The following is a 70,224-nucleotide window of genomic DNA, read 5'->3' on the forward strand; positions in this document are numbered from 1 at the left end:
AACCATAATGCTGCCTAACCGTCTGCCATAACTCGTGGCTGGTCAGAGACTGAAAGAGATGGGAAAAGGCAAGTCAACCATGACGTTTTGCTTGAAATGAATGACACGTGAGGTCTTTACCTAGGAGATAAGCACACAGACACACAAAGGAAGAAAAAACTCCCAAACTGATCAAGCAAACCTGCTGTATTGTCACCATGGGCGACAAACTGGCTGACCTTATCTCTCTGACCTGCATAGATACTCATCTTACACTTTGGCATTAACCCTTGGCAGACAAAGGTTCAAAAGCTTCCATACAGTGTTAATAAGCGGGACCTTCAGTTTTTAGACACAAAACAGTGTTACACAAACAAGATCTTCACTTCAAAATAGATGAACGAGATTATTGTAGACCCGTTTATTCCACTGGAAATTTACGCGTTTTTGTCGAATGAGAACGAATTATTGTTTCACGTGAAACCCACAAAAACGTTTGAGATCCGTACACGCAGGTTTTACTTACGCGTTAAAGGACAACAATCCCACAGCTGCGAGCGTTTACTGGCTCCCAGGCAGTGATCAGTGACCTGGACGCACAGCGCACCCACATTCAGGAAGTAGACAACTCAAGCGAGTCCAAGACGCGCCGCCCAGATTTGCTCCAGTGAAAAAAGGTAAATAGAAAGCTTTTTGTACCTCCCGTTCTCTTATTCGTGAAACAGCCACAGGAAGCTTCTTTATTTTTGTTAGAGTAAACCCTCTGACAGTTTCAACTTCAACACCAGCGAAGCGTCAAGTGCGACTGGAGGCCAGTCGTCAATGCAAATCAGCCGTCCTGGCCACACCTGCAGAGGTCAATGAACTTTTATATTCAGGTGTTTGAGCTGCAGATCCCAGGAGACCCACACCCACGAGAAGAGGCTGCCATAGTGCCAAGGCAGAGGCTAAAGACCGATGACGGGAGAGTCCAAAGTTCAGCGATTAACAAATTAATCAGTGCCGATACCAAAGAGCCTTGAATGGTTCTCATCTTAAACCCTATGATAACCATGCTGGTTATTTTAGTCTCAATACCCAAAACAAAGCTACTGCCTTAACCTGAGTGGAATTTTCCGCATTCATCTCACATTTGAATTAATTTGATCACTTTCAGGAAAAGGAAAAAAAAATAGTTTCAATTAAAACAAACAAACAAAAAAACGTTATGACTTTGCATGTCCAGGTTTAACACAAGTGAGATATCGTTCATTTTACTATGAAAAAAAAAAAAATCCGGACAATACAAATAAAACTGTTCTTGTTTATTCTTATTTGTTTACCTTTACTACACAGGAACACAGGAAGTGGGTAAAAGGTGAAAGCTGACTTCCAGTGGGTTTATTTTAAAAGTACATCCCTCATTTACATGCAGGTTAACACATGTAAATAAAATAAAACCCTTGTGTCTGCTAGACTCGTGAACAAACACCGGTGCTGTGTGCAGATGGTTAACCCTACACGCAATAACTAAACAAGACTGATTACCTCAAAGGAAGACCGTTTGTGGCTGGGGTAGTGGAGCATGATATGTACTCTGAACTGATTAGATAAATGCTCCATAAAGTCACAGGACCACTGGTGTTTTTGGAGGAGTTGCGCACAGCAGTGCTTTTGGAAATGACTATAAATCATGAACTAGTGTTGGACATAGACATGAGTACTGTACCGATTGGGACAATGCGCTGTTGCAGGTAACAACAGGTGGGTGAAGCAGGGCCTTACCTTACCCAGCAGCGTGTTTTCCCACATGCGAGAAAATTCCCGGTAGCTTTTCTCTCTTGCTGAGAAGGAAGTGAAGAAGAACTGCGAGCGAAAATACAAAGAGAGAAACCGAATATAAGCAAATGTGTGTTTTTCATATGTTAAACCAGCTCTGAATGATTGCAGTTTGGTACCTTGTCTGTACTCGTGCAGATCTGGATGGCGTTGGGAATGAATCGAGCAGTTTTCTCTCTCGTCATATTTGTGATGTTTTTAAGTGTCAGAGTGATCTATTTGAAAATAATAATAATAATAATAGTGAAAGGTTAATGTGAATGCTTGAAGAACAAACATCAGTGTCATCTGTTCACCAATGCAAATATCTAATCAGCAAATCACATAGCAGCAACAGTAGATTTAAGCATATCTACTGAAATTCCAGTCAGGTGAGTGGGGGAGAAAGGTGATACAAATGACTTTGGTTGTTTATTCCAGATGGACTGGTCACAGTGTCAGAAACTGCTTATCTGCTGGGATTTTCTCCACATATCTATCATCAGTGAGTTTAACCTCTTGGGTACAGTGATACTGAGAGGTCAAACACACTGCAACTTAAGAAAACGCCAGCAAATAGTTTACACCCTCGTCCTGCTGCTCTCCATCCTTCTCTTCAGTGTTATTACCTTTGTTCCACGAAACACATTGCTGTAGAAACAGACCCAGTTCACTGAGAGGTAAATGCGTCCCTGTAGAAGTATATCCCGCTGGAGGGCACACGGATAATCTGAGGAAAAACACAGAAGAGCGCTGAAGCAGACACGCCATGCATATAAATAAATGTCTCTGACCTGTGTTTGCCGTTTTTAGGTTTCAACTGCATTTGGAATAAAGATGAGCATTTTCACAGAGAAACCTTTTTGTGAGCAGATCCTTTTTATCATTTAAAATATTGAACTTATACAAACAAACTGGTGCTGAAATGCAGTGCTCATTAAATTGTTACAACTGTGGGTTTCTGGCTGTTGCTAAAAGCTCGAGAAATGATCATTGTTTATGTGACTGGAGGTTCCTGAGCAGCTCTAACATAATAAATGATGTGCACTGTTTACAGAAATTTAATGATGCAAAGACGCCCATAGAGAATTGAATGTCATGACACAAATAAAATAAATATTATGATGCATTTGGATATAAAGAATGGAACTGATGTACACAATGAAAGACCCAACAATGGTAGCCTTTTCAACTCACCCACTAGGAGTCTCTCTGTTTCAGGCAGCTCTTTGAACAGCTTCTTAAACTCCTCGAGCCTCTGTTTGTAGGTTGGCACAGGAGGCTGAAGTGCCGTGAGGCACTGTGTCTGAACGTCAGAGCTCTGACAGAGGAACAGTTCACATTAATGACACGAGGACTTTAATGCAGAGCAAGAATTTGCGAAAGAAACAACAAAACGATGAGATCTGTAAAACCGAGATTAACATGTGTAGACAGGCATGATAAAATAAAGAACATCTCCAGATGATGAGCAGATTTATGAGCCTCAGGGAGGAAACAGCAATCACACCTTTGTGCTGGGAGGAAACATGGCCTCCCACAAGGGGGCAGTGAAGGATTTTCCATTTCACAGTTTATGGCACTGATGAGAGCAGCAGCAGCTTTATGTTAGTTGTATTTTTTCCTTACATCTTCATCTGAGCTCCACCTCAGGTCCGGCAGTGAGGTATCATCTGTGATGTCATCACTGCCCACTCCTGACCGGTTGGATACCTGGTCCATCTGCTCTGCTGCGCTGCTTAGAAGCAAAAGTGCATTGATATATGTGGGTTTATACATTTGGCTATGCTGTAATATGCTATGTTTAAACCATTCGTGCTTTAGCGTTATCGCTTTAAACTTTGATTAGCGGGTGTCAGGACGAGGCGGAAAGCTCTTTTTGGAGGGTTGAACTCTAATAACCTGCAAAATGTCAACAAACATCAGGTCCGCTGGGGAGGTCATTATCGCTTCAACGGAACTGGTTTGACTAGAGAGCTTAGTGAGGATGTGCAGGCATGCCACTGAACAGAAACCTGCACGATCTCGTGGTAAACTGGAAAGCTTACCACGAGCTTACCTTCGGTAAAAGGGCAGGTTTTGTGGCCACAAGTTAAAAGTTGACAGCAGAAAAAAAGTCAGGACTTTAAAGCAGCCTCCCCCTTTTCCCGTTCGCCGAGATAGAGATGAGAGATGGGAGCTATCAGCTGATGTGCAGCCAAGTCAAACAGCTCAAGTTGATAAAAGACTATCAAAGATCAGATACTCTGTTATCAAGCTTATGTTTACATCTCCACGTGCTCTCTAATGAGCGCACTTACCTGTCACGTAGTGGACCCAGGATTTCTGCTATGCGTGACCGAGGTTAAAATAAATAAATAAATAAAAACGCAGCCGTTTGTCCCACACAACTCCGAGGCTCTCCCGAGTTTAAAGTGCTCTTGGCACGCCTTCCTGCAGGTGCATCTTATCCGGCCCAGGGAGCATTCCTTAAGGGAGTTGTCATCTCATTGGTGGTGACGCTCATTGGGCTTCACTCAATTACTTAAATCTTCAAAAAAGGCCCCTCCCTCCTTTTATTTTAGTAATCCTCCAGATGAAAGGTTGATTTCAATTATAGCCATTTGACTGAGTAGCGCATTGTGATTTTTTTTTAAGTATTTCATATATACCTGTTTACTGTTCCTCAGCCAATCACAAGGCAGCAGCGTAATATATTTACACATGTAGATATGCCCAGGATGATCTGAGTATCAGAATAGAGAAGCAAGGCTATTTACGTGACTGTAAACGTGGCAGTCCTTTTGGTCTGACTATTTCAGAAACTGCTGATTTTCCAGCCCAACTCTCTCTAGTTTACAGAAAATATTCTAAAAAGAGAAAATATCCAAGTAAAAATGTTTTGTTAATGCCAAAGGCAAGAAGAAAATGGCCAGACTGCTTTGAGGTGACAGACAGGTGACCGTAACTTTACAAAACCACTGTTACACTCAAGGTTTGCAGAAGAACATCTCTAAGCACACACGTGTGAAACCTTGAAGCAGATGGGTTACAGCAGCAGAAGACCACACATGGTGCAGGTCTTGTCAGCTGAGAGCAGGAAACTGAAGCTACAATTTACATTTTCACCAAAATTGGATGATAGAAGACTGAAAAAAAAATAAAGTTTCCTTGTCTGATGAGTCTTGATTTGCGCTATGACATTTGGATGGTAAGATCAGACTTGAGCATAAACAGCATGAAAGGATGTATCCCATCATGCCTTGGCTCAATCATTCAGGGTGCTGCTGCTGGTGTAATAGTGTGGGGGCTATTTTCTTGGCACACTTTTGACCCCTTAGTGTCAATTGAGCATGATTTAAGACAACAGCCTACCTGAGTATCATTGCTGACCGTGTCCATCCCATTATGACCAGTGTACCCATCTTCTTACTGCTGCTTCCAGCAGGATAACACACCATGTCTCAAAGCTGAAATCATTACAAACTGCTACCTTGAACTTGACAATGAACTCACTTTTACGCTTTATACTTTTTTGACTTTGAGGTACAACTTATGCTACTTATTTAAATTATTTTTATGTTGTGTTTAACTTGATATTTAACTGCTAAATTCACATGAGATTAAGACTATTTTATATTAGATTACAAGCACTAAGATTCAGCTGTTGCTTTTAACCAGTAGTAATTAAGGTAGTTAAAATGTTAGGCAAATCGATCCTGAGGTCAGGAGACTACACAGTATGTGTGATATGTGGGGAAACCAGTTTGACAGCTCCAGCAGTATCATCAGAAACAATGAAGTCAAACAGGCGACGACACCACAATGTCTGTTTTTTTTCTCATGTTTTAATTCTTTGGGAGTAACATGATGAAAGCACTGGACAGCAGAGCGTTGGACTCTTACACATTCACACAGCAAAGTACACAGCACTGCACAGCGTGAAACACAACCATAAAAACAAAAAGAAACAAAGCCTTTACGTCAAAATGCTGGCAATAAATAGACTGATCTCATTAAATTTATATTCAATACTCTTCTGTACAGATGGTCTGTGAATTACAATACATCAACTGAACAATCCTCTTCAGGAAGAGCAACACAACACATAGGATTCATGTAAACAGAGAAAGGAATTACCAAGGTGAAGGGATCCCTGTTTCATACACACATCTAATTCACATACACGCACACATGATCGATGACCATGCAGAGGATCCAGAGTGTGCCGATACGAGGCAACGAGTAATAATGAATACAGTACATCTTTCTCTTTTCCCTCCACATGAAATTTCACATGCACACACTCTCACACGGTGACTCACAGAGGAGCACAATTGAGTACAGATAGTTTGAGGGATACATGGAGGTGGAATGTGATTCTGCAGTGGAGGGGTCTGAGATGAAAACTCGAAAGATTGTGACTGGTGGGCGCCTATTCCTCCAAGGTACGGAAGGCGTTCTGCATGTCCTCCACCAGCTGTGCATACTCGGCCTTGATCTTGGCTTCACCATCCTTAACCGGGTCCTACACGGAAATAAACAGGAATAAAGTGTCAAAGCTCGAAAAGAAAACGATCTGTGTTGGCTTATTTAATCCAACAGGTAGAAACAGGTTCTAAGTTAACTTTTGACTTCTTGAAATCTTGCTGCTTAAAAACTAACACAGAAGAAAAAAAAAACAAAAAACTTCTAAACCAAAAAAAACAAAACCAAAAAAACAGATGATGGAAGAACAGAAGAAACATACGGTGGCTTTTGCATGTACACCTGAACACACCTTGAATTTCATCGAGCTGATCTTGTAGAGGATTTCTCCCATGTGCTCCCTGATTATGGCCCAGGTGATTTTGTTGTCGCTCTGAGCTGTGGTTTCCACCGCGTGCCGTGCCATGTCATAGAAAGCTATCATGTTGGAGAGAATGCCCACTGTCTTGTAGAAAGGACAGAACCTGAGGAGATTGACAGCAAAGAGTCAGGAAAAAAAGGAGCTAACTGTAGATTAGGTCAAGAAACGGGGGAACGTATGATTTATAAAGAGTAGCTCTAGGGCCAGACTTACTGCTTTGCAGCAGCACAACCTGGGTTTCGCCGTTTGTTTGTGCAAACTGATTTACTAATGTTTATGAAATGCAATTTACAGCTAATACTGTGATACCGCGATTGCAATGATATTTAACGCAGAAAAAAAGCATCGTATTTTTTGGACCTGGACACTATTTTGGCCCCGTTTAGTAAATATGCTGTTATTAATCTAATGATCTCCACACAGAAATTACCCAGCAGTGAATCATCATTTTTTTCAAAATCTGAGCCAGTAACATCAGTTAAGGTTCAAGTCATGTAGGCTATAAATGTTACCTGTCATAAGGAGTGTAACCGTTCTGCTGCAGGAAGTCATCTTTGATCAGTTTGGCCACTTCCAGTGTGATTTTATCTGTTTCTGCCAGTGAAGCCTGTCAGAGATAATGACACCTTAATTTATTCATGTGAAAAGACTTCAATGAATTTCTGAAACACGCCAAAATGGAACCAGTGAACAAATTTTTTTTAGGATCTGTTTCTGGCTTTGTCTCTGTGGTAAATTACCTTTCCGACAAGCTGCACAATCTCTGCCAGGTCCTCTTCCTCCTGCAGAATCTCCTTCGCCTTGGTACGCAAAGGTACAAATTCAGGGAAGTGCTTGTCGTAATATTCATCCAGGGCGCGGGTGTATTTGCTGTAGCTGATGAGCCAGTTGACGGATGGGAAGTGCTTCCTCTGAGCCAGCTTCTTATCCAAACCCCAGAACACCTAAGAGGGGAAAAAATGGGGGAAATAATAAAGCACATCTGATTTTATAAAGCTCATCCAGTCAGCGTGGGATCAGAAGGTGATCCTTTACCTGAACAATACCAAGTGTGGCTGAGGTAACAGGATCAGAGAAGTCACCACCAGGGGGCGATACACTGGAAAAAAGCACAAACATTTTCATTAAATTGCTGTATTCAACTTTCTGTTGCCTCTCAAAAAAAGATGTGCAGAGTAATGTCTCCCTCTACTGATGCAAAGCTGTACTCACGCGCCTACAATACTGACGCTGCCTTCCCTCTCTGGGTTGCCCAGGCACTTCACTCTTCCGGCACGCTCATAAAAGGAGGCGAGTCGGGCACCCAGATACGCAGGATAACCACTGTCTGTGGGCAGATGCAGGAAATAGCTTTTTATGCTGTGCCAAGTACCACTCTGCTTTTATTTTACCAAAGACCGAAGCACCAAAGCACACCAGCTCCACTCTAATGAAATTCGAAGCTGTCAGCTGTTTTCATACAGTCGCTTTTGCAGTTTTACCTCAAACAACACAAAATGGTTTAATTCATACTTATGGGTCAATATTTGTTCTATCTATATAAAGTCAAATGAAGATAAGAGAATGGCATATATGCTATATGGAGTGCTATTTATATAGTGCACTCATACATACATTCATGAGGTACTTTATTCTATAAACGTTAAGTATTCCATCTACCTCACATCGACGGGCAATTTATAACTACTAATTAATTTAGCATGCATGTCTTTATACTCCTGGAGGACGCACAGAGAACCCATGTAGGTAATGGGAGAACATGTTAACTCTATACAGTAGGGCCCTAGCCAGACTCAAACCAGAATCTTCTTGTTGTGAAGCAACAGTGCTAACCACTGCACCACCGTGCTGCAAAAGTAAACTTACATTTTCAATTGTTGCTGTTTTTCTATCAACCAGAAATACACTGCAGAAGCTTGAGAAGGCCTTTTGTTCAACGGGCAGCTTGTTTCAGTTGCTCTGTTGTTTTTATTTAAATGGCTGTGCTTTTAAAAGTGAAAATAGGGTCCATGTACGAAAATAAAGCAAGCGTACTGTTCCTGTTACTCCCATGTATATCTTTAGAAAACCTGATATGATTGTGATGAATCTTTTGAACATTTCTCACAAGCCCCTCCTGCTGTTGCGTAGCTTAGGTGAAAATTGGACTAAATCCACCCTCAAAAGACTGACTGTAACCAGCTAAATCTGTGTTACAATAATTAGGAAATCCTTGAATATTTTCTTCCCCATATTAGACCCTAACATTGCGCCCTAAAATTTTAAAAAGCTCTGCTCACATGAGACTTCAAACTTACCAGCAGGCATCTCAGCTAGACGTCCAGAAATCTCCCTGAGAGCCTCAGCCCAACGAGAGGTGGAGTCGGCCATCATGCTCACGTTGTACCCCATGTCTCTGAAGTACTCAGACAGAGTGATTCCTGCCAAAATAAACTGAGTTAGAAGGCACAGCACATGTGAGCCAATTAAAAAGAATCACACGAGGACAGTGAGTGAGCAATCCCTTAAGAGTGAGTGTTCTTCATTATAAGAGGATCGCACAGTTAGGGTGAGAGATAAAAAGTACTTTAGGGTACTGTTAACAGTCACCTGTGTAGATGGAGGCTTCTCTGGCAGCTACGGGCATGTTGGAGGTGTTGGCCACCAGCGCTGTTCTCTTCATGATGCTCTCCGTCTTTCCATCCACCTCCATCGTCAGCTGTCGCCCAAACAACACTGTCAGTTACCTCTGAACAATAGTTTCCTTAGAAAGGGGTGCCAGTACACTGCCACTTACTTCAGGGAAGTCTCTCAATACTTCTGACATCTCATTTCCACGCTCCCCACAGCCTACGTAGATGATGACATCACTGTTGGAGTATTTGGACAGGGACTGGGAGATGACAGTCTTTCCACAGCCAAAGGCTCCTGGGATAGCTGTGGTTCCTCCTTGCACACATCTTCAAACCATGAAGAGAAGAGATTAGGAAAACCTTTCTGAAACAAAAAAATCATCAAGGGTAAAAGGTCTGAGGGAGAATTTGAGACTCACGGGAAAAGGGCGTCCAGCACTCTCTGTCCGGTCAGCAGCGGGTGATTGGCGGGCAGCTTCTCTGTGACAGGCCGCACTTGTCTGACAGGCCACACCTGCACCATGGTGAACTTCTCCTTCACGCCTTCAAACTCCAGCTCCATCACCACATCCTGACACAGAAACACACGCGACATCAGCACAAATCAACGCCTCACAAGCTGCTCGTAAATTACAACCGCAGCTGAAGGCATGTCAGACTCACAGTGATATCATAGTTTCCAGGCGGAGCCACGTAGGTCACGGTGCCTCTGTTTTTAGGAGGCAACATGATCTTGTGCTTAATGAGGGAGTTCTCGTACACCATACCGTAGATGTCGCCGCCTGTGATGTGACTGCCAACCTAATAGAGTGAAAAGAGATGTACAGTAAATCTAATTCACCCGACATCTCAGACTTTTCAAGAAGAAGTCTCTACAAACTCCTACCCGCAGACTCTTGCTGGGAGAAAAATCCCACTTGAGGTCTCGGTTGAGGGCTCCAATATTTACACCTCTGGGAATGTAGATGCTTTGTGTGAGGTCATTAATGTCCTTCAGAGGTCGTTGGATACCATCAAAGATCGAGCCCATGATTCCTGGACCCAGCTCGACTGAAAGAGGTTTCCCCGTGCGGAGCACAGGATCGCCCACAGACACACCAGCTGAATTCAAGCTCAGAAAAATCATCAGGGTTTGGGTGAATTAGTTACCACCTGAGGACTAAGATAACCCCAGTTTGATTATTTTATAAGCAGCAAGGTGTTCAATAGTCTTGAACTCCCCCCCTCATTTCTTTATATTTTAGCTGGTAAGTGGGAAATGGACGCAGAGATTTGAAACATTTTCAAACATGCAGGGAAAACAGTATTTGGCAAAACTACAACCTCGAAAGTCAATATTTGGCATGACCACCTTTCTTCTTCAACACAGCCTGAACTCTCTTAGCCAAAAATCTGTTTTAGCTACAGACACGACTTTAAGATACTGTTCATCTGCTGTAAACAGATTTTAGGTGTTTTTGTCCTCCGTTTGTCCAGTTTCCTCCAATTTCTTAAGGACACACTTCAGGCCATGCCGTGTTTTTGTGACAGGCTTCTAGTAACAATGTTTCTAAGCTGTCTGTCATGTATAAACAAAAAAAACCTGGTTTGTCCCTCCAGTTACGTGCCTTTTTTTAAGCTTGAATGAGTCAACAAACAAAAATACATTCCTTTGAAAATAGTCAGTTACAAGGACTAGATTGAAGAGTCCTTGTCCTTTGAAAGACCTTCGGAAAACACGGAGAACTCAAGGCTTGCTCAAGACTGCTTTAAAAAATACAAAATCGTTTTGGTTTCTACACAGAAATGGAATGTCTGTTATATCCAGATTCACACGCTCTCATTAGGAATTTACGGCTGTGACTTAATCCATCCAGTTACATAAAAGATTATTTTTTATAGTAAAGGGTACAGTAGCTTTTTCCAAATTAATTGACTACGTCCTTAAATACGGTCAGTGATGACCCCAAAACAATCTGGGTAAAAGACACAGGATGCCTTTGAAATGCTTGAGCATCATTATCCTTACCACCAGTTAGGGATGGAAGTATACTGACAATTAGATAGTAAATACAGCAGTAGCTTAGTTACACTGATGTTATTAATACTGTCCTAAACAATGTCACCTGCAGCTCTATCAAACTTGCTGCAAGAAGCATAACAAATGATGCACCCACTTTAGTGAATCTACCACAAATCCAGGGTGGAAGAAAGAGACCGAGTAGCATGAAATGAAGAAATCCTGCAACCAAACCCTATCTGACTGTTTATATGGACATCTTCTTCTTGTTTCAGGTTCAACTTTTATAATATCCCATAACAGCAGCGTAATAAAATAAGGATACATGTCTCTTCATAGACCTGGATGGTGGCCATGTCTCCCTCCAGCCTGATAATCTCTCCCACCAGCTCACTGTGGCCGACACGGACCAGCTCATACATGGCTGCTCCTGCCATGGCCGTCGCTGTCACCACTAGAAGCACAGATGAGATGTAATCATAAGAGTGGTTGCTTTTTGTTTGACTGAAATGAATTTCGCTGTTTGTTGTAAAAGCAAAGTTGTTGTGCCTTTGTAGGATAAAATAGTGCTCACAAAACCTTATTGTTGTGACCAAGACTGAGAAATACAGATGTGGTTAAATGTGTTTGTGTCATTACACCTCCTCAGTTTTTTCTGGAAAGTGGTAATAATGTGTTAAATATGAAAGAGGAGTTTCATAAGGAGTATGTGGTGACCGACCTGGTCCAGAGACTCCGTGAACGTATCCAAACTGGCTCTCCCTCTCCTCATCCCTGATCTTGGGCAGCTTGGACATGTCCATCTTCACGTTTATTAGTCAGACTGGAAGAAAAGAAACATAAGCAGCTGTTACTGACAACAACTTCCCTTTTTGTGACAAATTTAAAATGACAAATTAGTTCATTTTCAGCATAAAGCCCCTACGAGAGTTCAATTCAATTTTACTTATATAGCACCAAATCACAACAACAGTTGCCTCAAGGCAATTTATACTGTAACCTAAAGACTCTGCAATAATAAAGAGAAACCCCCAACAATCCTATGACCCCCTATGAGCAAGCACTTTGGCAACAGTGGGAAGGAAAAACTCCTTTTTAACAGGAAGAAACCTCCAGCAGAACCAGCCTCAGGGAGAGCACCCCGGTTACCATCTGAGGACAAAGATAATCCGCGTTTGATTATTTTTATAAGTATCAATTTGAAACTTCTCATTTTCAAGTTATTGCATTCACAAACTTAGGTGCCCATGGTGCCCGCCCAGCAGCAAGTAAATGGGAATTCAGCTGGGAAGTATTTTTGCAGGCCAGTCGAACTCTTATTTAACCACGTAAAAAGAAACGTTCATGTTTAGAGTGGCTGGATGGGTAAAACCAAAGCCTTATGAGGAAATAGGAGAGGTAAAAAGAAATACTGAAAGTTAAAAGAACACCAGCACACATCTGAAAACATTTCAACATAATTACTAGTGAAACGGTGACCACCGGTGCTGAAAGTTCAAAGGCGGTAATTACAAAAGCCACCTTTAATGTGCTGATTCAAAAACTCACAGCAGCTCTCAAAAAAATGTTTCGTTTTTCTTATAACACATAGACATTCTGTGTATTCAAATGAATTTGAATACCTCTGTGATGAACTGGCAACTTGTACAGGCTGAGTGGGTAAGCAAATGGATATATGAATGTGGACTTTTGACCAGAATTGGACAAATTTATATTTTCATTATGAGTTCATTTAAATTTTTTCCTGGCATTATGCTGACTACTCTATATTGTCTCCCCCTGTAATAACCATAGAAACCTTGAAGAATGCACAGCATCACTGCTCAGGGCTCCTTGTGTTGCTGCAGTCTCAGCATCAGAGGCAGAAGTAGGCCACCTCACCAGCCAGTCCACTGGCCTACTACAGTCAGTCAGTGTGGCACATCCGGCTAACATTAGTGGGGGATCCCACTGCATCCTCTTTTTTTTTTTTTTTTTTTTCATATGAAGAATAGGGTGCATCTTTCCCACATCAGGCTGTTCCTTTTTCTGCTATATTTATACCTCACAACTCAGCCACATGCAGCTGTAACACAAGCTGCCATGAGTCGTGACACAGACCCATCCTCACAAAGCGCTGCCTGCAGATGCTCTGCACACATTCAAGATCAGCTTTATCTGCTAAATATATTCATTACTTGCAGTTACATCAAGAAAATATGCCTATATTGTGGATTTCTTTTTCTGCTCCCCCCCTTTCTTTCCATCTTTCTACATCTATGTCCTTTATTGCCCTTCCTACTGATGCACGGATCTTCCTGCTCACGCTAGGCTGCTTGGCCATCTGTGCTGGAATAAAGCAGCTCCACCTATTGATTAAAGCAAGAACTGCAAGAGAGATATACATAGGAAGGCTTCACTGCTCAAAAACACCAGACTAAATTTACTGGTTTTAACTGGATAATACTGGTATTATCCAGGGAGCTCACCTGGAAAACCTGTTAGTGTACCAGAGGCAAGCCTCTGCCCATTTGATTAATAACATCACAATAAATAACAAAAGAATTACACATAAAACATCAAATATGTCTTCTTTTAAAGCAGCACAATAATATTTATTGGAATAATTAACTTCTGTATGTAATAAACCCACAGAGTAGCACTTTTTCATAACTTCCAGATACAACAGCTATGGAAAAAGTATTCTACATGACACTAAGTCATATGATCCTGGCACATGAGTCTCTTTAAGGAAGTGGAACACCAGCATGGTGAAAAACTGGGAAGTCAAAATCATAACTGTCTATGTGGAAACTCTGGAGATTTTCTCCCACCTGACTGCAATACTTCATATATTAACCTCCTAAGACCCGAACTCTTACACGGCATGCATATTTAATTTCTCTTTGATATTTGGGCATATTGGGGCGCGATGAATGTAAAAACAAAGAATTACCAGATTTTTTTTAACCTTATTTTTGTTTTTAAGAAAAATAAGAGCCACATATGAGGATATTCGTTTAGAATTTTGATAAAACAGTAGCTGTATAATGTCCTTGTAAGTGGATATCAGGCCCTCGTAGAGCAAAATTTCGTATTTTGGTCTAAATAGCCCAAAATGTGATGTCCACATATGTGGACGCCAGGTCCTAGGAGGTTAAAGACAATTTACCACAGCATTAATATACTAATGTGGGCAACAATTGACGGCAAGCCTCCTGTTGGGACCAAATGTTACACCGATAAAACAGCTTATCAGACAGCAATTGAGGAGTCTGTAGTGAGTTTAACCCGAGTGTCCCTTCTGACCTGTATGAGATGTTGTCTGGGTGAAAACAGTCTCAGTAATATTACATGTAAGTGAGGTGATTCTGCAAAGCATCCTGACATGCAGATGTTAAATGAAAGTCCAATGGACGCAGGTAACGCTGCTGATCGAGTGCACAATATTCGAAACTATAAACTAGCCAGTTGTTTAGCCACAACAGGAAGAGTCTGAAATCCGAATAATAAAGCCGGAAAAAATAATGTTTGTAATTTCCACTCGGCCATATTTTGTCCTTACGTTAACAACAAGGTTAGCTAGCTGTGTGTGTGATTAGGTGTTGTGAAAACGATAGCAAGACTGGTTTGTCGGCCTGGGTGGAAAAAAATGCTGTCTCTACTATTCTGCTGCATAGGGATTGCTAAACGGTTTCACTGTACACACGCATCCAAATATACTTCGTAATATTAAAACGACGTTAAAATGAAAAACGGGATATTTACCGTGTGGCTGTGAAGTGTCCGTTTACTGTCTTGGTTCGAGAGAGGAACGCTGGCTGCTGCAGAGCGTGACAGCGAGATCAGCTGACTTCATTCACTCACCGCTTGCTTTTACTGCGGGCTAGCGGCAACTGGCGCCATTTTGGATCCTCCCCTGGACTACCGGAAAGATCTCTAACTGGTGGATATTTGTGGTCATTTAACCTACTTAGCATAAAGCACGACTCCGAGCTCATAGCTTCTCATATTGTTGTTGTAAACCCTTGTCTTAAATTATGTTTTCACCTTTGTGGTAAATTGGTTTTATGGGAGACTACGTAAACTTTTAAGTACACCTTATGTGAGCGAGCGTAAACCCACAGTGATGTAAGTTCTGTTGGTATGCAACGATAAACAACCTATCTACATTACATAGATCATAATGAGCCACGGCACCTTATCTCTCATGTTGTTTGATATCTTTTCAGCAACGGTTGAGCCAAAATGGAGGTGCTTTCACAACTCCCGGTTTATCTTTCAGGTGGTTTAGGAGTAAACGATAAAAATGTAATTTTGATAAAATACATTTATTTAAATATGTATACATACCCCCAGTTTGTTTGTTTTTTTTGTTTTTTTATTTTTTTTATTGGGGGGTGTATTTATTGGGGTAGTTTCTCCAAACTACAAATTTACAGAACTACAGGGCTCATGGGTTTTTCTTTCGCTTTCGTTGTGTAACAGAAAATCTCAGCATCCATATGACCAACACTGTATTACATATATAAACTAATTTCGGATTTCCTTTTTTATGAGTAGATAAATATAAAAAATAATTTCAGTAATATATTTAGAAAACTAAAACGATAGATTTCATTGAGTAGTAGTAATCCAGTTCTGGGGCGAAGACGTAGGCGCTTTTCCCCCAAAAAATATAATGCTTGCTTTCGGAGGTCAGACAAATGCATTTCACACGCCTCAATGTCACACCAGAAGTAAGGTCCCCTTAAATAATGCGAGACGAATACGAGCCCTATATAATTATGACTGAGAACCAGGATGTTTTCAACACATAAACCGTTATTTAAATGTCTTAATTTGGCTGGAAAAGAGCCTGAGAGTCCAAATCCAGGTCAAAAAGTCTCATATCTAACATTAGAGGCGCGTGTGCGCATGCGGAGGTCAGGGTTGACAGTCCGTCTCCACACAGTCGTGGAAGGAGTGTGGCGGCTAAGCTAACTGCAACCATCGTAACTAGCTACATGTGGAGGGTAAAACGGGAGGCATCCCTGACCCCAACTCTTTCCAGTTTCTCACCTTTTACCCGAAACAACTTCAGAGTTCATACTCTTCGAAAATAAGGGATATCATCTCTTTAAAATGAAAGGGTGAGTGTGAACTTTTGGGTCACGAATACGTAGCTTAGCACAAGTAAAGTTTTTCATGTCTGTTTTTTTCCTACAGGAGGAGGCGGGGAGGTGACGGCGAGGCTAGCTAGCTTGCGAAACGACTTTTATTTAGGTTCATGGCCACTATATAAAGGACAGCACCGTCACTGAAGTGGTGCTGTCTTAGTTGTTGTCGTTAACTTTAGCCGCTTGTCGGTTTGTGTAGGTCGCGAACAAGCTAAGCTAACTAGCTCGCTGCTAGTGGAGAGCTGAGTCAGTAAAGCCAGTTTAGCTAAGCTAATCATAGCTCTGATTATTTTTGGTATTTGCCGCGAACCTCAGCTACCTGCACAGAGTCATACCAGTTTTGTCGAAAGTCTTAGACGCAGCTATCTCACGTTGGGCAAAAAAGTTACCATTTTAATGTCACACATGACAGCAACTTTAGCGTTTGTGCCAGCTGACTCAGTGTAACTTGATCTGCCAAAGTAACACACTATCAATGATGCTTCTGGACATTTCTGAATAAATTCTCTTATTCCACGAGGGCAATAAAGGCTGAAGTGTATTAATTGTATACTTAGGGTTTCACCGATCTCATTGTACATGCTTAAGGACAACACACGTGACCTCCACCAGTTCTTGGATGTGTAGTCGTCCTATAAATACCACAGTGAACCTCTCACTGAGGCGAGTGGACTGCTACGTGTGGGTCATTTACTAGTTACACAAATCCAGCCATGTCCCCTGGTCATCCTATAGATATTTAAAGGAGAATATTAATCAATTTTGATGGTAGAAAAGTTTCATTTTTAAGTAAAGAGTTATAAAAAGCACAAGCTGCAGGTGTTGTTAAAATTTATTTCTAAGCGGCATTCGTCCAAAGAATTACTGTTAGTAGTAGATTATGTAAATGTATGTGTGTGATTAGAGGGGACATGTTGATTTAAGCTATACAAGAGTTGATAACAGGTTCAGTTCAGCAGTGTTATAGCTTTTGGGACGAAATCACGCAGTTCATGAGAGATGATTTAATCAGTACTCAAAGTAGACAACTATCTGTGTAATTCATCTTTGAGCTTTGATAGTAAAAGTGAAATTCATCTTTGAGCTTTGATAGTAAAAGTGTTTACTCAAATATTGAGTGTATAGACTGAAAGAACTGTGCTTATAAACAAATATAAAGGATAGAAGGCTTGTAAGATGTCAGTTTATTAGTCTTTATTGTATTTTGGTTCATATAATGTTAAATGAAATGGTTTACCTGTTGTCAGCCATTTGACCGTTTTGCTCTTGTTCCAGTAGCCGGATCGAGCTGGGGGACGTTACGCCCCACAACATTAAGCAGCTGAAACGCCTCAACCAGGTCATCTTCCCCGTCAGCTACAACGACAAGTTTTACAAAGATGTGCTGGAAGTTGGAGAGCTTGCAAAGCTAGGTAAGACATCACAATACTTACACCTAGACAACTTCAGTTAGGGTGACACCTGATTATGACTGTATGTGATGACATTGATGCGTTAAAGAGGAAAGCGACTGGTGGAATTCAGTTTGCATGCACTTTAACAGCTTGATTTTCAGTCATGGGAAATGAAATGTAGAAATGTGGCTTTTAGAGGTATTTGATCTTTCAGCATCATGTTTTGTTTTGGTTTTTTGCAGCGTACTTCAATGACATTGCAGTGGGTGCTGTGTGCTGCAGAGTGGACCACTCTCAGAACCAGAAGAGACTGTACATCATGACACTTGGCTGTCTAGCACCCTACCGTAGACTTGGAATTGGTAAGTAGTAGTAGATTGTTTCTGTTATTGATTCCTGAAGAAGAAACTTTTTTTTTTCTTCCCCACTATCATTAATGATCCTTATGTGTGATTCAGGTGAATAGAAGCTCTACTGTCATTAGTTTGATAACGGAAGTTACAATAATAATACATTTTATTTGAGGGCACCTTTCAAAAAGCCAAGTTCACCTTACAAAAGAACAAAATTAATAAAAGGAGCAATTGTCATCCTCTATGAGATGTATGATAGACTAGACTGTTTGATACTGTTTCTTAAAAGTTATGAGGACCTCAAGAAGAGGCTGTTGTGCAATTGGTGATTTTGTTTTTACCTTTACGCCAGGTACAAAGATGCTTAATCATGTGCTAAACATCTGCGAGAAGGATGGAACTTTTGATAATATTTACCTGTGAGTGTTTGCAGAATTTGCATGAAAACTTAACTGCATACAATAATTATTTTTGACTGATTTTCCAGATGAGCTGCCTGTTAATGCATTTGTATTTTCCCACTCTACAGTCATGTGCAGATCAGCAATGAGTCGGCCATTGACTTTTACCAGAAGTTTGGCTTTGAGATTATTGAGACAAAGAAGAATTACTACAAGAGGATAGAGCCTGCAGATGCCCATGTGTTGCAAAAGAGCCTGCGCAGTCCTTGTGCACTGCCCAGTGGAGAGCTTCAGAAGTCAGAGTAGGGGCACAGCGTTCGGAAAAGGCACTAATGTGGCCACCTCCACAGAAACAGAACTGTGACAAATGCCCCAGGATTCAACACTTTCTTCAAAGGACGCTAAAAAGAGAAAACAAATTTCAAGCATAAAAGTTGCTGCATTTATTTCACAAGAGGGTCCCCTGTTGTTGTTTTTTTTTTCTTTTTTTTTCAAATTCTCTTCATACTGTTAATTGACAATGACAAAAAGCTAAGCATCCTATAGTGCTCCTGTTGACAAAGTTACCAACTTCTGACAGTTGACATGGTGGAGGGGGAAAGAGTTGGTGTTTTCAAATCACATTGTTGTTTTTTTTTTGTTTTGTTTTTTAAATGCGGTTATTAAAGCTGGAGGGGACATATCTATGCTGTTGATCAAAGGAAATCAGTTGGTTTGGAAAAGTAAAGGGAAAAAGTGCTTGAAAGACCATCCCCCGACACAAATGCAGTCCCAGGTGGTCAGCTTGGAGTGATACTTGAGATATGTGGAACAGACAAAGCTCTATTCCTGCACCACCTGAATCTTTGGACTCATGAGAAATGAGTCTGACCGGTTTGTTGTGTCCGGGGGGGCAGAAATGCGTCCCCTCAGTACAGGAGAAAGGGGAAAAGCTTGACGGTTTTGTGGCAGTGGGAATATGCGTTCAGTACTTTTAATTTTTAAATATTTCCAGGCTGTTATTTAAATCCCCCTTCAACTAGTCTGTTATTTTTATTTTCCACACTGAAATGGCAAATGGTTCAGAGGTTCTCCTGGGTTTATCACAAAGAGTGAAAATATAAAGGAACGAGAGAACCAAACAAATGTATTGAATGTGTTATGAATAACATCAGATCGATTTGGATTTGGGCATTATTTTCAGTAGTATGGTGGAGGTGTTTGTGGATGCTTGTTTCTAAATATATACAAGTGTTTTGAGACATACCTTAAACACCTTTGGCACCTTATGTAGCCATCTTATGACATTGGTCTTCTCAAACTTCCTGCCACAGTGAGCTTCAGTGATTACACACACTTTCAGCTGAAAGTTTTGGAGTTTTGCTATGATCTCTTAACAGTGTATTACCCAGAGGAAGCTCTGACACCTCTGCATGCAAGGAGAGTTGTGTCCTCTCCACTGTAGTATACGCATGTTTTCATTTCTTTGGAGAATTTTATCTTTTCTGGAGCTCTATATTGTAAGACTTTTTAACGTCTAAATGAATAAATTACTATTTGCAGTAAAAGTTGTGTTATGTTTTGACATTATGAATATTTAGTATAGAAATTGGGTTTTGTGTGTGTGTGTATGATTTATGTCTCCCTCTGCCTTAAACTCTTCCTTGGATGCTTATAGGTGTTGTGATTGGATATAACCTCCTACCTCTGGAATGCTATTGGCTTTCAGGACTGCGTGCGGCCCGCCCCTTTCAGCACTAAGTTAGGTTATTCAGATTGTTTTGGGAGATGAGTTGAAAGCTTTGCTAGCTAATAGTTAGCCTCCAATTTTTAAAGTTCTTACAGGAACAGCGGTCTCCAAAATGTCGAGGCTAAAGGTTCGTGAAAACTACTCTCTGTAAGCAGCATTTGTGTGAGCACGGCCGAGAAGCGACTGGCGTTGTTCTGCTTAATAATCATGTCGGTGTCGATAAGCTAAGATAGCTGTTAGCCTGCTAGCTATCAGAAAGCTAGCTGAACAGGTAATTTCTTAGGTTTCTTTGCAGGTTTAAATATATGAACATCGCTCGCTGCCGATATTGATACACAAGCCCAGGAGAAAGATCTGTTTAATCACTTCGTGTAACACTCTAATTATTTTGTAACGTGTCGGTAAGTGTTTTTATCTAAATGAGTAAAGATAGGGTAATTACACTAGCTTGTTAGCATCTGGTAGTAGTAGAGGCTGAGTGTAGCTTGACAGATTTAATACTTTTATATCTGCTATTGTATGAAACAGTATGAGCTCATCACTAGTGTATCTGTACTATTTTTCTCAGCTGATACACAGCGGTGTGTTGACAGTGCTCTTATTTATAATCAATACTCTGTTCGGATGCTTTATGTTTTGCTTGCAGCAGGACGAGCACGGAATGGATTTTAGGTCCAGCTGTTGATGTGTTGACTGGTACCTTATCATACAGGCAACTGTGAGGACAGGATGCCAGAGATGACTGAAACTCAGACACCTGGCCGTAAACCCAAGTAAACATCTTTGAGATATAGTCTGTTTGTTCCGGTTCAGTCAAATAATTTCCCTAAGTGGTCGTTTAAAATGTGAACTGTTCAATTTTTTTTAACGTTATTTTATTGTTTGCAGAAAGAAGAAAAACAAAGAATCTCACAATGCAGGTAAAAAACCATAGATGACCATAGATTTATTGTGTAGGGTTTACTTTAAATGTACATGAATTCTGATGACTTTGTGTCTTTTTGTTGTTTTAGTTGAAAGACACAGAAAAGAAAAGATTAATGCCGGGATTAACCGCATTGGTAATCTTTTGCCATGTTCCCAAGCACTTAAACAGGTAAGAGACAATCTGGTGTTTCTGTTTGCCTAAATATAGTGAAATTAGAGCAAAATATTTTAATAGAAAAAAATGTGATTTTATTTTTAGAGTAAGAACATGATACTGGACCAGGCCTTTCGTTACATCACTGAACTGAAGAAACAAAATGATACAATGCTTCTGGAAGGAGGAGATAAAGTCCAAGGTAAATTGTAATATTGTACACACCAGCTTCCTAATTTAGTTGGAGTATCCTACAAGTTAAGTGTGAATATGGATTATGTGTGGTTAAAGTCATGAACTCTACACCTCATTGCAGCAGAGGAAATCCGTCGGCTGCGGCGTCAGCTGGAGGAATTGAGGCGAGAGAGTGCTCACTATATTGAGCTCCTCAAAGCCAATGACATTAACCCTCTGGAAGATCCCACTATCCACTGGAAGGGCAAACAACGCTGTGCTAAAGTGGCAAAAGTTCCCCCTACTCACCAGCTCCCAAAGGGGATAATTGTTTGTTCTAATGGCAATGGGAAATTCCCTGCAGGAAAGGAGACTAGCCCAGGAAAACAGTCATCTGAAACATTAATTATTCAGCCATCATCTGAGGCCAGTGCCAGATTAAGGGTTAATGGAGCCCTGCTGCATGTTAACAACTCTTCTTCTACCCCTGCACTTCTCCCTGGGTCAGCAGCAGCACCCACTCAGTCTACACCCAGCCTGAGAATGATAGAGCAGTGTGTGGTTGAAGCACCAACTGTGGCACCCACTCTGCCACCTTCTGTGTCTTACATCACCCTCCAGATTCCTGCAGCATCCACGTCAATGCCTCAGCAAGCTCAGCCCCTCACCTTAGCAGCTACTTCAGCCTCACAGCTCCCCACTGAAGGCTCTGCTCTGCCTGCATCCACCCACCCTACAAAAGCTTCAGAGGGTTGCTCATGGGTAACGCAGGACGCTACCATAAGGACTGCAAGTTACACTGCTATCCCAACCAGCCAAGCCCTTCTCAGGGCTGGGGCAGCAGGCAGCACACAGACTACCTGGACAACACTGCAGATGGCAGGGAACACAGTGCAGCCAGTCTGCCAAAGTCTTTCCACTCCAGAAGTCAGCAACACCACCCAGCCTATCCAGCAGGTGACTGTATGTCCAATGGGCAGCAAACCATCTGTTCACCCAATTCAAATACAGATGCAACCACAGGTGCCTGTACAGCAGGCACCTCTTACAGGTCACATTCAAGCGCAGCCGTTTCAAAGAGCACCCCAGATACGGCCAGCAGTCCTAAACCAGACACAGCCTCAGCCTATCCTAGCATGCCAACCTCAGTGTGCTGTTCTTCCTCAATCAGCCATAGTGCAGCAGCCACCTGTGGTGGCCCACCCTGCAGTCGTGTCTCAGCCCCAGCCTACTCTTCTTCAACCAGCCATAATCCCACAACCTCAACCCCTCCCTCAGCCAGCCCTGGTACCCCAGCCACAGGCCACCGTGCTTCCTCTCCTTCAGACCATGCAGGTGTTGCAAGTCAACCCAGGTGGAGCAACTGCTTCAGGTGTTACAGTACCACAGAACACAAACAATCCAAGTGTTGTAATCCTGCAGCAGGCCAGTGCTTGCCCTACCCAGCCAGTTGTGAGGGAGGAAATAACAAGTCAAACACCATGTCAGCATTTTGTAATCATCCAGGCACCCAATCAGGCTGCAACTTCTGCTCAGAATCCCCAAGTTGGCATGGTGCCTGCTGCTATCCCTACTGTTTCCACTCAGATACCCATGACCAGCACCTCGGTGTCTGCACCATCCTTGCAAAGTGTAGGGGGAAAGCAGCTGGTGCACATTCTTCCTCGCCCTGTTCAGCCTCAAGCGAGCCATCCTCCGCAGGCCACCCAGACATCATCTTCTCCACCAGTTCCTACAACCCCGCAGACTATCACTGTGAATGGACAGGTGTTTGCCTTGCAGCCTGTGAAGACTTCTGATAAGGCCAGTTCCCAGGGTGGCCAGAGTACATTGCACCTAGTCCAGCCCACTACCAGTGAGGAACCGACTACTAATGTGGCTCTCAACAGCTTAGGGGCCCTCAGCAGTCTCAATCAGAGCATCTCTCAGGGTCTTCCTCTTAACATTTCTAGTCAGAACAATGGTCAGCCTCCACCTGCTCCATTATCAGTGTTGCAGCAGCAGCCTCCTGCTCCAGCATCCATCTCTGGAGCCACACTTGCACTACCTGCCCGACAGCTACAGGTCCCAGTCACATCAGGGCTGGTGGTTAGTACCTCTAAGCCTTCAGCAAAGAGGCTTCGCACAGCCTTGAATATGAAGAGAGCAGCAGCAAAAAGGACTAAAGCTGCAAAGAAAAAGGAAACCAGTCCCCCACAACCTGCTGTAGCTCTTTGTGCCAAGCCAATAGCTGCTACAGGAGAGAGCCAGACAGTTCAGGTTACAGGATCTCAAATTTTACAGTCTGCATCTGTTAAAGTCACAGACATTAACTCCACATGTACCACAGCTGTCACAGCTATAGATAAAGCTATAGGTAGTGTCACTACACAACAGAACACACAGAAAATGATTGTAAGCAGTTCATCCAGCGGGCCAGCTGTGTTTAGTCAATCCCATCCACGGGATAAAACCTCTGTCAGTGCGTCTCAGAGTGATTCGACATTCAGTCATTCTAACACTAGCAGCATCACAACTGCAGTTACAACAGTCACTGCCACATCGATCGAGCCATCGGTTAGTTCAGACTTGGTTGACAAGAGTAAAGTATCTCCACTTTCTGGCAGCGACTCAGCTGTAACCAAGCTCTCAACTGCTGAGGCTAAACATCCTATCACCAGTACAGAAACTAGCATAACACAAACTAAGTGCACTGCCAGCACTGCTGCTTCTGGACAAAACCGACCTGTGGTGACCTCAGCAGCTGCCTCTGAAACTCTGTACACTTCTTCCTCTGTTTCTACTGTATGTTTGACTCCAGTCTGCACCAGCAGTACCACAGCAACTGCACCGTTACCTTTTAATAAGACTACCCAACAAACATCACCTTGTGGTTCCCAGGGATCTGCTTCACAAGATTCTCTGCCTTGTAATAAACAGGAGTCTCAAGCCACTCCTTCATCTTCTGTGTCCACAACTCTGTCATCATCTGCACCTGCATTTTCTGCTATGCACAGCTCTGCAACAACCCCTACAACAAGTTCAGATATTAGTAAAAGGAACACTGCTCCCAGAGTTACAACACAGCAGACTGATGTGAGCACACCCAATCTGTCCTCCTGCCATCCTACTGAGGGCAAACCGCCTCAGGCCCCTAGACCAAACAGTGAGGCTCAGGAGGAGATGCAGTCCACACCAGCAGCCAAAGAGAGCTTAGTAGTGGCTCCTGACATTCCTCCTAGAAAGGACTTTTCGTTGTCTCAACAGGTGTACACTAACTTAGATGATCAAACTCTGGAGCACTCTTTGACCTCTAGCAGGCAGACTGATTCTCCCATGTCTTCTGGAGCTGGGGGTGGTAGAGGGTTTTCTGTGGCGTCCATGCTTCCCCAAGGCCACACTATCGGTGCATCATCTGGGTCCTTTGGAACATTTACATTCACAAATGAGCAGGCAGAGATGCTGGCGTTAGCCATGCTGGAGCAGGACAGCCCTGGAAGGAGGAGTGGAGGGTGCTCTGGGGAAAACACTGCATCTACTAACCCCACCACAGCCACGTGGGAGCCCACAAAAACCACACCAGTGTCAGCCAGTAAAGAACGAGGCTCAGCTGGGCAGCAGGCTAAAGTGAATAAGCCTATTGACCCAGGAACAGTTAAACCTGCTGTTGAGGTGTCTGTCAGAGGACAGGTTGGGGAAGGGCCTGTGAGTGCAGCCGGTGGAAGCAGACATCCACAAAACATCTCTTACTCCCAGTCTCAGCCTCTTCCCCAGGTCCAGTCTCAGAACTCATCCCAGAGTGGGACAGTGGCAAGCCTCAGTGTCAACAACCTGATTAGGCCCAGCTCTAGTCACCAGCCCTACCCTGGCTCCCCAAATCTGCCTGGCCAACAGGCCTCAACTCCCTCTCCTGCGGGGACCTCATCTCTTATATCCCAAGCCTCAAATAATGCTCACTCACCCTGTTCAGGTGCTACACAGCCAAATGAGTACATCCCCTTAAAGACTACACTAATGAGGGCTCAGGGAGGAGTTGGTATTGGCGAGCGACAAGTAAAGCTAATTTCCAAGCGGCAGGCTCAGGATGAGGTGATGTTAAACACTGGTAAACGACCTAAGCCCTGCCCTCCATCTGGTAACCCTGTCAACCACATGGATGTGAAAGCCGCTGACCACAACCAGATGATGGTAGGTCAGCTACCGTCGTCTTCCTCAACCGTCATGACAAGGATTAATTCAGAAGGTGGAGGCCCTATCTTCTCTGCAAACTCTTTTATGAGCCCGGTAGTTAGGCCTGCAGATGGGCACTGCCCTCCACAAGGACCTCCTGAGCAGAACCAGCCAGGGGTACTTCATCTGCCCCAGGGGCATCAGCAGCATGCTGTAACACAGCCTGGTCAACATCTGGGAGGGAACCTTTACATGAAACAGCAACAGCAGGAGCAGCAGAGGCACCATCTGTATCATCTGCAGCACCACTTGACACAGTCAGACCCAGCACAGCGCCACTCAATACACCAGAGGGCGCTGCAGCAACAAGAGCAGCATGTCCAGAAGAAGCGGGCACTCGTCAGAGGCAGTCAAACAGGCTCACCTGCTGGCCTGCAGCAGAAGCAGCATCACCTGGAAAAGTCTGGAGTTCAGCAGCAGCAGCATCCTTCACATCAACAACAACAGGCACAGCATCAACAGCACACGCAGCAGCAGACCCAGCAACATCCACAGCAGTCACACCAACAATCACAGCAGCATCAACAGCCAACACAGCACCAGTCTCATCCCCAGCAGCACCAACAACAGACACACCAACAGCCTCCACAGGGACAGCATCAACAACACCAACAGCAGCAGCAGTTGCAGCAGCAGCAGCAGAGCTCTCACTCCAGACACCAGCAGCATCTGCAGCAGCAGATCCAGCAGCAGCACTTTAGGCACCAGGAAAAGAGTTGTGAAGCACAGGCAGCCAGTTCCAGGGGCCATCACAGTAATCACCTGGCCCAGCAGGACCACCTCAAGGTTGGTGTCATGTGATATAAAAAGTGACAGTTGCATTTTTAGCATAAAGCATATTTGAAAACCAGTCCACTGGAATGTTTTTGTTCTCCATGTACCATTTACTAAGTATTACCCCATGATACTTTTTTTTTCCTGTGCAAGAGATCTGAAACAGTTTAAGTTAGTGTAACTCTGCCTAAGTGTCCTTTATACAAACATCTGGCTGCTGCAACAGTCTACCACAGAGAAACTCTCATTTACAGAAAGAAAAAAAAATCATGAAAAGAAAACAATCACAGTATTGACACTTTATAGTGTGTGGGGGACTTTGCAGTGAAATAGCAGCTCTGCCCTTACAGCCACAGTGTAGACAGAGGAGTGTAAATTTAAGATTGTTTGTAATTGAAATGTAGTTCAATCATTGTGTTTTGTTTTAATTTCTACTATCTATTCATGAACATCTGAGAGCTGTCAGGATAAAAATGTTAACACATGCTTTGTGGTTGGATGACACTGTACACCAGGGGTTCTCAAAGTTTTGATGACAGAGTGCCACTTTTGGGACTTAACATATGATTGAGGGCCATGCAAGAAAAAGGCACACTACATTACATCACATTACAAAGTCACAACTTGCGTCAGTTCAGAGGATAGTCTTTTATGTGATTAATTCATTTCTTGATAGATTTCTTTAAGTTGATTGAGTTTTCTGAATTTCTGGACAGCAGCCTTATTTGTTAATGTTAGAAAGGTTTGGTCTGCTATGATGGGAAGAACAGATGTTGAAATTGAATAAATATCTCCCTTGTTCATTTTCTGGGCTGATATATTGTAGCGTGACATGAGTTGTGGGTGTTGAAAATGTTCAGTAGTGCATTTTATGTTTGTTGCCCTCACAAGCTGCATAAAATACTACTGAGGGGCACCACTGGACTCCACTCTGATCTGTTTTTATTGCTCTTATTGATTTATGATAGTTAAGATTCATTTTGAGGGTGTCACTGATAATATTTCCACTTTTTCTCCCTCAGTCTGGTCAAGACCATAATGCTATGCAGAGGATGATGAGTTCTAGGAGTCTGGAGCAGCAGCAGCTCATTTCTCCTCCCGCCAATCCTGTGTCACGGTCGTCTGACTTGGCCTGCACTCCATCTCGGCAGGAACGTCACCGTGTGTCCAGCTACTCTGCTGAGGCGCTCATCGGTAAAAGCTCCACTAGTGGCGAGCAGCAGCGCATCGGTCTCCACCTTCAGCCTGGTCACAGTGGCGCTCAGGAGCAGCCAGACCTCCGTGGTTATCTGGACACGTCAAGAGGGAAGGCCAACATTGCACATAACCCACAGAGCCGTCTGCCATCTGACCATCCGGGGTCCGCTGATGTTCAGCGGGTCTCAGAGTGTCCGCCCTTTAAGGCAATGGGGGGTGCAGGAGGAGCACATCAGCTCAGTGGTTTTGAGGCTCAGGTATCTCGTGGGAGTGACATGACATCTAAACCAGTGCTTCCCTCCCAGAGGGGGCCTCAGGGGCAGCAACAGCCAGGTTTCAGGATGGGCCCTGCAACAGATGGCCGAAATCGTGGGGGCTACAGTGGAGCTCATCCTGGATCACAAGGGGTCCAGGTTGGACCAGCACTGCCTCGAGAACAGGATGGATGTCATCAGAGTTTCATGCAAAGCCTCCTGTCCCCCCACCTTCCTGAGCAGAGCAACCACCAACGAGCAGTGCAGTGCTGTCCTCCGGTCAGCATGGAGTACAGCTGTGTGCCTGGAAACTCGTCAGGAGACATACAGGCCAAGACCTCCAGTCCCAGTGTTCCCCAAACCCAGAAGGCTCCGCCTATGCGACTTACAGAGGGAAACAAGGGCCACATTTCTCAGGTCAGCAGTAACATGCACCCAGGCCCAGGTGTGCGATCAGGACTCCCTCACCCTCCACCCCCACACAGCAGCTCTGAGCCAGGCCGCTCCTCCGCCCCCTCCCGTCCACCCACTGCTGTTAGCCAACACTCTCGCCACATTGCCAGAGATCCTCAGCCCACCAAACTGAGACCTGGCGACCGGCCTCGATCCGGTACGCTCAGACCGAGCAACCCGTTTGAGCCTGAGGGCCATCTGCCTCTGCCCCCTGGAGGTGGGGTGCTGCTGAGCCGACCGCAGTCTGGAGGAGAGGCACGGCGTAGCGCCATTGTGCGCTTCATGTCAGACAGTGCTCAGGTTCCTAGCGACAACAACCTGGTTCCTGATCAGCACCTAACACAAAACTTTGGTTTCCCTTTTATTCCTGAGGGAGGGATGAATCCTCCACCTCCCATCAATGCAAACTCTACGTTCATCCCGCCAGTGAGCCAGCCGAACGCCTCCCGTACGCCGTCCCTCCTCCCTGTTGAGCCTCAGAACACTTTAACCTCCTTCTACCCTTCCTATTCTCCAGCTGCTCACCCCAGCCTTTCCAGTGATGTCACCCTCCAATACTTTCCCAACCAAATGTTTACGAGCCCGAGTGCCGACAAAGGGAGCGCTCCTCCACTCAACAACCGCTTTGGCTCAATCCTGTCCCCGCCACGCCCTGTGGGTTTTGGTCAGGCCAGCTTCCCGCTGCTTCCAGAAATGCCCCCGATGCCCATCGCCAACTCGTCTGGAATCACCCCTCACATCTCCAACTTCAACTTGACCTCTCTGTTTCCCGAAATCGCTACCGGCATGCCCACTGATGGCTCAGCGATGCCAATGTCTCCCTTGCTGTCTCTCTCTAACACCGCATCTGCCGACTCGGGCAAGCAGCCGAATCGTCCTGCTCACAACATCAGCCACATTCTGGGCCACGACGGCAGCTCGGCCGTGTGAGGAGACCTCCTGCTGCAGCGTGAATGTGATGGTGAACTGGAGCTTTAGAGCAAAAATTTTAAATGTTGTTGCTTTTATTGTTCAACGAGTTCAGAAAGTGGTGATGAAGCACTTGTTGAAATGGTGATTTTTGTTGTTTACATGTTCAAAACAGTTTTGGTCTCAGATATGTTCCCTTTGGCGTTTGCCAATGTTATCATTTGTAATATCTGAACAATCTTATAATTTTACAGGAACATGGAAATGTGTGTCTTTAAAGTGTCCCTCTTATGCTTATAGGCTCCTAATTTTATTTTGTAGGTCTACAAGCAAAGGTGTGCCTCTTTGTGCACTGCTGTCTTTTTGAGGCTACACTCCCACGAGCCCATTCTGGTCTGGATGGTTAGCTCCACCAAATTCACATGTAACTGGCGTAGCCCTTCAAAAGCTGACATCTGCAAACAGAAAGCCGTAGCCACATTATAAAAACATGCCATCGCTTCTAACTTTAACATCATCCTACGTTTGAATTTGATCGAAATCACGGCAAAGCCTCGTTTTTTGTTTTTTTTTTTTAACTTGGAGAGTTTTTTCCACGCGTGTTTGCTGTTAGTGCAGAGCAGCTTTTAATGTTCAATGAGTTCAGAAAGTGGTGACGAAGCACTTGTTGAAATGGTGATTTTGCACTTCTTGGAGACTTACAGTAAAGCATTTGGAGTATTTTGCTGATAAGAGACATTTTAGAGTTATCGCCCATCTTTGAGTTGAGGTCACTGCTCGTTCTGTCCTTCCTCAAGGATGGGAAAAATTATTCCAGTTTTTTACATGGGTGTCAAGTTTTAAGTGGAATAATAATAGTCATGTGTTCTGTGGGAGAGAATGGACAGCTGTGGACATCACGGTTGAGTTGTCCTTATCATACTTCTTCCTGTTCTGCAGGGAGACGTTAATAGGCATTGCAAGCAAACCTTTGCATAAAACCTTTCTAATTCTCTTTGGTGTGGATTTTTCAAACATGTCAAATTATGAAATGGATTGAATGATGAAGAAAAAAGTTAAAAGCATAACAGGGGCACTTTAAAGTTTGTTGTAAAAATGTTGGTTAAACCGACTGGTAGTAAAACAAAATCAGTTTTAGGTTTAGAACTTGAGTTCAGTGTATCCTGGGTCATTGAGAAACCTTCTGCACAGTTACCTACTAATGTAATTTACTAACTTATCAGGTTGTGCTGTACAGAATTGTTTTTCCAAGAGCTATTTTGTAAATACCAATGTTTAATATCAGAATTATTAGATTATGTATGTATTTGTAAATACAAGATTGATTAATAAAGTTTATAAGGAGACATTTGTATTTGCTGCCAACTGGAAAACTGTGTGCTTTTTTTATTCTCTTGTCCATGACAGCATTTGAAACATTTTTCTAGATCAAACGACAGCCTCCCGCCGCTCACTCCTGACTCTCTCTTCTGATCTATACATAGTGATGATCAATTAAACCAAAAGTTTTAGATTTGGATTCATCATTTCATCAGACCTGTTGACACTAATTTTCAGTCCTGTAATGTGGCAAACTGCAGCCTTTTCTGTTTCCCTTCCTTAAGAATGGTTTCATGACAGGAACCCTTCCACCTTCACAATATGATGAGGCTTCAGCAAACACTCCGTGGATGAAAGGACTGGACGTATCTCTCAGGTCAGGAATCAGGTCTTTGTGCATTTCTTCCTCTTTCTTCAGGATATGATTTCCAAATATTTATCTGCTGTGAGGTTTTTAGGTCTGTTACTTCTTGTTTTCCACTTGTCTAATTTCCTCACTTTTTTGAAGAACACTGCACACCTTGCTGAGTCTTGCGAATGCATTTTACAGTCAACAGCTTTTTGGGAATCATTTTGTTAATGGAAAAAAAAAACTTTTATACCCGTCAACTGTTATCGGTGAAGTTTGTTGCGGATTCAACTAAAGAAATGTGAACAAATTGAGTTTTTGCTAAAATTATAAGTGTGTAGACAATCCTGGTTCACCCATTTGTATGTTTGGATGATTCATTATGAGTGTTAAGTGGCTTGACAAGCAAAAAACAAAACAAAAACATTTCTCTGAAAATGAGTAAAAAAGCAGCCAATTTCCAAAGAAATTTTCTGAAAGACTTTTAAAAAGCTTAAAGAACTAATGCTCAAGATTCACAAACGACTCGACTCAATTTCATAAGCATTTATTTACATGCAATAGTGCTCCAGCATGTGCAACCACAGAACAGCTACACTTTAAAAAGAAAAAAAAAGGGAGTGTAGATTCAGGATCTCCTTCATTTTGATTGCAGATGTCTCTGTCAAAGACTAACACTTATGTACCGACCAGTGAGGGAGGAATAATACTGACACACCTGTCGCAGCAGCCTCACCTGGCAGTCTTTTGGTAACCAGCAAACAAGTAAACACAGAAATGGTTGCAGTATAAAGTTCAGCTTATCAATGACTGAGTTAAAGACATTTTCCAGAATCTCTCCCATTCAGTGATTTAAAAAAAATATACCAAAACAAAATAAATAAACTATACAATATATAATCTCTTGTACACTACTGAAACAATGATTTATGTTGCATACACTTGTTAATAGTTTGTTAATGACGAACAATGCATAATACATTTGTGTTACTGCTATACAGAAATGACCGAGAACGTGATATCGCAGAGCTAAACAGCACCTCGTGACAGCATCAGACTGGGTCCGATTGTGTTTCTGTCTAAAGCTAAGTACCTAAAAGGTCCAGACTAAGGATGGAGGAAGGCTGGGAAAGACATGATTGGTGGGGAGGGTTTAGTTGTGAAGTGCTGAACTGAGAGGAAGTCCCTGGAGACTCCAGACTCTTCTTCACACAAGGAATAAAGGTCTCAAATGCAGACAGACAAAAAGACTACATACTACTCCCTTTGTCCGTGACATAGCGTGAGGAGATCTATGAATAAAAAGTCACTTTCTTTTCAATATGAAAATAACCTTATATACAGTATAATCAGACACTTATGTACAAAAGCATAAATATATAAATATCTGTGATACAAAAATAAATATTTTCTCTCTTTTTGTTTACGGTTTATTTAACAGTCTCTCATGCATCTGTCACGCTGGCCATCCCCTCGTCCTCGAGGGGCGTTGTGGCTGCTGAAGAGGATGTGGTGAAAATCCCTTCGTCCTCCAGAGAGAGAAGCGGGAAAGATGCCGGCTCTGCGGTACAGAGAGAGGAATGGTGAGAAGATGACAGGAGGATTCAACAACAACACCAAAACAAAGGCATCCTTAAAAGATGCTCGTTTGGTTGATAATAAAAGAAGAACATTATGAGCAGATATTAATGGAGACATCCTCACATACTTGGAGCGATGTCCTCCGTTTTGTCTCCACCACAGAAGCCGCCATCACCTCCCGCGTCCTGTGAGTTTAAAAGCTGATGTGGGGAGTTGAGGAGCTGGAGAGTGGAGTCATCTGGAGAATAGCAGGAGTGCTCAGGATGATCAGGGCCACTGAAGAAAACAAGAAAAACATATTTATTAGACTTTTTTTTATTGTCCATACCAGTTGTGACGTTTGGGATGTTCAGCCAACAAATTTCTTCAACATTTATCCAGGTGTTCAGTTTAAATTCTTGAGCCTGTTGGTCAAAATTCAGTTTTCTTGCTCATCAAATCAGGACAAAAAGGTTTTTTTAATGTCACTAGTTCATATTGGTAGAATTATTTTACGGTGTTAGTCCAGTACATTAAAAAGTAAATAAGTGTTATAATGAAAACACACCTGGTAGAATAGTGGTAAACAGGCAGGTGTCCATTGGGCTGTTGCAGCAGCGTGTCACACTCCATATCACAATCCACACTATCCTGCACAGACAGACGAGCATACATTAAATATTCAAACAAAAACTCGTGGATAGTATAAAACCTAGTTTTGTTTTTGTTTTGTTTTTTTACCTGCTGGAGGCCAGGCAGGCAGTGCTTAGGTTTGCCATTTGGTGTGTATTCTCCGTTGGCGGGGTACACGCCATGTGGAGCAGTCATGTGAGTATCCAGCGGGCAGTGGCCCACTAATGCAAGTCCCTGAAGAGGAACCATGGTGTACTGACATGACGACATGGGGGCGGCCACAGCGGGGAAGCACATGTCGGTTGTTTGCTCTGAAATGAGGACAAAACAGGAATTACACGGATGTGGACGGGGAAGACGTTAATCCCTGTAAAGACTCGAGGAACGGCAAATTGCACTCACTCTGTTTGGCCCAAGCCCGCCACAGGCAGAAGGGGATGAAGGCGACAATAATGAAGACGAAGGCTCCCAGGACAACGCCAACTATGAGGTAGGGGAGGTCGCCGGGGCGAGGCACACCTACACCGGGCGGTCCATACCGAGGGTCACTGGGAGTCTCTGATGGGAGAGGCTTTTGGGAGTTAGGACGAGCTGTAGAAAAAAGGAGAAAGAGGAAAAAATTTAACTATTAGCAAAGAAACTCTTTTGTAAAAGACAAGACCGACTGACTGCGACAAGCTTTCGCCAACAAAGCACCTCACCTTTTGTTTCAAGGATGACGACATTGCCAAATTCGCTCTCTCCCTTCTCGTTGAAGCTCTGCATCTTGATGTCGTAGGCGGTCTCGGGCTGCAGGTCCGTAATCGAGTGCCAGTATCTGTCCCCTTCCACCACATCCTTCTTATAGTCGCTGTCATTATCGCTGTCTGTCGGCCGGTAGTAGATGTAGAAACCGTAGATGGGCGTGTTGTTTACTGGAGTGTACTGTCGAGGGGGAGAATAAATCACATTATAAATCACTGCAAGCTTGTTTTTGAAATCCTCAATCTCCTTCTGGACACTCACCGTCCATTTGAGAATGATGGTGGTCTCATTGATGGCCTCATTATAGGTAATGTAGGGTCCATCGACGGGGCGTTCGTGTGTTCTCCCGCCAACCACCGTGTATGCCTTGGAAGGGGCGCTGGGAGGACTGGAACCAATCACGTTCACCGCTACCACACGGAACTTATAGGACGTACCTACAGGGAGAGGAACGGGCATTGTTCATCTCTGGGATTACAACCAGCCAGTGGCGCTTTCCCATTGTTGTGCTGATTAATGAGGCTTGTTTTCACTTTACTGTCTGTTTTCTTTGAGCAAATGCGATGCTGTGCTGTGCTTTTGACTGATGGCAACAATTACTGAGATGATTGAAACAACACTCATTATGGTGATAAATTTTGCAGACCATGGGAATGTAATTATGTGGACATCATTGTTGTAATGATATGGTACGACATGTCCTACTGCTCCCCCCACCCCCACCGAGCCAGAGTAAACAGCTTTGAGCAACAACGCTACGGTTTTGAAAAGAGGGTGTGAAGATGGCTGACCTTTCTCCAGGCCCGTGATCTCCACGGAGAGTCGCGACGGGGGGATGTTCTCCACCGCCGTCACCCAGTCCTCTCCTGCCTTCTTCACCTTCTTGTACTCCACCCGAAACGACTGGATGGGGAAGCCGCGGTTACCGCGAGGAATCCAAGTCACGTACGCCGACGTCTCAGTCGCTGTGGAGACCGTGGGCTTGTCGGGGGCTTCGGGAGCTGAAGAAAAGCAGGAAGAGTGTCAAATGGAAGCTACAAACAGGGACAATATACTCAAACTAGTGAGAGAAAGTTCAACAACGGTCACGTTCAGGACTTACTGGGAGCTCATCCTTCAGGGAACAGAAATGCAAGAGAAAGTGAGACTTGTTAGTGAAAGGAGAAGGTGAAACTGTATCTAGCTCTGTTCATAATCAAAGTAATAGATTTATTAGTATTGTTAATCAGAGAGGAGTTTGTCTCAGTAATACACAGGACTGTTGAGAGCTTACGAGAGAGGCTTGGTGAGGGGACAGAGGGAGTCTTTGGAGGATCATTTGACACTCCCAGATTTTTGCGACCTGTGGACAAAAGAGATAAGGCACCACATCATCTTAAAGAAATATACTCCAAGTCATTTTTAAAGGAAAGGACTGGTGTCACTTTCTGACTCCCTGAGTCTGAGAAGTCAAAAGTTAAGATGTGTTTAAAGCTGTCAAAATAATGATTACCTTAAAGTGCCTCAGTGTTTAGCAAACATGACTCAAAACGGAACAAATAAGGGAATTTCTTGGGGACTATTTTTTTACAGGCAGATTATGCAGCAGCACGCTGATGTGAACTGACCACAAGTACCCGGCATGGAAAAAAAAAAGCACCTGGCGCGAAGACTGAAGGAATCTAGTAGGATAACAGCTGTTGTTGTACCTTTGCCGGTTCTGAAGGTCATCATGGCTGGTTGTCCCAGCCCTGCACAGTTCTTGGCAGTCATCTCGACCTCATACAAGCTGTCCGGCTGCAGCTTGGATAGAGTCAGCTTATGGAGAGAGCCCGGGATACTGGTGGAGGTCCAGTCTGCAAGAAGTTCTCCCACCTGAGAGGCAGAGCAGGCTCAGTTACTAACACAAGAACACATGTGTGACTCTAAAAAGTTTAGACGATGAGCTTCTTGCAGTACCTTTCTGTATTTTATCATATACTCCAGTACAGGAGGTCCATGCTCGTGCCGCGGCTTCCAGGTGAGCTCATAATAGTCAGCCTTGCCTGTGCGTGGCTGACTGAGGATGATGGGGGCTTCTGCAGGCATGTACCCTGGAAATTCTGAGCAGTCTAGAGGCAACATGGCACCTGCAACCCCCGGCCTCACAGGCGGCTGCTCTCTCAGCACCTTGTCTGGGCTGAGCGGGCGGTAAATGGAAGGCAGCCTCCCTCGGGATAAAGTCCCTGTAACGAAACAAGAAGGATGACATCTAACATCTGTGAAATAAAAGAAAATCATCAACAAATTACCAAACTGAACCCACTCACCGGTTGATACGGTGATGAGGCGAGCGGAGGCCTGTGAGCTGCCCACCCCGTTCTCAGCCATGCACTGGTACAGCCCGTCATCCCGGGGGCCCACTTTGGAGATGCGCAGCCCCCGGGAGGTGAGGCGGTGGCGAGAAGACTGGGCGAGCGGCTGGGCATTGTGGAGCCACATCACAGAGGGAGCGGGCTTACCGCGGGCCTGGCAGATGAAGCGCACCGTGTCGCCGTACACGACTTCCCGCTGCTGCAGCTCCACCATCACCTGAGGAGGCTCTGCAGGGAAAAGAAACACACAAAGGAGAGAGGTGAGGAGGCCGACCTGAAACTCTGTGCATATGCATCTGTGTGGATCTAGGAAACATTTGACTATTTTCTGGTATTTGTAGACCAAACTACTAATCGAGGTAAACTTCGACGCTTCGGTGAATACAATCGTTCACCAAAACACTTAATTGATCTCCTGATTCCTTAAGATTGCTTTACAAGTGCCAAAAATCTCCAATATTTACATTTTTATATAACTATTTTTGTCTCGCTAAACATCCAAACCCCAAAATGTTCTAACTATAGTGGAAATACTATGAGCTGGAAACAACATGGTTCGTGTTCTTGCTTGATAAGTGACTTAATCGATTCTGAAAACACAGTTGTAGTGTGTGTGTGTGTGTGTGTGTGTGTGTGTGTGTGTGTGTGTGTGTGTGTGTGTGTGTGTGTGTGTAAGGGGGTGTGTGGAGCCAGGCTGGGCCAGCTAGTTGATGGTTGGCTGCTTGTGAATGGGGGAAAAGACAGAGCTCATTACAGCTACAGCAGCACTCTGGCTTTAATTAGAGCCAGCTGCAGAGAGACGAGCCCACAATACATTCATACACAAACATGCACGCACGCACACACACACAGAAAATCACTGTAAAAACAGTCATCCATAACCTAGACACACTCAATCAAGTCCTGGTGCAGAATAGAGAGCTCTGTCTCCACCAACTCTGTGTTGCAAAACACCGCCCACACTGCTCCTCTCTCACACACTCTGTACATACAGACCCCGTCTTGCCAGTCCGCCAAACAGGAGTCGATGTAATTATTAAATCCATGACACGGAAAAAACTTAAAACAAAACAAAAGTACCTTGTAGAGTCAAACAAAAAACACTTCATTTTACTCACCAAACACTTGGACGTCATAGAGCACCACGGCAGAGCTGGCCGAGCCGATGCCGTTGTCTGCCCCGCAAGCGTAAGTGCCCGAGTCTCCCTCGCCGACTGCATCGATAAGCAGGTTGCTAAGCAGGAAACGCGTGTTGTTGTGGAGACGCAGGTCCTGCCCGTCCTTTGCCCACGTGACCTGGGGAGTTGGGATGCCACTGGCCACACACTCCAGCACCAGCCGCTGGCCTTTAGTCACCATGATGGAGCGGGGTGCCGGCGGGTAAATGATCCGAGCCGCTTCTGATGTGGAGCCTGAAAGAATCGAGGCATTGTGCGTGTGAGCACCTACGAGTAAAATGCGTCCCCGCAAGACCAGAATGCCATGCTGAATGAGCAATAGTGACTCACGGCGTATGCGCAGACGATCAGCAGAGGTGGACGTTTTAACCTCCTGAGTGACGGGGTTGTAGGCAGCACACTTGTAGGGTCCCTCATCATCACGTGTGGCATTGGCTATCTGCAGGTTCCCTGATGGCATGATGAGGTAGTTCCCTGCAGGACCAAACAAAAACATAAGTCTGAGTGAGAGGGGTGCAGAAGAAAAGCAGAGAAAATAATCAGAAATACCACAGAGACAAAGAGGAACCACAGAAAAACCGAGTCCATGTTGTGAAACAGCGTGGGTAATATGAGCCCTGTGTGCCATTCCAATACATAGCTGCACTTCCAGCTGAAGCCACAGAGTGGCACTGTCGAGTCTGACCCAAGTGAATGCTCTTCAACGTGGTATTCATTTCCTCACAGATAAGGTAGATATCAGTACCTACAGCTCCCAGGCATCATCAGCATACCAGCTACAAACCACTGGAGCTTTTCTTCTCTTCCAGGCAACTTAGAAGTAAATAGTTTGAAAAATAAACAACTGCATTCCCATGTTTCAACATTCTCCAGATAATGCCCTTATCGGTGGTTTTACGATGGGTCAGATAGCAGGATTATAGCATTCCGGTAAATTACGAAGATAGTATGGGAATTAAGGAGAGAGAGTGAATGCTATAAAAGATCTTGAGGGATTAAAGCAGCTGGTTACCTTTGGATGTTTCCAGCCACTCCTGTTTGACGCTGTAGCGAACCTGAGCCTTGGGCTGGCTTTCGGGGAGGTGACATTCAATAACAGCCGTGTTGCCTTCATCCACTTCGATCTCCTGCTGGTCATCGGGCTCAAAGTCCCGCAGCTCTAAAAAACAACAAAGACATGAGGAGAAAAGTCAGCGCCGTCTCATAGCTACAACACATTTCACCCTTCTTTCATCATCTTAATATGCAGTGTAAATCACGTCTAACTGCACATGTAGACAGTCATTCCTCGGCTTCAGATGTACAAAACCGCAATATTCAGAGCAATAATAACTGTGCTGTTCCCATGTTGGGTGTCTCTCATGTCAGTCCGACTTTGCTGTGTTGTAACCACATTCCCACAGCTTCTCTAATGTTCCCTCTTTTTGGAAAAAAAACTTCTACCTCCACTTCTTTCCCACTGCTCGTCTTTACGTGATCCGCTGAAATTCGCAGGAATTTTAGGAAAGCACTTCAAGCTAATTTTTCTGGTGTCAGTAACATTTGAGTAGGCCACATTAATCTTGTCAAACATTATACCGGGGGACTGGAGCCGGGTCAGATTCTGTGGGAAATGGTGGGAGTGGGGATTACCGGGGCCATGTGCTGTGACTGTGTCCCACAGACACACGGTCTGCACAGCATAGACACTTATCTGGCCCCCTGACCTTCTAAGCCCCCTGCCTGAGCGGCCTGGAGGCCTGGCATTGGGGGGAGGGGTCAAAGGGGAGAAAGCGCCATCCTATAGGGTTTCATTGCCATTTTATAGATTTGAAGCAGAGAGAACCTAACATGAGACAGAGAGAAGAAACAGGAGCAAAGAGAACAGCACAGGAGGGGAAAATAACACCCAAAGAAATTTGTCATTAAGGCGTCCAACAGTGAAATGAAAGATAAATAAAACTTCTCCAGGAACGTAATTAAACGTCTGCCAGCCTTTGTTGATTTATTCTTAACAAACACAGCCTCTCCATTCTTTCCAGAGCTGCTATAACTGGGGTGTTTTTCTTGGACCCGGCACACCGAGCTGCCCGTATGCACACACAGTCAGCTGATGAGTCTTTGTACACCTCTGTGCAGCAGCAACAGGAGTCCCGCACGCACGTCTCTAAAAGGGGGCAGGGATAGCTCAGTAGGTAAAGTGCTCGCCCCATGATCGGAAGGTCGGCGGTTCGAATCCACTTAACGGCTACCCTGAGGTACCCCTGAGCAAGGTACCGTCCCTACACACTGCTCCCCGGGCGCCTGCTTAGTGGGCTGCCCACTGCTTCACTGAGTGAATGGGTCAAATGCAGAGAAAAACAAGTAATTTCCCCATGGGGATCAATAAAGTATCCATTATTATTATTATTAATTCAATAAGCAAAGTTTAGTTAACAGTATCTATTGATAGGGGCTTTAAAGTGATTTACTAAAAGCACTGAACAAACACATTCACTGCGGGCAGTCGATTTATCCACCACGCACGCTGGATCTGCCCCCTCTGCAGGCGCCTGGGGGAGCTTTAATAGGCGTAATGGGGGAGATTGTCTAACACGCACGCACACATTAACAACAAACACACAACACAACCCTATGCCTGTGTCAGCTCTTATTCTGAAAGATGAGAATCCCAGCCAGGACATGTCAAGCTTAGCGGGGTGTGTTGAAGGGGAAAAAACCTCAAGGATAGGCCGTGTGGCGCTCCATTTGCAAAATCAATCAGGTGCTGTTTTTACAGACACCCCTTCCCCCACCTCATATCTCCCCACTCCACCTTCCTCCTCCTTCTCTTGGCTGTTTCTCCCAAATTCCTTCATATACACCTTTTAACGCCCCCTCTCACAACTCTACTGCCCCGCATTCTTCACAGGAAAAAGAAAAATCCCCTCACGGGTGCCTCTCAGGTGTGCACGCGAGCGCGCGCATGTGATGTTTCTTGTGAGTGCATCCTGCATGGATGGAGGATTGATGGCATTCATAAAGTGAAGCAGACCTCCCGCACCACGGCTGCTTGGCAGGGCGAGAAGGAGCGAGAGAGAGACAGTACATTCATCATCTTTATGTGCAGCAGCAACAGGAGTCCCGCGCGCACGTCTCTGAATTATAACACGTTATAGCAACGTGTTGTGCGTTCACGTTGTGCAGATACATGTTTCTACGGCAAAAAAAAAAAAAAAAAAAAGGAGGAGGGTGATTGTCTGCACAAGAATTCAAGCGGGGGAGCTTTTAAGTGATGCCAAGAAGACGCAGATTTTTCGGAGTCGGATAGTGTGGAGGGTCTGGAGTCAACGTATCCTGATCACAAAAAAAACATGTGCGTACAACTAAGAGGGCTCACAAGGAAAGGCAAGCACGTACACACTCCCCACGGAGCAGTTCCTTAGGCGGTTTGGGGGTGGCCGAGGAGAAGCAGTTATTAAATTAAAGAGGCTTTTTTGGGAAGGCGGGGCGAACAGACTGGCTCCACATGTGGTTGTCCCAGTGTGATTCATCCACTATTGGAGCAATCAATAACTTTTAATGCCTTTGTAGCTACAGCCTCTGGAGAAAACCCAAAGAAAAATAAGAGCGAGAGAGGTGAAGATGACAAAAAGAGGAGGATGAGGAGGAGAAAGAGAGAGAGGGAGACGGCGATAATGAAAGGAGGCGAGCTGAGAGAAAGTGACAGGGTGAAGAGTGAAAAACGTGCGAGGGGAAATGCGTGTGAAGATGATTGTGGAGGGATCCGAGGAGGCAGAGAATGTGACACCACGTCTCGTCTCGTGTCAGGATCTTGTCTCGACTGGCCTAAAAACAGCTCCCAGTTTCTGCAGCCGCATACATCACATCCCTACGCGTAAAACAATACTGGTAAAAGCACCCTCCCCACCCCCCTAGCTAATGGTGTGCTCTGCTGGGGCGTATACCTATATCCTCTGTCCACTCTTATCTCCACTCAGCCCTCAGCACAATTACGGGGCCATAACTTCTGGCGAGTCCTGCTGTCGGGCACTGCAGTGAGGAATGTGGTGTTGTGGGGAAAGCAAAGGGCCAATGAAGGTAGGGGGGCCTCCAAGCTAAGTCCTGCTGGTCCCCTTTCCTCCCCCCCCACTTGCTCAGACTGGCCCCTGGGTCCCCTTCATTCCTCCAGCTCAGGTTTCACAGTTTCAGGCCCCCTTTTCAGTCCCACAATGGATATCAAATACAACACCGTACACTAGCAAAGCACTAAAAACGTCAGCATGGGGAATCATTTATTTTAACACTATTAAATTGACGCAGCTGTTTTTTGTCTGAGTACACAGAAGAAAAACTGCCTGACTGTGCAGAGTTAATCCACTTATTACTGATGTGCAACAGATTCTCACTGGAAGGACCAAAACTGCAGTAGGTTTATATTTTTTTTCTCCCCAAAACCACAAGTAGTGGAAAAGTACGAGGTTTACAGTGATGTACTGGTAAAGGTTTAAAGCAAACAAATGCCGCCCCTTCACTGCTTTTGTTCTACTTAGAGAGAGAGAAAGAAAAAAAGTCCAACGCGTTCTTTGGATATTCTGACAAACCAAAAAGGGGCCCCTTTGTTTGTGTTTATTTGTCACAGCTTTGTGTGGGTGGCTACTCACTGGCAGCAGTGACGTTAGCAGGCACACTGGCTAGGGCTCCGGCGCTGGTGCTGGCCACACACTGGTATCTGCCAAGAGTCTGATTGGAGAGAACTGGGATGAACAGGCTGCTGGGCCTCAGCACTACACCCAAATCTCCGTCTACCAGCTCATGGCCGTTGAGGCGCCAGCTGATGTTGGCGGAGGCGGGACGGGCACTGCAATGCAGGGTGACGCTGCCTCCCAGCTTCTGCACCACGGATGTGGGCTCTTCGTTGAACGCCGGCACCTCGTCTGAGGAAACGATTAACAACAAGGATTCAGATGCAAATTAGAAACTCTTCATGTGAGCATGCGTATAAAAGATATTTACACGTCGGGGAACTGATATGTATGTTTGCCATCATTTCTTTTCTTGATTAGTTGGAAATCCAAAGCAAAGTTTCCTACAACAGACCAAGAAAAGCAGCAAATTCCCAGACAAATGTTTGGCTTCTTTGGTTGCAAATTTTGCTTGAATCAGTGAATGAGCTAATCGCCGTGGCTCCACATACAATACTTGCATTATTTTTAGTGGCAAGAACAGCTCATGCACACTATTCCCGCCTTCCAATTTCTTTCAAATAAACTGCTGTACCTGCTGCCAGACACATAACATCTCACTCGCTGTGCCTCAGCCAGAATATTTTGTCCCTGGCAAGGACTTACTGTGCATCAGGTGTGTAAAGGCACTCAGTAACTGAGGGTAGAGTGAGGTAGAAAACTGCCACAGCAAATTGTGACTGAGGGCATGAAGACAGATGGATGGAAAAAGGAAACATTTTCATTATTACGTTGCTTACTGTTAATACACAGAGAGAGGAAATAGGCACTGGGATTACAGTGAGAGTGGGGTCCAGTACTTCACAAGCTAATGTTGTTTACTCACCGGTGAGTGAAGCGCCGCTCTGCAGGCAGCACAGCAGTACTGCGCCAAGAGCGCACAACACTGGAGCCCTTCTCTTTTTCATCCACGGAGTCCAGTCTTGCTTTCCAGACATCTTCCATACACTACCCCCTGAAACACACAACAACAGGAGGTGGTTAGAAAGGTCACGTACAGACTCTGAGCAAAACAGGCTTTAGTCAGTTTGTTTCAGTCAAACCTGACTGAAGCAAACAGGCAGAACTGCACCGAGACACGCATCCTCCATCTAAACAGCGCGCAGCTCCCTCTGATTGAATTTTACTTGTATACACACGTGCACGAACAGGCGGCCGCTAACGAAACACAAGCCAGGCGAGGCGGCGCGCTCAGCAGAAAAACTCCAGACACAAATAAAGTCTTTCTTTTCTGTCAGCCCCCATCTCACCGTTGACCCCATCCCCTCCCGCTGCGCCCGCACCCATCCAGCCCACGCTCATCAAAGGGGCGCCCTCATTCTGCGTGCCGTAACCCGACCCCTCCACCTTCCTGCTCAGGTGTAACCGATACAGGTAGAGCGGTATGAAGAGAGGGAAGAAGATAGAGGAGAAGACTAAAACACACAGGCTGCTTTCAAGAGTTTGGACAAAGAGCAACTAATGAGAGGTAGTAGAAGGGAGGGAGGCACAGGGTGGAAATGTATATATATCCTAGAAGTAAGGAGTGAGGATAAGATGGATACTTAAAATACAAATAGAGAAGTTGCTGGTAATGGTTAGTCTATTAACGGTTAATATAGAAAGAGGGGAGCTTTTCTCTCTCTCCCCTTGCTGCCAAGTTTCCCAAATTCTTTCCTGTCAGGTTAAACTAACAACTTCCCGTCAGGATGAGGAGGGTGGTCCTGCAAAACTAAATCTCCCCTTTCTCCCCACTCACTCGCTCTCTCCCTCACATGCACGCATGTCCTCGAACATACAACGGTCCCGTGAGGAACCTGCAGAAGTGGAAGCGGCACGCAACTTTGAACATGCATTTTTGTTCTGAGCTTAATAAGGCAAAGGGGATGATTACTGAAGCCTGCCTGCACACCAACGCGCTCACACACAGAGAAGGGTCCCAAGGCAGGACAGTAAGAGAATGGAAACTTTTACAGTGCACCTTCATCATCTAATGGTAGCAGTGAAGAAAAAAAAGATATATATATATATATATATATATATATATATATATATATATATATATATATATATATATATATATATATATATATATATATATATATATATATATATATATATATATATATAAGTTTGGCTGCCTGGCACATGAAAACGAGCAGAGCGGTAGGGTGATGGAAAAGCAGCTGCAACAGCTCCACAAGGCCACACATCACTCTCTGCTCCGTTTTAATTGCACATTATGAATGTGTAAACAATTTCAGATGACTAATTCTCGTGCCATCAACAGCAACAAAGCAGCGCTCTGCGTGGAAAAGACAGCGTGGCGCAGTAATGATTAGTCATCGAGCTGTTACACCAAGAAACAGAACTTTTTTCTCTTTTTTTAAAGCTGCTAAACGCTCCAGTGTTCCAGTTGTTTTTGTATGCTTCCTGCTGGGTGTTGGATTTTAAGATGCTACAACCCCCGCAAAAGCAAAAGGGAACTGGATTTGAGTGGTAACTCTACATAATGCTATTAGCACTGATGCAAAATTTGTATTAATACCCTGTTAGACAAAAACTCCAATCACTGATTTCTCTAGATTCACACATGTGTAGACCTTCTGTTTATCTCTCATTGTGACAAGCCCTCAAGAATGAGGATAACCCTTAGTGTCAGCCCTACATACATGTACAGTTTCATTTAATCACTCGTCCACACAAAGTGGCTCATCAGTAGCGGGCTCACTCTGTAAACAAACAGCACGCTACTGTGGGGACCAGGAGGGAGCAGAGCTGAAGGCCTGTGGCTTCTGTGGCTGGTCACTATATGGACACAACTCAGTACAGCTGCCCATAAAAAACACCTACATCTCTGTGGAGCACCTGTCCCGACTGTAAGAGTCACTAACCATAAACCAACTACACGCACAGCGGGACACGCTACCTCAGCGCGTAGCCCTCCCACATGTCCGATTTCTCATTCTTTTCAAAATAAAAGCACTAGCAATCAGACGAAGGACAGAGCTTTGTTGCAAAGGCACCTCGTACAATATCACTCCCTTAAAAAAAGAGCCCTGCTTCTCTGAGTGTGTCTGTTGGTCTGATTCATTAGCGAGCTGGGTCCTGTGTTTGCTTAGCGGATACCCTGCGTCAAGATGAAGAGTTGCCCTGACATCCATGTCCAACTTTTTCCATCACTCCTTCCCAGAGAAGCCAGAGAGGGAAAGAGGAGCCTCCCACGCATCAGCGACACTGATAAAAAACAGAGCACACACACACAGACAGCTCCCCTAAATTAAAAGCAGTGTGCATGTGCACTGGTGTGTCTGTTTGTGCGCACATATGCCTGTGACTGTTTTGTTACAGCCCTACCATGAGGAACGACGCCGCATGGCAAACACATTGTGCGAACAGCTTTGCGGTATATGAGACATACTTTAGTGACAGTGCAAGAGAGGGAACTCTGTGAACTGTTCAAATCTGCCAGTCCCACTGAACAAGTATGACTAGAGTGGAACCATTTCTGTAGTCACAGTAAGGACCTGAAACTCGACTCGCTACAGTTTTGATGTAGACCAGTAAAAGAGACAGCAAACGATGACAGCGCTGTGATTTTTAGATTTTGGGTAGCTGTTTTAATATTTATCTTTTGGGTAATATAGCTATTTTTTAGTTCAATTAAGGATTTTGTTCATTTAAGTATTGAAATAAAAAAAGTCTAAACTTGCTGACATTATTGAAAGATTTTCAACCTACCCCTGCAACAGGTGGGCCTCCATGCAACATATGCATTAAATAAAATGTGAAAAATCAACTTTTTATAAGCATAATTGTGCATATACACTGCTACAGATCCATATTAAACAGAGTTTCTGCAGGATTTCTTCTATCAGATCCATTCTTGTGGTTTCAGCAGGTTTAGATTTTCCTACCCTCCCTCAGTGCCTTCATGTTCCCTTTGAAATTTAGGGAGAAAAAAAAAAGACTTTGATGCTTATTACATCTATAAAGGTGTCAATAGAGAAAATGTTTTAATGGCACATATCCATGTATTGCACAAAAAATCCTTTCCAGACAGTTCTGTTCAAACCCTTTAAACTCATCTTGGTTTATCGTGATTAAAAAGTTCATTTTCATGGGAGGAGTTTTTAAGGGATTATCTTCGACTGCTGTGGTATTTTAATGGTCATCTCAGGGAGATCTTAAAGGTGTCTTGACTTGCAATTTGCTGTGAACACTTAATAACTTGCCTTCAGGACTAAGGAGTGATCACCTTAATAGTACGATTAAACATTTCTATCCAGGTGGGAGTGTCCTCAGGGGCAGAAACATATGAAAAATTATGAATGTAATTGTATGATGGCCAACCTTTTACAAAGTGCTTTCATCATATCACAAATGAGGGAATATGTTTTGGAAGAATTACATTCCATCCCTCCAGTAGAGTTACCATGCGGTGGACCAACACCATTGGTTACTGGACACAGATAGCTGTGGACAGCCAAACTAGCAATATACCATTTTTGTGTCCTCATGGTGTCCGCCTTGAATAGGCATCCATTCTTTGTGTCCTTGTTGTGCAGCATCTGCAAGGTCACGAAAAATTGGCAAGCACACGGATGTCTGCTCAGAGTCACGTGTTCGCCCTCGGATACCTAAATAAGCGTCACTTGAATTAAAACGGATGTTGGCCCATTTTGCATACTCTGAAACCAGAAGAAGAAGCTACTCTGTGCGGGTTCTTACTCCAACACCTGTTTGGAGAGGGCGAGGAGAAAGCACAAACAGCAGGCAGTGAGAGGTTGTGGCGGTGGTGTGCAGGCATGCATCACGAGCTGTAGGTATGCCGGTGTCTCATATGCCGTTGTGGGGCAGAGACACTTGACAGAAGTTCATTGTGAGCGTGCTAAGTAAAGACACCGGGGCCCCCGTTCTCCTGGGCCACTGCCGGTCCCATTGTGCCCCTGCCTCTGTGGATAAATTCATTTTGACAACCCTGCTAATTGGATAAAACCCGACTGGAGCCTCCTCCCCGAGCTCTCACATTCCATCTGCTTTCTAGCACGGAGAAGACGAACAGGAGAGAGAGGAGGCAGTGAAGGGGTATCAGGGTAGTAACTTCTCGTGAGGAGCTGAGCTGTTGAATATTTATCACCTCCCCAAAGTCCCCTCTTGCGCTCCCTCCTCCTCCCCCAGTTTTTACGTCTTTTTACAACCCGTGCGCTCCCCTCCACCCCACCCTATCCTCCCTTAAGGTTCTCCAAACACCACAAAGCCCCCCCTTTAGATAAACACATGCGGTGTCAAGTGTTAGGAGTGCCGGGGGTTCAACTGCCCCGCTCGGGCCCGCAGCCCACAATGCCACGCCGCATAGCTGTCATGCGGGAGGCCGGTTGCCCCTGGCGACGCTAACAGGCAGAACGCACCTTAATAGAGTGGAGAGTCATTGTAAAGCAGTGAGCCGGTGCACAGACAAAGACCCCGCAGACCCCTGGAGAAGGGGAGACGCTACTCTGAAGGGTCCGGGGAAGAGCTGATGGGCCCTGCTCAATGACCAAAGAGAAGAGGGAGGGTGGGGTGGGGGGGGTGCTCAATGACCAAGAGGTTTCTGTAGTGGTGTGTGGAGAGTTTGTGGAGGCAGAGAGGAGGAGAGAGAGTTCGGTGCCTTTAAAGACTGATGTGAGCTGGGTGAAGGGGGTTTTATGGATGCAGGGGTAGGTGGGTGGGTGGAGAGGTTGACTGAGAAAGCTGAACAGCGACTCAAATTAATAGAGAGGATGTCAACTGGCAGGCGAGCAGGAGGAGAGAGCAGAGCCTCATCAATGAGCGGCTGTGTTCGAGGGAGCGTGTGTGAGAGCGTCGCTGAATGTCTCAACATATTTTCTCCTCATTCTGTCAATCTGTTGGCTGGCCTCTTAGCCTGGCCGGGGTTTTGGTGCTGAGTAAAGGAGGAGGACGCGCATGGTCCAACACAACCACATCCGGTTTACCATTAGACCATCACACAGGGCAACTACATAAAAGATGAGAAGGGGATTTTTATTCCAACAAATTCTCAAGAAAACACTGAGACAGGCGTCACATGTTAGCTGCTGGTCAATGACTTCCTTGTTCTGTTAAACCTAGAGTCCAACACCTAAAGATTTTCACCCAAAAGCTACATGGATTATTGACTAACCCGATTAACCAACTTTAGAAAGTCATTTATAGTTTCCTAAACCCCCAAAAAGACAGAATCAAAAGTCTTGTTTTGTCGAACTCGCAGTTTGAAAGCAAAAATATTTTTACTTCATTTTCTGCAATAATAAAAGGGAGAGAGGGAGCACATGCTGACACTGGAGATGCCAGCGTTAAACCAGCTAGTTTTGCAGATTATTCACTTAGCTGTTTCCGCACTAACTCTGCACATGGATTTTTTTTTTGGTCACCCAAAACGTCAAAACTCAAATATGTACATATAATCTGAATAGAACTGGGCAGAAATACATGCGGTTTTGTGTTAGTTACTTTAGTATTAATGCGTGTACCTCTGGATGTTGCCCATCTCTACTATAATGCAGATAATGCAAAAACTGAAGCGGACAACCTCCGTTGTTTTCCCTTCTGCCAACTCAACACCAAAACTTGGCAGAGTCTAAGTCTAAAAATCGATTCCCACCTCTCTTTCCACTCCCCCGCAGACAAGAGGACATTATGGAGTCCCCTTTGGCATAAAAATGCTGCCCAACAGGTGGAGAGGGGGCCAGCTCAAATCCTCCACTCAAAACATCACTCGTTCTCATGCCACAAAAATTACACATCAAAAGCATCCCTAACGAGGTTGAGAACCTACCCCCTCCTCCTTCATAATACGCTCTCTCAAACACACACGCACGCTTCACAAAGTATTAACGAGCTATACGCCCGTCCAAGCCCTCCTTCACCCCCTCCCCAAACCGACACTAACGAGCTACAGTGCGTCTCGGGGATTAACGAGAGGGATCTGGACAGGCCTGCCATGTAGAGGAGGGGGCGTTCTAATCAATTAGGCACTGAAGCATTTGCATAATTTAGATAACGAAGCCGAATTAACCACGGAGAGCTAATTATGGTGCCATGGTGAGCACATCCACCCACATTCTTCTGCCTGGTGTGGGATGCCAGCGTGCCCACCAAGGCCATGGGAACAGGGCTGGATCATAGAGGCTTCCTGGGGAGTTAGTTAGACCTGGAAGGATGGGAGCGAGGAAGAAAGGAGTAGAAAAGATAGAATACCAGGGTTAGGAAGACAAAAGAATAGAGAAAGATGTACAGAAGAACAGGAAGAAGGACACTGAGACCATTCCATATTCTTACTCCATATTAATAAGGAATAGTATCCATTATTGTTATGGAATAAGGATATGGAGAATGATTAAGATAGAAAGCTAGAAGAACAGAAAGATGGATAGAAACAGATGATAGAATTAAGGATACAAAAGCAAATAGAAGCATAGCAAAAATGTTAGAAAGATAGACGGCAGGATACAAGGACAGAAGGATGGATATAAAAAAGGATGATAGAAATAATTTTTTTTTAAAAAGAATAGAAGGATGCCAAGAAGGAAAGGAGGACCGATAGAAAAAAGGATAATACCCAGGATTTCACAGTACTCATCGCACAAACACACACGCGCGTGCATGCAGTTACATATTTCATTTACCCACAACCATTCTCTCCTTGCACAAGAAGCACACACACTCAGTGACACATAAGCAAGCAATCACACAAACTCCTATTACATGGTAAAAGTATACTCACAGAGGCACATAAATATGCAGACCTCAGGAAGTTTTTCCAACACCAAATGTCAACACGCTAAAAAACAGGCTACCACTTATCCCAAGCCCGAGAAATAAAACGCACGCACGCCGCGGCATTCACGCATGCCAATATAGACTTTCATAGCTGTACGTATATGCAGCCTGCTCTTTGTGTGTTCCTGCGGCGCTGGGAGAGAGGGGAGGGAGAGAGGAGGGATACGGGGTGGGTTAAAGGGGGCCCCCCAACTCTTTTGGCAGCTCATGCATCAGAGTGAATGGAACCAATTATAAATCAAGAACAATTTCTCCCCATTATTCAGCAGGAACCGGGAGGGGGGGGGACTGGCCCTACAACTCTCAGTGGGAGATGAAGGAAGGAAGAGAAAAGCAGAGCGGGTGAAATATTATATGAAAAACAGATACGAGGAGGCATTAGGAAATTGAGATAAGGTGGGGGGGTGACAGAAAGAGAGATGAGGGAATGGAGAAAGACTGTAAAGTTAGAAGGAGCAGGCCAAATGAGAAGGTTATAGGAAAAAACAGACATGAGGATGAATTGGGAAATGGATAAGAGGCAGGAACGTGAAGAGAAGGCGATGGGTTCGGCTGCGTCAACTGAGTTTGAGATGGTGCAATAGCGCCTGACAGCCTAGCTCATGGTTATCGAGTGAAAGCTGCTGCATCTCAAAGACATTCTTGGGAAGGGAAACAGCTGGAGGAGGCTCTTTTCAAAGAGAGCTCTCAGTTTCAGGAGCAGGATTTGTGAGACGCAGTAAAGCAGAGCTACCATTTGTCCTGTCACTCAAGGCCACGGATGTGCATTATCCTGCATAAAATAAAAACCTCATACAGATACAATTTGGACAGCAGACAGAGCCGCGCTGTCGATGGAAAATTCCAGCACTGATAACCTCAGGGGCCCAATACCTCACTAATCTGGTGCCCAGTGATTTATTCTGTTGAATCATGTCTTCTCCTGCCAGTCTGACATTCTTCGATGATGAGTTCTTGCTCTCTGGGGCAACACTTTAAATCTGATTATTGGTTGTAGCTCTGGGATACAACCCAGATTCCAGCTTTTTTTTTTTGTTGTTGCCGCTTTTATTGATCTATAACACAAGCTGGAGAAAAGAATACAACGCACTTATTATTCCAGCGTGCGTGCAGGCTCAGCGCGCCACACTCAGCGAGCCCGCACGCAAAAGGTGAGAAACTTAAGGAAACCAACGAAAGGGAGGAAACTTTTCCAACTGAGTGCATGAAAGAGAGCAGAAAGAGCAGGAACGTGACTGCGAGGCTTAAACCGAGCGGTTCCAGTCAGAATGCAATCTTAAGCATGTGTGTGAATGATCTATTAGAGCGTCTGGGTTGCTTTTGGCTCGTAATAACACCCCCCTAATCTTTGTCCAAATATCTGCTTTGCACACACAGGACTATTTGTCTGCACACACACACAGCTTTCTTACCAGAGTCTGGAGTTGATTAATGATCTAACAACACTCATACCGCACTCTCAATGTGCATTTGTGTGTGTGTGTTTGTGTAAGAGAGCGAGAATGAGAGTACGCCCTGGGTAACTTCATTATCCAATCAAGAACTTTTACTTTAAGCAGATCAACTCAACTAGTTTAAAGGCTTTGGATAATCTCTATAAAGCTGTTAAGACACTGGCTGTTTTTAATATACATATATGTGTATAAACTGAACACAGACGTGCAGATATGGTTTTGCAAACGTAGCCTAAAAGCGGGCTTCTGTAATGGAAAAAGCTGAACAACCATCTCTTGTTCAACAGACTTTTTCCCTTTCTTTCATTGCATCTAATTTATCTTCATTCCTTCTTCAATAATCTGCTTGATCACAGCCAAATTAGCATCTCCAACACTGTCAAAACTTTCTAGTTCCCCCCTTTTCTTTTTTTTGCCCACCTCCCTCCTCACATTCCTCTCTCCCTCTCACTCTGTGGTCCTGGCTGACAGGATCAAGAGAACAGAGGTATGCAGCCCCAGGGGAGGTGCCTAGACCCCGGCCACCTGCCAGTCCAGGTGTCCCTCTTTGGTTATCTGATGTCTGACTGGACACAGAAACCCTCCTGAGGGAACGAGGCTCAAGTCCAAGCTTCCAATCTGTCAGTGCGGGAGGACTAATGCACCGTATGTCAACAGGCCAATAATGTCTGGCAGTGGAAAATGAGGCAGCCTTATTTGGCAATGAGTGTGTTCCTCGCTCGTTTATGAAAAGTACATTAACCCAGAAAAACATCTGCTGAAATTATCAAGTAAACTAGTCACACTTCTCTCTCTCTCAAGTCTTTAGTAACCCTTTTTCTAATGCACTAATCTCAAAACCACCACGCAGGTGACAAGTAATACATTCCAGTGCAAGGAGATGATCTTGATGGGAGGGTAGCTACCACACACACACACACACACACACACACACACACACACAAGCAAGCAAAGGCCTACAGATTCTCTCTGCAGGCTGTTATGACTGCATGAGCGTACCTGCTGTCAGAGATGAAAGCGTGCCCCCAGGATGGAGCTTTTTCTTCTTCACCTTTGTCAATTAACACGGATGTTACACCCACTACAACAATGGGTGCTTTTCAGAACCACAGTGAGAAACTTTTGGCTCCCAAAACCCGAGCGCGAGCGCACAGCGGTCCTTATGGATCTGCTGGCTATTCGCAATCTTGAAATGCATCTTTAAAATCCATTTATGTCTGCAGACTTTGATTTAAACCCAGATGTGAAAACACTCCCGGCTGCATGAGGGGTTAGTTAAAGCCTGTCCTCTTTGCCTTCATATCTTACATCATACCTCAACATGGCAAAGTCAATTTGGAAGCAAAGCTAAGATACGAGTGAGAAACTCTATTTCTGTTGGCGGCAGACCCAAATCCACACAGTAACTTTTCCTCACAGGCTATAACACATACGAAAGCTCAGCTCCTATAGGATGGATGAAAACTATCCAGCAACAGGCAAAATAGGGGAAAACTGTCTGTCTGGCAGGTAACCAAGATCAATGAAATTTAATTTCACTGAAGAAAAAGAAGGTTCTGCCGGTAACAGCCACATGAAACTGTAACCGAAAGACAATAAAGCAAGCTTCCTGTCCATATAGTCTTCATTCGCAGTCCTAAAAATGTAAAAAAAAAAAAGAAGAAGAAGAAAAGCAACTTAATAGGAACATTGTATGGTTTTTTTAACATTAATTACAGTGTAATACACATATTATAGAGGCTTGAAACATGCCTGTGGTGCAGCATAATACATTGAGTCTGCTTTACTGTATGAAAGCATGTTAGTCTTCATTTACGAACCATCTACAAACGAGAAATGGCACCGCCTTGAGAAACATAACCAAAAACTTTTGAAAATGTAGTTTGGTATCAGAAGACTTATTTCTAAGAACTTATTTCGTATTTCTGTGAGAAATATCTGAAATGTTTGCTCAAAAATGTGTTTTCCCATCTTTAACACGTGGTTCGTGTTCACAAGTCAATAATGGTATGATGGTATTTAAACTTTTATGGGGAAATAAACTGTTTGAAAATGATAGTTTCTGCCCACAGTAGCAGCAGCTCCAATATTTTTGCTTAGTATTGCACAAGATTGATTAGCAACTCCCATAATTGTCCCCCCCCCCCATTCCCCACATCAGCAATCAAAGGGGCCAAAGCCCTGTGAGAAACAGGCAGATAATCAGACAGGAATCATTTAGTTCAGCTTTGATCCACCCGCCTGCCAGAGATGATCAACAAAAACAACAAACCCTGCTACCAAACAAGAGGCTCCTTTTTTACTGAGACCAATTAATTCGCCCAGAAGCTGTGCGCCTAATTGGAGGAGGCCAGGCCATTCGTTTCGACTTTTAATCCAAGTGACATTGATTCAGCGGGAACAATCGGGCCCTCTTGTCTGATGCCATGTCTGTCACTGAATCGCGAAGCCGTCCTCCATGCAAGGCAGTGGAGGCTAAATGTAGACTAATCCAAATAACAAAACGACACCTGGGGTTGGAAACTCGAGCCCCTGCGGCTGTTTCTGCAGGCCTCCATCCGCCTCCTCTCCACCCCTTACCTCCTTTCCCTCCACCCTGGGAGCCTTCACGGTGATGCAGCCTTTGGCCAGCGCTCAAAACTCGGGTGGGGGGATCAAGACGAACATTTAGTCATTAAATCAGACCTGGATGAGGGGAAGGCATCAGGGGAGACTCTCCTGACAGCGAGGCAGGATGCAGGGTTTCTCACCAACAGAGGTGCCAGTTTACTGGAGGCTTTAATGAGGTTAGTCTGACACCAGGACTTTGGTTTGGGGGTGAGAGGGAGTGAGTGGGACTCCACTCAAGTAGCAGTGTTTGGGTTTGTTGATGACAGCAGAAACATACAATCTGGTCGGGGCTTTTTTTGAGCACTTGGAGGAGGGTTGTGGGAAAAAAATAGAAGATTGCGGTCTAATGCGTAAACGTAACCAAACTGTTATGTTAAGATCCAACAACTTTGATAGCACTACATAAACTTCAGGGGGAGGGAAGGGGCAGGATTTTTAAAGATGGCTAAGCAGCACCGTAAAAAAAGAAATTAATTATTTATAAGAACTCTGAGAATTGGCTCTCGTTCTTTCTACTTCCTTACAAATCTACTCATCGGAGGTCACTGCTCACCCGCTTTTCTATACCTCACCACAACGATGCTGAGCATGAGGGTGATGTTGATGATATGGGGTAAATCTGGCAGAGCTCACCATGTCTGTCTCCTGTTACCCTATGGGAGCGACTATAGGCTGCGGCCTGCAAAACGTAGACACGTTTTCCCAAAGAAAAACGCAAGTATACCTAAACACACAGCCGTGAATCTCCGCGACGTGTTACGAGAGGTCCGTAGCTCTTCATAAACACGCATCGTGGTGAAATAGTCGCCAGAAAAGTGGGGGAAAACTTTGGGGGAAAATACGGACGCGAGACCAATCAGGGCGCAGGCTAAGTCCGAAACCAAAGTCAATTTTTTCCTTTTTTATATAAAAAGCAACTTCAAATCCAAAATCTGACCTCGAGGTGCGTCCCAATAATGCACGTCTGTGTCACGGGAACTTTGTAGCAGAGTTTTTGTGGATCATAAGGCTGGAGAAAGCGGAGGAAAAAAGCAAAACAAATGCGGCTATCGAAGCAGAGACGCCAGCATGAACGAACTAGTGATCAAACACCAAGAGTCGCACATTTCTCTGAAACAGAGTCACGGATGAGCCGGTGAAGTGCCCACAAGAGTCGGAAAACACGCAACATAGCCGATACGTTCATGTATAAAACTGTAACAACAGCGTAAAAAACACGGAGCGCACGAAGCGGTCAAACTTACCAAAACTGCACTGCTCGGCGCTCGCACCTCGTTTTAACCAGGCGATCTTCTCTTCGCGTCTCTCCTGCGTTTAAGTCCCCCAAGGAAAAAAAAACACAACAGTTTTCGCTTCTCTTTTCCCTCTAAAGCCTTTGCTGCTTTAGTAATTTACTGCGATGCCACCGACATTTTCTTCGGCTCCCCCAAGTTCTCACATTGAAAGGCCGTTTTTGGATGACTGAGCTCTCAAACAATTCTCCCTTTTGCGACGCCTTTTCGGGTCCTCCCACTTCCCAAGCAGGAGGAGGGATCTGAACAATAGGGACTGGCTCCCAAACTCCCAGAGCTGGGTAGGTACTGCACCGCCGTTTGCCCCTACAGAGCGTATGCACAGCGTATGAGGACTTTGCAGAGATTGTGCTTAAAAGTAAAATGTGTAGGGGTGTTTTTAAAATGCAGATGGAGATAACTGTGAATAGAAAATATTTTTTAAAAATGAAGTTTTCTTTAAACTTTGGTGTTCTTTAGGAGGAAAGTGCGCCCCCTCCCCCTCCTCCTGCTCTGTTCCCCCTGATTTGCTATGCCTCGGTCCCCACAGGGTTTGTATTGACCCCCGTCCATTGAGGCCTGTAGGCCCTCCAGTGCAGCTGTGTAAGTGCTGTGCTGTTGTTGTGTTGTTGTGGACGGGACAAGTGTAGTCAGGTCTGTGCAGCACTCACACACACACACACTCACTCTCATACTACAGTGATCACAGCTCGAACCCCCCCCTGTGCTCACTCTGGAATTCTCTTCTTCACTTCAGTCAGCACACTTTGAAACGAGGGGAACCATTCCTGTCCAGTTCATTAATAACTGGGTATTCCCAGATCACAGGGTTTGATAGAGGGGTCTGCTGGTGGGAAGCCTTGCCTCTCTGAATGCAGGAACTCCCACCATGATGTACCTGAGGGGTTGCCGCATCCCTGCAGGCCTTCACTGTCTGACAGCCTGTGGTATTTCATGACACCTGTTGTTCTTGTCCAGGTGAGAGTATGTATGTGTGCACACCCGGTTTGTCTCATTTGGAGATGCTGTGTGTTAAACTTTTATTGGATGCCCAAAAATAAATAAATAAATAAATAAATAATCACAAATCCCAGCAGGATGTTTCAGGTCCAGGATGTCTTCAAGGAGTCATTAATCGTGGGTGTTTTCCAGTGTTGTGCTGCAGTTTGCCAGGACTTTGCAGGTCCTGCCAATGTTTTGCTGTTGTTGCTACTGAGCAAGGCTCTGTTTGTATGCGGTTCCTTCACACTAGCGCCACCCTGCACTACAAGGTAGAGAAGAGAGAGAGAGTAGAAAAAGGGGGGGACTCCCATCGCCTCAAAAACCCCTCCATGTTCTCCCCCCCTCCATCTCTCCATGCTGGGCAGGATGAATTAGCCCAGGGACAAAAGGCTTTGTGGGCTGGCCATGAAAGGCCTATTAACCATACTGCATCCCCCAGAGGCCCTGCCCGCAGGACACCGCCTCCCAGAATGCCACTCTCTCAGCAGGCCGCAATCCCAGCATGCACTGCTTCCCTTCAGCACTAACCCCTGTCACCCCTGAGCCTCGCTGTAGAGCCCCACATAGATTGTCATGTAGATGATAATAAATGCTGTTATGAAAGTAATGGAGGGTGAGAAGCAGAGAAGGGGGCTGTCAGCGGTGGGTGAGCATGCGGTGTGATTTGTGCAGTTTACCCACAAAGACTCTGGGCTGGATGGAGCAAGAGCACCGGGTGAGTTTTGGGTGTCGGCTGTCAGGTGTGAATCCATCCAGTGTCATTACTGAAAGGTGCATTGTTCATTAGCGAGGGGATTTTTCTTTTTCCTCAAGGGTCTCAGCTTTGCAGTGGCTCCTCTTCGCCCTATTGTTTACCCGGGATCCATGACAACGACCCACTCTCTCCCTCCGTCTCTGTATCCTGCTGACCTTAGCAGCTGTGTCACTTCCTTGGTTTGACAAAACCGGAATGAATCGCACACACTTGTGCTTTGTGGTGCAAAGGTGTACTAAATCAATGCACTTAATCTCACATTAATGGGGGAAAAAAGCAGAAGAGGACTCACGTCTGCTCTCTTTTTTTCACTCTTAGTGGGTGGTTATCGATTAGCTGTCATCAACAGAACTTTGCTCACGTCAAAAATGGCGATGAGGCTCTCTGCTCTCCTCACCTTTGGTCTCTGTTATAAACCATTAACCTCTCCTCGTTTCTTTCTCAAGATTTCCTTACTGTCTCCTTCTTTTAGAGTTGTGTGTTTGCTAATCCTTTCGATCATGCCAAGTGTGTTTTGTTGTATTACATGTTGTGTTGTTTCATCTCTCTACGCCTGTCTGTCTCTCTATACTTTCCCCTTAGTCCTACCTGTAATACCGGAAAATAAAGCTGACTGTTCCGTTTCTGAAACAACATAAGCGCCATGACACGACCATGGGTGCAAATTGTGGGGGAATCATTAATTTATTCCATGGCGAATTCCTAAGCTTGCTCACTTAAAAACAAACAAACAGTCTCCAGTTTTTATGGTAGTTTCATTTTAATGGCGAGAGACAGAATATCAACTGAAAGTCCAGAAAAAACACATTACATAAAAGTTATGAAACGATGTGAATGTCATTGAGTGTCATTGAGTGAAATAAGTATTTGATCCCCTACAACCAAACCCGAATTCTGGCGCCTATTGGCTTTGTGCCCATGTGGCACACAGATTACTATCAGTCAAGTCAATCAATTACAGATTCTCCTCATTTTAAATCAGTATGTGTATAAAGCTCAAATCAGTTTCTCCCATTCCAACCTCTCCAACACCATGGGCGAAATCAAAGAGCTGTCAAAGGTCGGAAGGTTGGTTGGACTGAGATACAAGACCATCAGCAAGAAGTTTGGAACGTTCCCATTACTCCAACCAGTAAGGCCGATTGCAAGACTCCCTGCCGGAAGTTCCTTCTTAACAAAAACGAGACATTTTTACCTCCAAGTGGGATCATTTGATTATTTGTTTTCTCTTTGTAACAACATAAATTCTTATAAATTCCCATCCCTACTGAATCCAGAGAAGCTTCTGGATCCACTCAGTTTTCTCATATCCAATTTGATGTCTCTTCCAAAAGGTGGGCAAAGCCACACAATTCCATCCATAACTTCTAACAAACCAACCGACACACAGGCTAACCAAACCAATCACACAAATCCACATAAAAACAATCCTTGGCAGACATAGAAAGAGACAAAAACACCAAAAACAAAACAAAACCTAAAATGGGGAATATAATAACATGTGTTCAATAATATTTAATCTGTTTAAGCTTTCCCAAAATGCATCTAAGATCTAATAAAATTCTAGGGTCCATTAAGTCCGTCATGCCTATCCTCAGCTTGGAGAATTAAAGCAGACTGGTGCACTGATAGCGAGTCCATCAAATCTTGATGCAGTTCTCCATGCTGAAAGCGTTTGGCTTGCATTGTTTCGGTCTGGTTTGTTGTTTGTTCCATTTGGCTGAGGGTAAGGCCAACATTATAAATGCAGACCCTGTATTAATTTCAAATGGGCCATTGCACGAGCGCAGCCGAGGTGCTGGTGCAGGGGTGAAACAAAACAAATGCACGATTGTCCGCGCTCCAAACAAACCAGTTTGTACGGCAAGTTGTCCGACCCTGTCTGGAGGCTAAAGGGTTTCTGTGTGAATTGAAAAGCCACCCTCATAAGGCAAGTCCTCAGGGAGAAGAGAGATGTGATGGGGATAACAGCTCGGGCTTTCAGTCCCACTGCCAAAACATTCAGTGTCTAGCACAGAAACATGCATAGTGGATGAAGTGGGAAGCAAGGATACTAGTGCATTAAATCTGCCATGCAGTGTATTCTTTAGTGTATTCTGCTCAAGTCTGCCAATCAGAATATGAAATGAGAGGCTGGAGAAAACAACGGCGCACAAATGTTGTCTTCATTATTCAAATAATCTTAAAAAAGGGAATCATTTTTACTCATGCCGCTGTGGGAACTCTCTCGTGTCTATCAGCCAAAGCTTGTTTTTCATTTTACTGCAGTGTAAAAACATGACAGCGGGGCAGACGTATGATGCGGGTTGATGGCATGTCTCTGCTTGCAAATAACCTTTTTGCACCACAGTTTAATCATTCCTCCAGATTCAGCGAGATCACTGTTATTGCACGGTGTAAGATTCAAAGGTTCACCGTTTCATGTCTGTTAAAGAAACGGGGAATGATAACGCGGACCGCAGATTTGTTATCGTGTATGCGGATACTGTATTAAGATATATTTGAAAGTAATCCATTCCTTTTCAGTGAAAACAGCAACGAGCCAGAGCTCAGCGGGAGTTTCGGGGCTCATCCGAGCTTCACAGGACCAACTGGTGTCTACGTGAGCGCCCTCGGTCATGGTTCATATCGTTACAATAACCCTCACATTCAAACAACAGGTGCTTCTGTGCAGTCCAGTGTCATCATAAAAGGCCTTTCTGTCCATGACACATTATCCCATTACAGTGCCCAAATAAAAGATTTGATGAAGCACAACGGGAGGTAAAGTCAACAGTACAGTGGCAGCAGTTGTACTTTCCGGCATTTTCTTCACATATACGGCTAAAAATAAACTCATGCGAGCTGAAAAACTGCAGACTGCATGTCAGAGCTGTCTGAGAGGGAGTTTTTTTTCCACGAGTACTTTTTCTAACTTTCATTCCTCTGCTCCTAAATTAAAAAAAAAAGAAAAGAAATCACAGACGGAGCTCATGGGAACATGTCTTCATGGAGAAGTAAATGATGTTATTTTATGACCTTTCAACTGTAACTCTATGCATGTGATTTATTCAAAATCCTGAGGAGGATAAAGTGCACAAATCCTTTATGTAAGAGTCATATTTTGGCAGAGAGCCGGTAATGATATTAATACCACTGTTACATCCGTTAGTCTGCTTTAGTATAAAAAAAGAAATTCTTCCTCCTCCATTCATCTGCAGCCGAAGCAAAGACATTAAAACAGTAAATGTCTCACAAACTTCGACAGGTGTGGTTAGATTTGGTGTATGCGTAAACACATTTGGGGCTAGTTTACATAATGTAAACACCTTCAAAGTGCCCTGTAGCCGCCACAATGTGAGTGAGGAACAGCATGATGAATGTGAACTGAAAACTTTATTTTCACCTGGACGATGAGAAGTCTCAGAGACATAATCAGCCTTAAATAAACCAGCACATAAAATTTCTTCATGTCTCCTCCATCATCACTAACCTCAGTCAGTCTTTCAGGCCCCTTAAAAATGGCTGCACATCACACTCTGAAGTTATCATGCAGTCTCTCTCTAAATAAGGGGTGTCAACATAAGGCCAGGGGGCCTGGATCAGCTCGGCAGAGACTCAAATCCGGCCCACGGGATGGTTCAGTAAAAAAACATTTTGATTGCAGGAGGCAATTTTCACATCATATGATTGTCATCCGTCCTCAGTATAGCATCTAAATATTTCTTCGCAGAACAGGTATTTGGCCCGGTGCCACTGTGATGTGTATCCACAGCCACACAAAGGAAGCAATCAGTTGTTAATATTCAGCCGCTCACAGCACTCGCATAAATCAGACATGAGGTTTCACTCTCCCACATCATTCGCGCATTTTAGTTCGTTTGCAGTCACTGATGTTACAAAGCAAACAGTTTGTTTGGTTTAGTTAATTTGTGTCATTCGTCTCAACGCACTTTATGACACCATAGTGTTTTCTAAATGATGGTGTGCACATTTGTCTGCCTCAGTCCGTCCTGGTTTGAGGAAATGAGGACGCTGAAGGCAGAGGTGGGTGAAATACAGAGACCAACCAACTGGACTGAACCATCTGCTGTGATGGAAAAGAAAGACTACTATCCCTGTGGTTCCCCCTATGGCCACTTAAAATAGCTTACTCCACTACCATATAGCCTGAGTCTTATTTGTCCAGGTCAGTTTATTGAGTTAGCTGCTTGTTTTTGTGTGCAGAGTTCTGTTCAGCTGACCTCTTTTATGGGCCCAGCTATTTCTTAAAATTGCCTATTTTCGTTGCTGTGCACTTTAGAGATCATTTTACTTTTTTGGGTACACCCTTTGCAAATTAAAATCACCTGTGCCTGTTTGTCTTTTGAGTGCTTGTTCTCTTGCAGCTGCCTTTCATGCAATACCATCTGTAAGGCCAGTGTTTTCTAAGCTAATTATCAACATTATGGTTTAGTTCTGATCAGCTTTTATTTCTCATGAGGGCCTCCTGCCTGTTTTTTTGGGAGGGGGGGTCTCACCTCCTATTTAAAACAGCCAAAACGTAAGGAATTGTATGTATCAGCATGTAGTTGTTGACTTTTTTACTGGAAATAATAAAAAGGAGACAGCGGGACTCTCCCAAATGGGGACAAAAATCTGTACAATATGATATTTTATGACTTTCTTTGTTTTGCATGAAATTTGATTGTGCAAAAGTTTACTTTCATCTGTCGGTAACCACAGCTGCCAATTAAATGTAATGAAGCGCAATAAAACTGAAAATATAACAGTACCAGTACACGAGCGGGGCAAACACACTCCCCTGTTTCTGAGCTTGCCTCAGCCTTTCAGAAACATGCTGAGGTGTGCCTTTCGGCTTCTTCTCCAGACGTTCAGTCAAACTTCTCATCAAAACTGAGAGAGAATAGATTTATGGTGTCTCTTGTTTTCTTTTTTAGACATCTCCTCCGCACAGATGGAGCATCTTATATTTTAGCTGTGCATTGCCGCCTCGAGTGTTTTTCATATCCGGAGATTTTACTGTTCTTTTCCATTCTTTCTAACCCAAAGCTTACCCTTTTGGTGTGTGTGTGTGTGTGTGTGTGGATGAGGAGGTTAATAGGCTGTTATTGGGTCTCATTCCAGTGCGATTGTGCTGTTGAGACAGAGATCCAGGCTCAGGTGGGGTCGGACCTCAGGCTGAGTTACTGTCTGTGTGTCATGATGTGGAATGTGCTGTGTGACTGCTCTGATTGGATATTGGTTTTCTTCACAGAGGTAACTCATATCTGCACTGAGACTAAAACACTATAATTTTCTGCAACTGTTTTTTTTTTTTTTAAATAGTACCAAGCCAATAGTGATGACATTTGTTTGCCGAGTCTAATTTGGTTTATTTTATTTACCGTGTTTACTTATTTGTTCCAGAGTTTGAAACCTTTTCCAATCTGTAAGTCATTTCCACAGTGGAAAAGTTTATGAAGCAGTTTTTTCTTCTATTTAAGTCATTTTAAGTTTGATTATTGCTTACTTCCTGGCATTGATTTGTAAAAAAAAAAAAAAAAAATCTGGGATTTTTGGACGCAGGAAGGCTTTGCTTTCCTTCATTCTAAATGGGAACTGTGAGCAAAGAAAGTGTGAAATAATGAGGTGAATTTAATATAAAAGTCACAAGCTGCTAAGATAAATGAACGAAAAACCAACCTAATAGAGTTTTACAGTGCAACCGTATCTGCCTTTTGCCCGGGTCAGTACATTTAATAGATGTTTGAATTAAAACTCTGAGCTTTGTTAGTCCAGAGATTTTGATCTTGCGATTTTTCCAGTAATTGTTTTCCCTCAACAAACCCTCAAACATAACCAGTGTTGCAACACGGAAAGAATCCTCTTACTGACACAATCTGACAGCAGCACGCCGGGCTCTCGCCGTCTCACACTGCCGTCCCCTCTCTCGAGTTTTATCAGCGTGGCTGTGCAGTAACTGGTTCAGGGCTGTAAATATCGGCCCGGCTCTTTGTGGTATTAAAGCTTAAGTGGCCTGTAGTCTCAAAGTTGTGACTTTATATCCCTATTGGAGTGAAGTGTGAGTTTTGACTCGAACTCTTAACTGTGTCCAGATGCGGCAGACACTCCTAATTGGACCTGGAGCCAGTTAAATCCAAGAGCCTCTCGGCTCTGCTCAGCTCATATAACTACTTGGCCCAAGGTTGGCCTGAGCTGCCCCTGCCATACTTCTCTTTTTGAACAACAAACATTAATGTCTGAATAGGCGTGCTATTCTGTTGCTCCATCTGCCTCTTCTTCTTTTTGCTCTCTGGTTTTGTCTTGAGAGACTCAGATGAATAACAGCCCATCGGAGGAGCTTCGTGGTACAGAAGCTTGAATAGTAAAGTTAAGTTATAGGCACAAGCGGTGCTGCTGGAAAGGTCAAAAGGTTGAGTGGCAGCCAGGGTCAGAGAGTGTACGGTGTATATCGGAGGTTGGGGAGCAAAGAGCAAAGCAGGGAGGAGAAAACCCTGACGTGGGTGAAAGTCTGACATTCCACCTTTTATCAAGCACCTGGTTTAATCATCCAAATCCTCCCTGCATATGGTTTTATTTGAATCCGTCTCTCTGTCACTCCCCCATCGTTTCTTAGACGTCTCTCATTCCTCCCATCATCCATCTTGGCTTTTGCTTCTCCTCCCTTATTTTGACTCACTCCCTCCCTCATCCCCTCCCCCCTGCCTCCTATCATCTATCTGCCATACCTCCCTCTTTCCATCGCTCCCTCTCTCTGACTTCCTGCCTTCCAGTCTGCCAGACGGTCATAATTAACGAGGAAAGCGATAGTCCCCCTGGCCCTCGGGAGCCCTCTCCACTCACTGCCCTTAGAGAGAGAAATGCTTGGTGTGTGTGTGCGCGGGTACACACATACACACACACACACACACACACAGATCCCTGTTTCACCCCGTACCTCCAGACTTGGCCTATAGTCCCACTCCACTCAATGCGTCTTTATGTTCAGCGTCAGCAGTGAAGCATGATCTCACCCCCTCCAAAAGACACACCAAATGACTTACAGAGACTCCCAAACACAGGCCGCAAACATGGAATGACCTACTATCCAAGAGCAATAACACATACACACACACACACTCACAATCACAAGCTGTCCACTGGCAGCTGCTCTTATTATGACTAATTCTGATGAGGAAGCTGGAAAAAGTAAAGAAAATTAACTAAGGCTGCCTGGTTCACTGTGCTTTTTCTCAGCGTTAAGTGATTTTGTGTGTCTGACTCACGTGTTGCAATAAATCACAAGACAGACTTTCCTTTATAGCCCTACCTGTGCATGCATTTATATTACTGCATGTGTATGTGTGTGTCTATTTATGCGCCACTGCCCTCTTGCCTTGGCATGTCCCCCCACCCCTCCACCCTCAGTTCTTGGAGGCAGATCCCAGATCAGAGGGCAGGGAGCTGATAAGGAGCAGCACTGATGCTATCTGTCAGTCACCACTGGAGGGCTCTCCGTCCCTCTGCTCTCCCCTCCTTTCTTATCTAAACAAACAAGATGCTTTCACATACTGGCACACAGGGGGTGGACACAATAACAGGAACACCTTGTACATTAGGTCAGCACAACAAGCTGCACGATGCTAACAAGCCGATGAAGATCATTACACTCTTATGCTTTTGTGGCGGTTTGAGGGAGACAGCAATTTATGGGTTTGATTTTCTGACTCATCTGCTGTGGAGCAAAAACTGGCTGTAAAGTTTTATCTCCACAAACCACAGTTCACTCAACAACTGCACAGATTTAAGGTTTCACCTCTGTTTCCACTCCTCAGACCCAAATCTGCATTAATTTTAAAGGTAAATAGCAGAAAAACAAGTTTCATAATCAAACGTTCCATGAATTATTTTGAAGATTAAAATGAATAAAGGCTGTCATATAATAAATAAAAGGAACAGAGGCAGGTGGATCCATATTCTTCGGACATCACAGTGAGTAAACTACACACAATCTCTATTGTTTGCACAGCTACAATTACGTTTTTCAAATACTGTTTTCATCCTAGCACCTGTTTCCTCTCTGAGCATGTATATGCACACACACCTCAGTGTTTGTTCAGCCCTAAATGTGTGCAGGTACATGTGCCGGCGAGTGTCTGTGTGTGTGTTGGTCCAAGAGTGTAAATATTGTGTTGTGCTCTAGTAACAGCTCTTCCTCTGACTCTCCAGTAGCAGCACGCTCTACAGTTTATTTTCCTTCCTGACGGACGACTTCTTATCAAATAAGCAGACACTGCCTTCTAGCCTGCTGTCCAACCATGCGCTCCCAGAGGATATCCCGCCCCCCTTTTTCCTCCAGGCTGTCGTACAGTGGAGCCTCTGCTCACTCATGATGACTGACAACCAGATGAACCACTCACACCGCTGTCAGGCCGTGTGAGCTGTACCAGCAGTGACTGGTAGTCTCTCAGCTCACCTTGCGTGAGGGGGATGTGCCTGATGCTGTGTGATGAGCAGATCCAGGGCTCTCATATGCGTTTCTCCAGAGATACCCACGTAATCACATCCAGAGCAGATGTGACTGTGTTTTCTCTCTGTTCCCATGGCAGCCCCCTCAGTTATGACAGAGAGATAAGGGCTGATGGTGGCTCCCACAATGTGGGCTTTTGTGAGTCAATATGGGTCTGGAGAGTCACTGCAGATGCTTGAAGCAGAGCTGCAGAGTAAGTAAATGACTCTTTCACAAGATAACAAATATGTAGGGTTGAATTTTGCTTGTAAAAACAGCTGTAACTGTCTTTTGTAGCTCTCTATAAAAATCCCCAGTAGACAGTATATAAGGGCTGGATGTAGCAACAATGATATCACCCAGTAGTTTGTGGACTGCCATTCTGGATTCTCAGGTTTGGCTTTTCTGGCTGTTGTTGCCTTGTTTCTTTTAATACAAATGAACACTGAACAGACAAGCCGTGGCTCTGGCTGACAACTCATGTAAACTCTATGCCATTGTAGTAGCTACTTATAAATCCCCCACCTTAATGCATGCTCTTAGTTATTATATTTTACTCTAAATGGGACCACAGGAAATGCATATTGTGCAATACTAATGAGCTTGAAACAAGCAATTTAGGCCTTAAAAATACTAGAAAATGTGTTTGCCAAGGTCGTAAATGAAGAGAGAAGTATGGTCATTTTCTCGTAGACTTCTATGCAATCTGACATATTGCTGCAACCACAGGAGTTGCCCCCTGCTGGCTATAAGGAAGAATACACTTAACACTTACTTTCTTTTTCGGACTCAAAGAACACAGGTCTATGAACCGAACACAGAGGATCCAACAAATGGCATCTGGTAGCATTTTTGTTTAGTTTAGTTTTTTAACATATGGCGTAGGGGAAAGGTTACAGGTGTGCTGATTTGTACTAGAAACAAAAAGTTGGGATTTCTCAAGAATTTTTTGAGCTTTCCTTTTACGTCTTTCTCGACTTTATGCACAGTAATAAAACCCCCGAGAACCCCTTTAAAGGGCATAGAAGTTAGTACTCCATCTCTAAAATCTGGACTATGAACTTTACTTTTTCCAATTTTTCATAATTTTTTACTGTAACACATGAGAACCACCCACTTTGAATATTTTGGAAACTTACATAGCCAAGAAAACTAATTCACTGTCTTTTTATTTACACTCTCAGGTAGAACACATCCTAACTGAAACCACCTGGCTATTATGAGCCCCCTCTCCCCCATCAAGCCTCCTCCCACCTGCATGCTTACGTGTGTGTGTGTGTGTCAGGAAAAACAGGAGTGAGTAACCACTGGCCGTACTGAACGATGCATGGTTGTGATTACATGTTTATGTCCATATTTGTAAGTCTGCTGGAAGGCGTCTGTGTGTGTGTGTGTGTGTGTGTGTGTGTGTGTGTGTGTGTGTAGGGGCTGACGACAGAGTTTGTGTACATGTGTATGTGTGAGAATGAAAGTGTGTACACTGCAAGTTGTGAGAGTAAATAAACGCAGTGCAGCGGGGGCTCACGTGGCGTTATTATCAGAGCTCAGAGAAAAGACAAACTGTTTTTTCACTCCGGTTTAATTCACACCACCTTCTGCTGCCTCCTCCCTTTCCCCACGACCCACCACAGTATACACATGCACACATGCATGCACGCAATCGCAGCCCCCACCACCCCAAATTCAACACATGGCTCCAATCAGGGAATTATTTTTAGCACTTCATGTTTCCGTGCAAGAATTCTAATCACTTGTATTGTGATTTTTTTTTTTTTTGTCAGTTTGTACACTCGCAGGCTGTGTGTATGAATGAACTTCACAGTCCGAATTCCATAAACGGACCCTTTATTACGGTGGCCCCTAGAGACAAAGCACGTACAAACTCCAAAACACGTACAAACTCCAAAACACATGCAAATTCCAAAACACATGCAAACTAAAAAACACTTGCAAACTAAAAAACACATGCAAACTCCAAAACACGTACAAACTCCAAAACGCTTGCAAAATCCAAAACACTTGCAAACTAAAAAACACTTGCAAACTAAAAAACACATGCAAACTAAAAAACACGTACAAACTCCAAAACACGTACAAACTCCAAAACGCTTGCAAAATCCAAAACACTTGCAAACTAAAAAACACTTGCAAACTAAAAAACACATGCAAACTAAAAAACACGTACAAACTCCAAAACACGTACAAACTCCAAAACGCTTGCAAAATCCAAAACACTTGCAAACTAAAAAACACTTGCAAACTAAAAAACACATGCAAACTCCAAAACACGTACAAACTCCAAAACGCTTGCAAAATCCAAAACACTTGCAAACTAAAAAACACTTGCAAACTAAAAAACACATGCAAACTCCAAAACACGCACAAACTCCAAAACACATGCAAATTCCAAAACACATGCAAATTCCAAAACACAACGGAAGTGCTCCAGGACGCTAGGGGCAGTGTTGAGCTCTATTTGCAAAATAAACGGCAAGTTTGTCTATATGGGATGGTCTAGTCTCTGTCGCGCTTCCCAGGTTGCCTAGCAACCATGATACTAACCGCTGGAAACGTGTCATACAACTTGGTTTGACAGAAATGAGGGAGAATATATTTTGTTCATTTGTTTGTTTGTTTCTACAAGAGCTTTGTGTGATTTGATAAGTATCTGAGGCTGAGACCACAGGACAGTAAAACGTGATTTTTGGGCTTCATTTCTGTACTGAACAGTTATTTCAAGATTAGTTAGTAAATAAGAATTAGCTGATGTTGTTCATGAGACTAAAGTCATATCACTTTGGTAATGTAAATATAATATGGCCAATATTATAGTTATTATATTAATCATTATTAGCTATTACAGCAGTGAACATGAACTCTGTGTCAAATACTGAGCCTCAGTACAGATTCAAGTTGCAGTTATTTATATGTCTTATCACCTTAAATCTTCACTCAAAGACAAGTATCTTTGACAGTGCATATATAGGTGTATCATATATAAGAGACAAATGTTGTTACTTCAGTATGTTGGCATTACTAAATTTGGCTCATTGCTTACATCTATTTATAAAAAGAAAATGTACAAGCTGTGATAACTGTTTCTGATAGAATGAAGAGTAGACTGATATATGAAATATTCCTTTATTGGGTGAGAAAATCAGACCATGTCATAACTGCTTTAAGTCATACAGAATAGATATCAGAGCCTTAAACAGGCTGACTTCTGCTAAATGGGTCAAACTGGGCAGAAAGTATACAAACACATAACATCCTTATAAAATATGATGTAACACTATAGATCAACTTACCTCAGAATATATAAAGCATATAAACAATTACAGCAAAATGATGCAACAAACACAGCAGTGCTACTAATCCAAAATACTCAAAGCTTCATAGAACTGAAACAAACATTTATTTTTAGCTCCATTCTGCTGCTGATACATACTTTAGGTTTCTGAATGTTAAACTTGTTGCTGCCTTTCATAGTGTGTAACTTGAAGGCCCTGAGTACTTTCTCCCACACTGAAAACACTGGGATGATCACATTATTTGAACATTACCTAATAAGACTGATTCAGCACAGACAGTTATGTTAAACTTTCCTAGCAGTCCTTCACAAACAGGGAACAGTCTGTCTATTCTCTCCATCTGTCAGCTGCTGCTGGCTCTTCCTCCTCCTCTTCCTCACACACTGTTGAGTTCGGTGGATCATCAGGGATGCAAAGCCTCACAGATGATGTGCAGCAGTGGGTCCCTCAGTCTGTCCTCACTCTGGACACTTGCAGTTGTCACACATGGAAATCAAATGTGTGATAAGCTGCAGGATTCAAACACAAGTGTAACTTATAAACACATGTTCATATTTTTATTACACAATCAGAGAGAAAGAAACAGAGAGAGAGTGCAGGACAGACAGACAGGTGACAGTCTCAGGTGTACACACTGCTACACAACAGCACCAGAGAAGCAGGATTTAGTGTTTGTGTTATTACGAGTGTAAACAAGAAGAGTTCCAGATGGTGCAGTGGACACATGTGTGACTGCTGTGATTAAAGCATCTTTCTTTCAGCTTAACGAGTGAACCGTCAGCTCGTTCAAACACACGTTAAAGTCCGTTTGGCTCAACACCACCGAACAGAGGCAGCAATATAACACAGCTAACATTAACAGTGCAGTGGATCCTGCTTGTGCCGTGATATTCAGGACTGCAAACCGAGCAGCATCACTGACTTTCAGCTTGTTGTGTTTGTGGATATATGACTGACTTTAATTATCCACAAAATCATCACAATCTCTGTAAGATTAAGGTCGACTATATATATATTTATTAAAGTAAAGGCTTTAAAACCAAGTTAATTCTGAAAGTACAGACATCGCTAATGTCAACTTTCCCGACATGTGGCCAACAATAATGGTTTAATGTTCTTCATTAAAAAAATATTTGCGCATAAATAAGTGACATAATATTCAGTACTTACTTCTGAAAGTTTACTCTTCCTCCGCTCCGCTTCCACCGTTTTTTTTCGGCAAAATTATCCACACCACCACCGCACTATGAAGTCTGGGATATGTTGGGCCATGAAGGCTACACCGACCCATCCTTAAAATTCAGGGAAATTAAGGACACTTTCAGGGCCGCATTTCGGGCAGCCTTTGAATTGGGAAAGCCTTCTCTTGTCGCTGTGAGGTAATCGGCCTTAAAATGCGGCCTTTAAGGCTGCAAACCCCAAATCCGGTCATTGGTACTTCCTGGCTTGTG

General features: G+C 44.1%; 5 protein-coding genes across 7 annotated transcripts in view; 2 read left to right on the forward strand and 3 right to left on the reverse strand.

Annotated features, from left to right (window-relative positions):
* gramd1c (GRAM domain containing 1c) overlaps positions 1-3,498 on the reverse strand; it is a 10,050-nt gene extending 6,552 nt beyond the window's left edge. The window contains exons 1-6 of the mRNA XM_085362342.1: positions 3,406-3,498; positions 2,974-3,097; positions 2,406-2,506; positions 1,917-2,012; positions 1,744-1,824; positions 1-49 (exon numbers count right to left, since the gene is read on the reverse strand). The exon at positions 1-49 is cut by the window's left edge and continues 70 nt beyond it. Of these exons, the coding sequence (XP_085218468.1) occupies positions 1-49; positions 1,744-1,824; positions 1,917-2,012; positions 2,406-2,506; positions 2,974-3,097; positions 3,406-3,498 (544 nt within the window). The remainder of the gene's footprint in view (positions 50-1,743; positions 1,825-1,916; positions 2,013-2,405; positions 2,507-2,973; positions 3,098-3,405) is intronic.
* A 2,254-nt stretch (positions 3,499-5,752) lies between these two features.
* Positions 5,753-15,030, reverse strand: atp6v1ab (ATPase H+ transporting V1 subunit Ab). Its single transcript, XM_085362343.1, has 15 exons — positions 14,963-15,030; positions 11,937-12,038; positions 11,541-11,669; positions 10,103-10,317; positions 9,880-10,017; positions 9,636-9,787; positions 9,381-9,543; positions 9,194-9,302; positions 8,902-9,024; positions 7,817-7,931; positions 7,640-7,703; positions 7,345-7,548; positions 7,117-7,211; positions 6,536-6,707; positions 5,753-6,283 (listed from the first exon to the last, which is right to left on the reverse strand). The coding sequence occupies exons 2-15, from the start codon at positions 12,016-12,018 to the stop codon at positions 6,191-6,193; spliced, it is 1,854 nt and encodes a 617-aa protein (XP_085218469.1). The 5' UTR covers positions 12,019-12,038; positions 14,963-15,030; the 3' UTR covers positions 5,753-6,190.
* A 1,100-nt stretch (positions 15,031-16,130) lies between these two features.
* Positions 16,131-20,037, forward strand: naa50 (N-alpha-acetyltransferase 50, NatE catalytic subunit). 2 transcript variants are annotated; one of them, XM_085362344.1, is made up of 5 exons: positions 16,131-16,326; positions 17,629-17,765; positions 17,990-18,109; positions 18,453-18,519; positions 18,630-20,037. In XM_085362344.1, exons 1-5 carry the CDS (start codon positions 16,319-16,321, stop codon positions 18,805-18,807), a joined length of 510 nt encoding a protein of 169 aa, XP_085218470.1. In that variant the 5' UTR covers positions 16,131-16,318; the 3' UTR covers positions 18,808-20,037. The 2 variants fall into 2 exon arrangements, with proteins under 2 accessions (XP_085218470.1, XP_085218471.1); XM_085362345.1 differs by having other exon boundaries at positions 17,632-17,765.
* Positions 20,038-20,273: 236 nt separating this feature from the next.
* usf3 (upstream transcription factor family member 3) lies at positions 20,274-29,349 on the forward strand. 2 transcript variants are annotated; one of them, XM_085362928.1, is made up of 7 exons: positions 20,274-20,357; positions 20,877-21,003; positions 21,119-21,150; positions 21,244-21,326; positions 21,417-21,513; positions 21,628-26,480; positions 27,491-29,349. In XM_085362928.1, exons 2-7 carry the CDS (start codon positions 20,960-20,962, stop codon positions 29,300-29,302), a joined length of 6,921 nt encoding a protein of 2,306 aa, XP_085219054.1. In that variant the 5' UTR covers positions 20,274-20,357; positions 20,877-20,959; the 3' UTR covers positions 29,303-29,349. The 2 variants fall into 2 exon arrangements, with proteins under 2 accessions (XP_085219054.1, XP_085219055.1); XM_085362929.1 differs by having other exon boundaries at positions 20,880-21,003.
* Positions 29,350-31,521: 2,172 nt separating this feature from the next.
* Positions 31,522-55,434, reverse strand: boc (BOC cell adhesion associated, oncogene regulated). Its single transcript, XM_085362346.1, has 18 exons — positions 55,210-55,434; positions 42,928-43,056; positions 42,021-42,293; positions 38,411-38,557; positions 37,729-37,872; positions 37,339-37,632; positions 36,176-36,448; positions 35,826-36,091; positions 35,576-35,741; positions 35,161-35,229; positions 34,679-34,888; positions 34,149-34,324; positions 33,845-34,067; positions 33,546-33,734; positions 33,252-33,454; positions 33,079-33,161; positions 32,659-32,807; positions 31,522-32,511 (listed from the first exon to the last, which is right to left on the reverse strand). Exons 2-18 carry the CDS (start codon positions 43,037-43,039, stop codon positions 32,396-32,398), a joined length of 3,093 nt encoding a protein of 1,030 aa, XP_085218472.1. The 5' UTR covers positions 43,040-43,056; positions 55,210-55,434; the 3' UTR covers positions 31,522-32,395.
* Positions 55,435-70,224: the final 14,790 nt, after the last annotated feature.

The sequence above is a fragment of the Diplotaxodon limnothrissa genome, linkage group LG9, assembly GCF_057381915.1.
Source record: "Diplotaxodon limnothrissa isolate DT_005_m linkage group LG9, D_limnothrissa_male_GT1.1, whole genome shotgun sequence".
NCBI lineage: Eukaryota > Metazoa > Chordata > Actinopteri > Cichliformes > Cichlidae > Diplotaxodon > Diplotaxodon limnothrissa.

Bases quoted from the DNA above. Each gene is read 5' to 3' on its own strand.
- naa50 (XM_085362344.1), top strand. The intron at 17,766-17,989 runs GTAAGACATCAC...GGTTTTTTGCAG, and splicing joins TGGAGAGCTTGCAAAGCTAG to CGTACTTCAATGACATTGCA. The intron at 18,110-18,452 runs GTAAGTAGTAGT...CCTTTACGCCAG, and splicing joins CTACCGTAGACTTGGAATTG to GTACAAAGATGCTTAATCAT.
- boc (XM_085362346.1), bottom strand. From the start codon at position 43,039: ATGTCTGGAAAGCAAGACTGGACTCCGTGGATGAAAAAGAGAAGGGCT. The intron at 35,230-35,575 runs GTACAACAACAG...TTTTGTCCACAG, and splicing joins GACCTTCAGAACCGGCAAAG to GTCGCAAAAATCTGGGAGTG. The intron at 34,068-34,148 runs GTGAGTGTCCAG...CCCCCTCGACAG, and splicing joins CCATCATTCTCAAATGGACG to TACACTCCAGTAAACAACAC.
- atp6v1ab (XM_085362343.1), bottom strand. From the start codon at position 12,018: ATGGACATGTCCAAGCTGCCCAAGATCAGGGATGAGGAGAGGGAGAGC. The intron at 11,670-11,936 runs GTCGGTCACCAC...CTGTGCTTCTAG, and splicing joins TCACGGAGTCTCTGGACCAG to TGGTGACAGCGACGGCCATG. The intron at 7,212-7,344 runs GTAATTTACCAC...TATCTCTGACAG, and splicing joins TTGTGCAGCTTGTCGGAAAG to GCTTCACTGGCAGAAACAGA.
- usf3 (XM_085362928.1), top strand. From the start codon at position 20,960: ATGCCAGAGATGACTGAAACTCAGACACCTGGCCGTAAACCCAA. The intron at 21,151-21,243 runs GTAAAAAACCAT...TTGTTGTTTTAG, and splicing joins CAAAGAATCTCACAATGCAG to TTGAAAGACACAGAAAAGAA. The intron at 26,481-27,490 runs GTTGGTGTCATG...TTTCTCCCTCAG, and splicing joins CCCAGCAGGACCACCTCAAG to TCTGGTCAAGACCATAATGC.